Source organism: Hyperoodon ampullatus (genome assembly GCF_949752795.1).
Source record: "Hyperoodon ampullatus genome assembly, chromosome: 15".
NCBI lineage: Eukaryota > Metazoa > Chordata > Mammalia > Artiodactyla > Ziphiidae > Hyperoodon > Hyperoodon ampullatus.
This window is the reverse complement of record NC_136928.1, coordinates 39,292,479-39,364,567: the sequence shown is the minus strand read 5'-3', so window position 1 is coordinate 39,364,567 and position 72,089 is coordinate 39,292,479.

The following is a 72,089-nucleotide window of genomic DNA, read 5'->3' as shown; positions in this document are numbered from 1 at the left end:
CTTCCTCATGGAACCTCTCATTCTCCAAACACACCAATCTTGTCATGACTCCCTGCTTTTATGTGCACTGAACCCTCAGTCTAAATGCCTTCCTCCCCATCTCCTGTCAACTTCTAGCTTACACTTCTAGACCAGAGGAAGTGTGCGTCCTTGATGAGGCTGTTACTCACTCTTCTATTTCTGTTAAATATTCTCTCTTTTGGGTTCTCAGAGGATTTTTTTTTTGTCTTTGTAACTGGTGCAAGAGGCACCATGTCAGGGGAACCAAAATGAAACCTAGGACTAAAAAGCAACTGGAGAATGACTTTAGCTGCCTTAGGAATACAGGGAGGAGCCAGGAATGACTTTCAGGTCCAAAGCAGAAACAAGGAGTGTGGTAAATGTGTTGGGGGAGGTAGCATACCAGAACAATAGCAGTGACTTGACAGCAAGGACAAGAAATTGAGAGATGGAGGGGATAGATGATTTATTTAGAGACAATGATAAAGGAAACAGATGCTGCATGGTCTGATTGGATTATTGTGGACAGATACTATCTTAAAAAGGGTTGAAAAGCATGATGGGGTCTGTTGGCCTGTGCCAAAGCCCATCTTACCAGGCCCTACCTGGGCCTAAGAGTGCAAACATTGTGTTGTTCTGTAGATCTGTGCTTCTATCCATCTCCTCTGCTAGCCTGTGAATTCCTGAAGGGCAAACACTGTCACATTCAGCTCTATGACCTCAGCACCATGCTTAGTAGATAGTCACCTAATAAACGTTCAGTGTCCATAGTTAGAAGACCTGAGCTCTTCTCCTTTCCCTGCCATAGTCTGTCTCTATAACATGTAAAATTGAAGCCTCAGGTTTCCATACTGTGTATACATCCATTTTCCCTTTAAAAGTCTAGAGGGAGAGTAGAAATTATTCTTCACTGGCACCCTGAATCCTCTCCCATTTGGATACTTATTGCTTGAATTCCTATTATAGGAAAGTAAAATCTTAACTCTGTAACCAGAAATAAGTGCAAATGCAAGAAAGGGCAGCAACTGGTTGGCTCTTTCTCACTATGGGGTAAATGGTTGATTGGAGATCTTGGGTGAGAACCCAGGTTGGTGAGAGACTAAGAGTTTACTAGTGGTGACAAAGTATCTTGTGGGTGTGAGCAAAGGGACATAAAGGGAGGAAGTAGGTCATAGAAGAAGAAAAAGTACCAGAAAGAAAGTCTTGGGAACTACAAAGACATGTTTTGTCATCTTTACATTTTGCCAAGTTTTCCTTGGTGAGAAGAATTGATCATAGGGTTTTTTTTAGGTTTTTACCTAAATAGGACAAAGAAAGGTCAAATTAAGAAGTTAGACAATAATTCTATTAACTGTATGAGATAATAAAGCTTTAAGGATTGTAAAGATGATCATATAAAGAATTCTCCAAAGCTACACTGGATAACGACGGAGTGAGGACCAAGAATGAAATCTCTTGCCTTTTATTTAGTCCAGTGCTTTTTCTACACGTTTTTGTTTCCAATCTTTGTGCCAATGCTTAAAAAGATACCCACCCTGCAACACATAACACTTTTCACAATCAAATAATTATGTTAAAATGCGAATGAAGTAGGTAAAAAATATCAACAATACTAGTGTTTAAATGAAGACCGTATTTTTTACCAATGCATAATCTCAACAGAAATTTCATTCCAATACAACAGTTCTTACTGGCCACTCCAAAGCTAGTATTTGTCCTTGTGGTATAAGCATTCTGGGAACTTAAAACTGTAGAATTATTAAATAAATAGTCTTTACTACGGCATGTCTGACTTCTCAATAAGTCATTTTGATAACAGCTTTGTGCCCTGAGCTTAAGGCAGTGTCAAGGTCAATTATTTCATCCAAGGCCCCTAATTAAGTCTACTTTTTTGAGGTCAGGATAATGCATTACTTTATTTTAATAGAGAGGAGATCAAAGCTCTACCTTAAATGTTCCTGAAGCAAGGCAACGCTGCTTTAACCTGGCTTATATTAACAATGGTGAAAAACTGGTTACTCATTTTAGAGCCCCACCCCCCAACTCCACCCAAAAGACAGGGTTCAGCTCAATAGAAAATACGCTTGCATTAGCAAAATCAGTTTGCCCAGAAATGCAGGAATGGGCCACTTCGGATCTTCTGAGATCCTGAGTTTCCATAGCTCCTGTGCAGTGGTTGCTGTTGCTGGTGGAGCAGAGACTGTAAATGGGAGGTGGACACACCCAGATGTGCTTCATGGGACCCAAACACATTAAGTTTCTGCAATGTTTAAAAATCAAGATATTTCCCATAAAATCTGGATTTTTGGATACTCATGGAAGGAATCAAAAGATCTAACAATGTTCAGCCTATATTCTTTTATTTTTTAATTTATTTTTCTGTTTGTTGGTTTGGTTTGTTGATTTTTTTTTGTTTTTAATTTCATTGAAGTATAGTTGATTTTCAATTTTGTGTTAATTTCTGCTGTCAGCAAAGTGACTCAGTTATACATATATGTATTCTCCTTCATATTCTTTTCCATTATGGCTTATCACAGGATATTGAATATAGTTCCCTGTGCTATACAGTAGGACCTTGTTGTTTATCCATCTTATGTATAATAGTTTTCATCTGCTAATCCCAAACTCCCAATAGTTCCCTCCCCCACTTCCTCTCCCCCTTGGCAACCAAAAGTCTGTTCTCTAGGTCTGTGAGTCTGTTTCTCTTTTTCAGATATGTTCATTTGTATCATATTTTAGATTCCACATATAAGTGATATATGGTATTTGTCTTTCCCTTTCTGCTTACTTAGTATGATAATCTCTGGGTCCATCCATGTTGCTGCAAATGGCATTATTCATTCCTTTTTATGGCTGAGTAATATTCGATTGAATATATGTACCTCATTTTCTTTATCCATTCATCTGTCTATGGACATTTAGGTTGCTTCCATATCTTGGCTATTGTAAATAGTGCTGCTATGAACATAGGGGAGCCCATATTCTTGAATGGTAATAATTGGCTAGAGCTGACGAATGGCAGCCTCCTTCAGACAGTATGTGCATTTGAATTTGTCACCATCCCAACTGCTCGTTGCTGCAAAGATTACAAACAAGCTGAAATATTTTGTTTGGCCTGTGTAGCGTCTACATTATTACTAATATGTTTTTTTAACTGTAATGCTTTGGGGCAGGATTTAAACTCTGCACTTCCACAGGCTCAACATTCCCATTGAATGTTGAGAATTCCCATTCTATACCTGGCCAGATTCACATATGTATATTGCCAGCCTGGCATTGGTAGCAGCCCTTCCAATGTCCTGCCCCATTTTCCTGCAGCCCACAGGAATTCCCCTGATGCTGAGGTAGATGGTTTCCAGCAGACTCACAGCTGAGATCACCTCTCAAATCAACTATGAGCACTAAGCCTTGGGCTCAGGTTGCTTTCAGTGGAAACTAGCCTAAGACAATATTTAAATGTGTTCTATTGTGAGGGCATCCTAATAGTTACACACTATGAGAATGGTTGATCAGGATTGGGAGGACTCTGGAAGCCATGCCACAGAGGGAAAAAGTGTAGTAATTATGCAGGGAAGACTTAAAATAAGTCTGATATCTGTAGTCAAATTTGGGGAAAGTGTCTTATGAAAAGAGATAAAACTAACAAGTTAAGCACCAGAGGGCAAGATTAAGACTAGGAAATTTGACCCAGCCAGATGTAGGTTCAATAAAAGGACACATTTTTAATCTTTAGAGCACACTAGAACGGAAGGGTCTGCTTTGTACAGACGTTCACTTTTCCTTTCAGAGATTTAAAGTAACTAAATTCCCGTACTCTACACCCTTTAGACCATTGTAATCCATGTTGTCCCCACACTTTTATTTAATATCACAAACATGAGGTTATATATAGGGGAATCTTGCTGTTTATCAGGTTGTGTGGCTGTTCAGATGTTTCTTTGGAGGTTGGCGAAGGGGAAAAGAAAGAGATAAAGCTGGCATTTGGTGATGAGAGGAGTCGTTCCCCCACTATTATAGGGATATAATTTAGCACCCCTATAAAACCTAGGAATGCCTCAAATCAAAATGCATTTTTCTCTTCACACTGAGAATCTCTTAAGTGCACAGGAACGCATAAGATTAGGTGAATTATCTATTATCTGAAAGATATTTATGATGCCTAGGGTGGGAGAGCATGATTCAAATCTTCTCCTCACAGGAACTCAAACATGATAGTAAGCCAGCAGGGAGGAAATAGCTGAAATATTTGGAAGAACAAACCCTCCCTGCCAGAGGTTACTGTGAATTCAAGTGTTTTCCACTTCTGCCCTTCTTCAAAGCTACAAAGCAACTAGGTAGTCAAATTAATGAAGTATTATAATAGGAATGGAAAGATTAGAGTGTGCCGAAGAGTGGAATACAGTTTTGTTCTTAAGAGGCACGATAGGAGAGAAGCACTTTGATGTAAGAGGCTGGCTGGAGGGGCTATTCAACTTCAGCATCACCAAAAAAAAAAAAAAGAAAAGAAAAAAAATCAGAATGGATTAGCATGATTTTGTTATCATTACAGATATGATAACACATGAGAAAATAGACATTACGGGGTTATAATTCAATAGAGAGTTTCAGGTAAACGTAAGCTGTAAGAGTAGGGCTCTATCCAGTGTACATTTTTATCAGAGCCCGCTGTGTGGATTGAATTACAGCTCCCATAATGGCCAGCAGCCCTCCCATTTATATTTATGGATTCCAGTCCAACCAACAAAAGTAAAAATTCAGCGGAAATTCATTACCAGAGAACAGAGAAGTCCTGATGGAACTCCAAAGTGATGGTGGTCAACTTTCAGGGAGGTGTCAAGTCCAGTAGCTCTTAACCCAGTGTTACACAGTGGAACTTTTGCACTTCCACAAGAAATTTACTTCAAATGTCAAGATCTTTAACTTGAGAATGAAAGTGGTAGTTCTTTGAGCGTAGATACAATAAAGTGTAAAGAACCACTCACGTTATTCCCCCAGCCTCTAGGTTCTCACAATAATACAACCACTGCAACAGTTAGGAGACCTGATATCATCTTATTCTACCTCCCCAGCCTGCTCTGGTGATGTGTCTAGTAGAGGATACTGGCTTCAATCCCTGTGCTCCTGTGGGTGGGCCATAGCAACAGATGACTTTTTAAATGACATGCTGTTTTCTGTTCTCCTTCTTGTGTAAGTTGATTTCGCAGGGATTTTCTTTTGATGATACTAATTCCGCCAAAGATAATTAGGGAACAAGGAAGTCTGCTTTTGTATTCGTGCCTTTGGGATGTACAGATTTAGCATCTGACGGAAAATGAACTTCACTGAATGAGAGAAGAAACTTTATTTTTGAAAGAGCAACGAACGCCGCCTAGATTTTTGAATCACCTGCTGAAGCAAATCTTTTTATTATGACCCTTCTGGTGATATGAACATGCCATTATTTCTTCAGTGTCTCCTGCTCGGACACAGCCAGCCAATGAAATGGGTTGATATTTGTAAAAAGAAACTTACTTTTCAATCACCAAACTCTCCAAGCTGCTGGTGGTGGTGTTGATGGGTGTCACCCTGAATTATTAACATTGAAAGGTTTCACATTTAACATATTTCCTGAAAAAAGATTAGAAAATAATAATAATTCAACAGCCCACCCTGCTTTTTTAGATGATGTCTTGTGTGAAACTTCCTCATTAGAACCAAATGTGTCTCTGGTTGTCGTACGACATTCCATGTGGTAAGACTGACAGTTTGTTTTGAAGATTTTAGGATAGGACAAGTGGCAATAAAATATCACAAAAATGCAGTGTTTTAGTGAGGGAAATGATCACAACCCATCCCAGCAACATCCCCACCTCTTATCTATATATATTAGATGGAAAATTCCTTAAAAAATAATTACTTTGCTACTCTGGACATGTGCTGTGTTCCCATAGCTGCATGAGGAACAGTGGGCTATTACTACATGTTTTTAGAATTTATTTTTTTAGATTACCCATTAGAGATTGGAAAATATGCTCCCTTAGCTGCTAGAGATTTTGCTATAAGTATTTTAATGTAGCTAAAATTTTACAGCAACACTTAACCTTCAATAGTGAATGCGACCTGTAAAACAGGAAAGAATCCATAATGTATTGGAAGGCAGTTGTTCAACACTGTACGGTTAGAATTGGGATAACATCAACAAATTCTGCCCAACGGACCAGATATGATGATGTCTGACAAACTTGTGGATATTGCAGCTCCTCTAAGTTCACATGGATAATACCAAAGAGTTCCAGTGAGGATGTGGGTCTGAGAAAGAAGTTGAAATTAATATGTAGATTGAGAGACTCCAGAGCAAAGTCAATTATCTTTGTGGTGACTAGGGTACTTCACATACACAAATTAAATATTATTAAGTAGCTGAGAATTAATTTTATACTGGAATCAATTCTGAATACTGTACTCTCACATATCTGTTATAGTAGTGGGGTATTTTTCATTACAAAGAATTAATAAAATTGGCCATTTTCTTGATTTTAAAGCTTATAGAGAATCCAGTTATATGGAAAGAAGAAAAAGGCAAAGAATGTGAAGGAAAGAGAGAGGAAAATAATTGCAATTTTTAAAAAATGTTGAAGGCTATATCCTTGCATATGACAGAAAGGCACATTTTCCAAAAAAGAAAACATCTATTGTTCCCTTTTACATAATATTTGATACTTAAAAACAATCTCATATTGTCTATAAACAAGTTTAAAACATAACAATAAAAGAAATATTTATAAACTCATTACCTGACTTAAAAACTAAACTATTAACAATTTCATTGTTTTTATGTAAGGGTCTTCATCTCATTCCCTAGTCTTCCCACTATCCTGCATTCTGTGTTGATTATTACCTTGCTTAAAAAATAGTCTTAATCCATATGCATATAATATAATCCATATGCATAAAGTGCTACATTATTAACTGTTTCTTGTTTTCAAGGTTTATAAAAATAGTAAAGTGTTGAATATGGTCTTTTATGACTTGATTTTATTAGTAAATATTTTTTTAAGATTCATCCCCTTGTAGAGTGTAGCTGTTTATTCATTTTTATTGCTGTATAATGTTCCATTGTGTGCATATATCACAAGTGGTTTATTTATTTTATTGATCTGCTAGCCTGCCATTACAAAATACCACAGAATGATTGGCTTAAACAACAGAAATTTATTTTCTCACAGTGCTGAAGGCTGGAAACCCAAAGTAAAGGTGCTGGCAGAGCTGGTCTCTAGCGAGACCTCTCTTCCTAGCTTGCAGACTCCTGCCTTCTCTCTTTGTCCTCATGTGGCCTTTCTTCTGTGGATGTGCATTTCTGTTATCTCTTCCTCTTCTTTTAAGGATGCCAGTCCTATTGGATTAGGGCCTCACCTGTATGACTCAGGTTAACCTTAATAACTTCCTTAAAGGCTCTATCTCCAAGCACAGTCATATTGTGGTTAGGGCTTCAATGCAGGGATTTTGTAGGGGGGTGAGGGAGACACAACTTCGTCTATAACATATACTAGCCTAGGATGGGTCCCCGGTTTTTGCTCTTATAATCAGTGCTTCTGTGAACATTCTTGTATACATCTCCTGAGGCTCATAAGCAGGAGTTTCTTTAAATCACATAAATAGAAGTGGAATTGCTGGCTCATAAGGCTTGCCAATGTTCAAAGTCACAAGCTGGCACCAAGTCACTTCCCAACACGGTTGCATCAAGTTCTGCTCCCACTAGAAGTGTCTATATATTCCCAAGGGCCCACATCCTTACAGCCAGTAGTTATTAACAATTAATTTTTACCAATGTACTGAGGATTAATGTTATGTTATTAAGGTCTTTAATATTTTTTAATTACAAAGGATTTTGATCGTTTTTTCATTTGTTTACTCACAATTCATGTTCTACTTTTTGTTAAATTTCTACTTTATCCTATTCTCCATTTCTCTGTAGGCTTGTATCTTTTTAAAATCTATAAGTAGACATTTTATGTGCATTTTGCATACAAAACCTTTGCTGATTATGTTGCAAATATCTTCTTGTACTTTGCATTTTGTCATATCACTCACTTTTGATGAGCCTGAGTTTTAAATTTTAATGCAGTTTAATTCATCAATTTTCCTCTAAGTTTAGTATTCTTTGTGTCTTTTTCAAGATTCTCCCCTGGTCGCAAGATCATAAAGATATTCTCCATGTGTTGTTTTATTTCCTAAGCCCTTTATCTCAACCTCATTGTAAAACAACAACAAAAAAGTACTTGGTTTTAGACTTTACAAAATCCTTCACTAATGTGTGTACTAAATGTTTTAGATGAAACACATAAATTGGTGATTTGGATTATAAATTCCTTTAACCCATTTTATTAACACCTACTCCATACAAAGGCACTGAAAGAAACATTACATAAGTTGGATATGGTCCTTGCTCTCAAGACGCTTAAAATCTAACCCAGAAAAACAATTGCATAGAAGCATAACACTAGCACATGGTATTAGGGTTATAAGAGAAGGGCCCTGGTATCCCAAAGCTCCTTTAAAATAATTTAAAGCTAAACGTTATTGGATTCTTACTATATGCAAGGATAATATCACTTATTCCTTTGAAAAGCTTATGAAATTGTTCCTCTACTGCTCTATTTTTAAAATGTCAAAACCAAATTGAGGCTTTGAAAGATTTTCTCAGTTGCCCTGAAGGACCCTGGCCAACAAGGTGTTCAGTGGGATTTAACCTCAAGTAGCCTGACCCTGCAGGTCTTCCACAGTTGCCCCCCTCCCTGTCCTCACTGAGTGGGCAGCTAAAGCAAGATCAGACATAAGAGAAGGATTAACTTAGGCTGTAGCACTGGAAATCGACCTTAAAGGCTGGAGATTTCAGAAGACAGAGAAGCGGGACTCGATTATGGATAAAATCAGAGCGGTGGTAAGGTGCATGCTCTGTGTTGAAGACAGCAAGTAGCGCATAGTGACAAGTTGCCTCCTTTTCAAAGAGGCTGGAAATACAGGTGAAAGGAAAGGAAAAGGAATATTATTCTAAAGAAACAACCATGGTCTACAGGGCCTCTGCCTCCCTTAAACCTCTCTTCTCTCAGCGCTCTCTCCTGGCTCCGGTCACTCTGGCCTCCCCGCTGCTTGTGAACAGCCTCAGCATAGCCTTGCTTCAGCACTGTGCATTTGCTTTTCATTTTTCATGAATGCTCTCCCCCCTTGGCCTGGAATGCATCCTCCTTCCTATTATTTGAGTCTACACTTAAATGGTACTCATTGCAGAGGGCTTTCCGAACTCTCTTGTCTAAAACAACAAATCCTTTCCCTCCCTATTATTTTCGCTCCATATTCTTTCTTCATAGCACTTGCCACTACCCAAGCTTGTGTTGTATCACTATTTCCTTACTTTCTATCCACTGGGCAAGAACTTTGGACAATTTTTTATCCTTATAAAAGCCCCAATTCCTAGACTGTGCTTTGTACATAATGTGTAGTCCATAAACACTTGTAGTGTAGATGAAATAAAAGAATGAATGGTGAATGAACCATTGAGTGAATAAATGATGGGCATAAGGGTACCATCAGAGGCTTGTAAGTTATCACATGAGCACCGTTTTTATAAATAGTCTATGGCAGAAATGTAAAAGAGTAATAGGAGAGACAAGATGAAGGAAGCAGGGAGAACAGTTATTAAGTTTTTATAACAGCAGGGAGTGGCCTAGTGGTTCAGAGCTTCATTTCTGGCATCAGACTATCAGGTTTTAAATCCCAGCTCTAAGACCTCCTGGCTGAGTAACCTTGGGAAAGTCACTGAGAGTTTCTGCCTTTCTCTTTGTCTATAAAATGGGGATGACTCTTGAACTGTTGGAAGGCTTAAATGAGATAACGCCTTGGTGATGACGATGATTCATAAAACATAGTGGCCTTTAGCAATAATAAGCACTTAAGCCAGGGCAGCATCAGTAGGAATTGAAGGAGGAAATAAGAAACATTGAATAGGTAGGACAAGCAGGCCTTGGGATAATATAGAAAGGGAATGCCTGAATCAGGCTCATATTTCTGTTCTGTCTGATTAGAGAATGGCGATAACTTTAAGTGAGATCCAGTATGCAGATAAGGGATGCGATTTTGAGTACTCAGAAGGTAGGGAATAGGAAGTAGCAGGAATCATGAGTTTTGTTTTGTGGTGTTTTAGTCTGAGGTGTACCCAGGAATTTTACATTGAGATGTTTAACAAAGATTTGAAATACACATGAAGGAGGGATGACAAAATTTTAAACATTATTTTTTTCTTCTTCAAGAGGATTTACAGTACATTTTCTTAAATAGTTCCTTTCCCTTTGTATTTAAAATATGGTTTGCTTAACCTGAATATTACTATCTCTAAGCCTTATTACTGTAACAAGTATTTCACAAATTCTACTGCATTTCTTGAGTAAGAGCAAAGCTTAATAGAGCAAAATAATGATCCAGGCCCCGTTCCTAATCCCACCTTCATGCCTGTCCCCAACCTTTAACTGTATTGAGGCACTGAGAAAGGATTCTCAAGCTCCATGTGTATCTGAAGACTTGATTCAAATGTATTATAGAGCTGAATAAAATAGATGTTAAGGAACCCCCCAAGGGGATATAACCAACCCTCCAATTTGCAAACCAGAAAGCTCTTGTTTACCATCCTCTATTTTAACCACACACATTCCTACTCAGAGGAAACAGCATGCTCAAAGCCAGTCAAAGAGCAAAAAGGGGTAGTTAGAAATCTGTAATAAATGTATGTAAGTGAGACAGAAAATTAGAAAATGGCCACCTGCCAGCAGCCACATAAATTTTGGAGGAAATGCATTTTCTACTGGGATGCTTTATCATAGGAATTGCAAATACTTATTAAAAGTATTAAAATAGTCAGAATGTTAAATGTTTCCTCCAGTGGTGAAATTTCCCATTGCCACATTAGAAGATAGGATATTCTGATACAGCGTTTATTAAAATGACTTCATTTTATTAGTCTGTCATCCACAATAAATGGGCAGGTACCTTTAAAACAAGATCTATTGAAGATAAAAGAGGTTTGGGGGAGGGGCAGTGTTTCATTGTGCGAATGTGGCTTTGACTACACAAGTATATAAATCTTGCAACCTTTCCCAGATGACACCAACAAGATTTTATTGTTGTTTTGATATCAGGTTTGTTGGATTTTGTCATTACATGAAAACCAAGAGTAGTATTTGCCATTAACTTCCTTTTCTCGCTCATGAAAGATACACCTGATAACTATTTGAATGGTTTGTCCTTTATGGGTTCTTAGATGCAATTACAAACAGATCCAAGTGAAGATGCAAAACTGGACTCCAAACGAGCTAAAGATGGAAGGAGGTGGCCACTTTATTGCACAAAGATAATAGAGATGACAGCTAGAGCGCCTCATTACTGAGTGGCACTGAGTTGAAGAGTGACAGGATGCGCTGGACAGATTACCTCCCTAAGAGGCTTGCGGTTCACTGACCTAATAAAGATCTTAAGCCGTCACTCGGCAAAGACAGAAAGAGCCTTTCCCCATCTTAAGACACTCTTTCATGTGAGTCAGAACAGCTTCCTGAAGCCATCCCATGAAAATGCTGATGATACTGAAGGGAACCTGGTCTAACTTAATTATGGGATGGGGTGAGGTAGAGAGAAGGAGAGGCAGGGCCTGTTGGGAAGCCAAGTGCATCTTGGACAGAATGATGAAGAAGCTATTAGCCTTCAGTAGGTGGGTGGAGTGGCCATATTTCTTATTGAATGTAAGTATTCTGTTTAAAGTATTTGTTCCATATTAATTAATTTAGTCAATGGATATTTTGGGGGCATCACTGAAAAGATGGATTTCCACCTGGGTGCTGGAGATCAGAAGTGAACAACAGCAATTCAGGTGCTACCTCAGAAATCTGACATTCCAGCGGGGAGGACACAGGTGCTTACAAATCAACATTATGCTATTTCACACAGTAATGAGGGCTTTGAAGAAAAAAATAAAACAGGGTCACAGGGTGAAAAGTGACTAAGGAGTCTTCTTTTAGGTCAGGGAAGGTTTATTGAATGAGGTGACATTTGAGCAGGTGCCTAAATGCAGTGAGGGATCCATCCAGATCCTATGAGTAACTGAGGGAAGAGCGTTCCTGGCAGAGGGAACAGCAAAGGCAAAGGCCCCCATGTGTGAGCTGAGTGTTGGGGTGTTGCTATTTTCTCCATCCTCCAGCCAGCCTTCCAGAAAGGGACATTAAAGATCTGTGAGAACGTCAAAGCTAATTTGGTCATTGCTAATTTAGGTATCACTTTTGGTATCATTTCTGGCAGTTTCAGGTTCCCTGGATCTCCTCAGAAGAGAGAGAAAAATACGAGATGGCAAAAATGCCTCTCTATTTGGAAGGGCTACTAGGTCTGATAACTCTTAAGGGATGTGTTAACATCTTATGGTTAAATGGACAGAAATTCCACTTCTGTTGAAATCCCAAGGTGACGAGGATAGATGATCTTAATGAGGTAATAAGCTGTGAGTGAGAGCTTATACATCGGCCCTCCAGAAAGGAGGTCTTCTCTTCCTCTCTACCTCCATTCCTCTTTCAAGTATTATCTATCTACAGGTGTAATGCGATTGGCATGTGAGGTGCCCCGGGGGATACTAAGCAGTGGGCAGTGTATTAGAGGAGATGCACAGGGACAGTGCGTGTACACTGTCCTTGTTTGGAATTTGTGTTCCAATGTCAACAGGCTCTGTATAGCCTACAGTTTCCTAACCATATAATCATGGTGTTATGAACCTATCTCATTGGACTTTTGCAGGGGTTAAATGAGAAGATTTTAATGACTTAATATAATGTCCAATACAAAAGAAATAATTTTATGTTAGTGCACAGACAGAATTTAAGGGTCCCTCAATTTTGATTTATTCCTGTGATATATTTGGATCAGTTATTCAGAATCCATATTGATTTTAAATTCATTTCTTGTTTCTGCAACTTATTAAAAGACTTTACAGGTAAAGGCAGAGCATTAAGAGTAAATGGGTCCATATGTTGTAGATACCAAAATGTGACACTTCCTTGGCGTTCATTTATTCCACAAATACTCATTCAGTGCCTGCTATATATGCATGTAGGTCTGTGCTGGAGCTGAGGATCTAACAGTAAACGGTAAAGGAATTTAGGACTTCTTAGTTAAGCAGGAAGATGACTTAGGATAGAAGGGATGTGTATAAAAATCAGGATTAGAAGGGTAATATTTGAGATGAGCAAAACCACACTGTGAGAGATAGACATTCTGCCTTGAGAGAACAGTGAGGTAACCAGTTCAGCTAGACATGGGACCACAGAAAAGAAGAATTCCTTATGCAGGGGTTGAGTACCTGGAAGCCAGCAGTGAGAGAGAGCATGAAGCCTGCTCGTGTCCTCAGGAAGTCTTCAGCCCATGCCCCTGGCAGAGCGCTAGGCCCTTGGGCAATGCTCTCTAATACCTGCTGATTAATTTCTTCTGAAGTACATTCTTACTTTGCCAACAGTCATCAATTAATGTCAATGTCATCATTTTACCAGAAGAACGTCCTGACCACTTAACACACTGAACTCATCCAGCAACGTTGACACACATACCTCCAGTCCAGTGTGAGATCAGGGAGGTGGCTCTCAAAAGTCAGTCTTTGTCCAGAGCCCACTGCAGCAGTGGTGTAAGATAAGGCTCTGGCCACGCCAGGGATGGGTGGGGAGGCAAGCCTGAGCACCGAACCTGCGTTTTTGTCTGTAAACCCTTGATACTCAAAATATATAGTCCTGGGACCAGCAGCCTTGGTGTCATGTGGGGATGTATTAGAAATACAGAATCTAAGACCCCACTCCAGACCTACTGATTGGAAGCCGCATTTTAACAAGGTTCTAGAGTGAGGCACGTGCACTTTGAGGTTTGAAAAGCCCTGCAGTAGAGTCCAACCTGTTTTGGACTGGTATCTTGACTACTCTCTCCAATGTAGATAAGATGGGATTAGAGAAAGGAGGTGGGAAGGCAGGACCATGTTTCTTCCTCCAATTTGCTCAGCCCTACAGCACACTCAGGCTAAAAGCCTAGATTAGTTATTACATTTGATTATGAAGGAAAAAAAGGCATATTTGCTGCCCAGTGTGGTGTCATTTATATGATATCACTCTTTCACTTTGCTTAGGAAAAAAATGAGTCCTTGAGTTAAATAAGAGGAAGTTTAAAATAAATAATATTGGTCTATAAAAACAAAACAAATGTTTCATATTAATAAGTAAATTATAAAAACTGATTACTTACATTAAAGTGAAGTAACAAAAATCCTATAGTCATGTTTCATATATTCTGTGTTCTCTGAAACAGTATGTTTTTTTGTTTGTTTTTGTTTTGTAATTTAGGCATATGTGCATTACAAAACTTTTGAATTTAAATTTTGTTTTTACCTATTTACTACTTGGGTGGTTTAGCCATAAATATTTTAACTTTTCTGAGCTTCAATGTGTTCATCTTTTTTTTTTTTTTTTAATGGCAAAGACAGAGAGCCCTGTAACAAGTGTGCCCATAGGAAGATGGAGCCACAGTGGCTTCCTGAAGGGGCAACTCTGACCTCCTACTTCCTCCACCCCAAGAGCACTGACTGATGAAGGTGGGAAGTATGGAGGACCAGGAGATGGCCACCATCTTGGTTATTGTGAAAAGAGGGCAGAGCTGGTGGCAGCTGACTTAGGTTCCAGTCTGAGAATTGAACTTACTTAAAAGAACTGCCGAAACACTGATCATGGTGGTTTTCTTTCTGGTAGGAGAAAGCTCTCAAATGTTGACCTCACTTTTTTTTAAAAAACTGTCTCATTTATTTACAAATATTCTTGTTGTAGATACTGTCAATTAACTAGTCCACTATCCATCCCAACAACCGTCCTTTATATCAGCCTCTATCACAGAGGCTGGAGAAAAAGCACCTCATTCCCAGCTTCTGCCACAGCAGGGGTAGCCATGGGACTCCATTCTGGTCAGTGTGTTATAAGCAGAAATCTGCCAGCACTGTGTCTTCCACTTCCTCCCTCTTCCTGCCTGGAACACAGAGAATTCTTGGAGATGCCACAGCCATCACTAAAATGTCATTAAGTCACAGTACCAGATCTAGATGATTTGTTACTGTACCTCTTGTTCCATGAGACTAACAACCCCCCTTGTATTTGGTTAAAACAATGTAGGTGAATTTCTGCGTAACCCTAATTAAGGCCAGTATCTGCTAGTTTCCAGCCATTATTCTAAGGACTAAAGATCCTGCAGTTACATTTCACTGTGGGCCAATCTGTTGCCTAAATTTGTTTCTGTTTTCTAACAATAAAATATAGGAGATAATGTTTTTCCATAGCCCAACAAAGTAAGGGCTTCTACCTCGACTGAGATTACCACAATGCTGAAATCCTCTGTGTTAAATGTTCCCTATGACTAAAGCAATGATAACCTCTACCTGAATACATGTGTAGGTTCTGGTGTTTCATATATCTCTTTAGACTACGTGCTCTTGACATTGCATAAAAGGATAAAGAGGAAAACAGCCCTATCGAGGAATGCCTCAGAAGGAGGATTCTACAATGCGATTCTTAGATAGCTGAGAAAAATTAAGGGACTTCAGAAAGTTTCAGCTGAAAAAGAAGTGACAATAAAGTCAAACATATTCATCAAGCTATGTTGAATAAATGGGATATGGTTCAGAGCAACACTTTTGAAAAGTAAGGAATAGAAGCTGTGTGTGTGTGTATATGTGTGTGTGTGTGTGTGTGTGTGTGTGTGTGTGTGTGTGTGTATATGTAAGAGAGAGAATGCTTTGAGAGAGCTACTGAGGCACATGCAAAAGAAAGGACAAAAAGGAGGCAGGAAAAGAAGGGAAGAAAGAACAAAAAAAGGAAAGGTAGGAGAAAAGGGAGGATGATGGGAGAAAGAAATTAATAGGAGAGGAAAGCCAACAAACAGAGCAAAGGAAAGGTGAGAAAACAATCCACATGTACAGGATATCCACTGTGGTAGACAATGCTTTTCTGGACCTCTCTCATCATATCCTCACCACCACTCCAAAGAGGGAGATGCCATTGTCTCTATTCTGAGTTAAGGAGGCAGCCTTAGAGAGGGGAATCAACTTGCTTATGGTCTCATGGTGGCTAAATGACCCATATGGGATCCAAAGCCCAGGAATTCGATAGAACTCTGCACTCTATGCAATCCCTGTTAAGGACACTGACAAAGGATCTCTGAAAATGGGTTAGTTTATTAAGTGAATCTTTATTAAGCACCTACAGAATGTCCTGGAGATACACCATTGGGAGAAAAAAATAAATCTTCTGCTTTCTTGAGCTGAAATCTAGAAAGGGGAGACAATTTAATAGTTATGATGATGCTAATAGCTATGGAAAAAATTAAGCCATGTAGGGGATACAGGATATACCCAGGTTTGGGGTGAAGATTATTCTTTATATAGGGAAATTGGGAAGAGTTCAATGATAAGTCAGAACTTGAACAGAAATCTAATATAAACAAAGGAAGTGAGCTATGAGGCCATCCTGGGAAAAAAATTCTAGGGAGGCACAACAGCAAGAGAAAAAGCCCTGGGGCTTTTAACAGCTTGGGTCAACAGAGTAGCAGGAAAATAAAAACCTATCTGCACATGTATACATGTATATGTATAACTGAATCACTTTGCTGAACACCCGAAACTAACACAACATTGTTAATCAACTATATTCCATTATAAAATAAAAATTAAAAGAAACCAAAATCACAAAAAATAGTTTCTATACACAGTTAGTTAGGATAAGGCTTCTATGATATTCCATTCTATGAAATGTCTACATTAAATTTGTTAAGAAAAAAAACTATAATAGTAATTTACACTCAAGGTGTGTGGTCAGTTCAATTACAGCTAGTTAGTGGTGAAAGCATTATCAGGAAATACTATAAAATGTGTAAAGTATATAAAATGCTCCAACAACAACTGAGTTGGAAAGAGAATGGGTCAGAGAAGTTATTACAAAAAATGTTTGCATGAGTCTTGAAGAATACCTGCTAGTGAATCAGGTTCTGTTGCCTCTAGAAAACTACAGAGAAGAAATAACAAGCAGAGTTATCCACTAGAATCTGAGGCAGAAAAAAAAGCTCCTTGGTATTGGGTCAGGTCATATTTTGTGTTTTTGTTCCATTTCCTACTTGAAGGGTTTCCATATTGTGATGAATCTGTGTGTGGCTGTAATGGGGGCTTCCATCTGTGATCCTGGAAGAGACAGGTCCTGGAGCATAAGCCTGGTTGGTCACTCATTGTCTTGGGAGGAAACTCAATTCAAACCCTGGGCAGAAGGACATCCATATAGCACAACAGATCATCTCCTCAAGACCAGCTGCTCTTTGTTGTTTGGACATGGAATGGGACCCAAATTACAGAATTTGGGACCAGCTCTGTCCTGGGTGCCACATACTGTTTTCCTTCCTGGCGAGAACAATTGATGTAGCCTTTTCTGTAACAGTCGTGCCAATATGACACAATAGAAGAACAGGCCCATCAAATGTGAACCAGGGTTTTTGGTGACTATAGAAAAGCCCTTGCTGAAATGAACTCTTGTTAATTAGAATCAAATTCCAAGAAGCTTACCTTCTGATTTCCATGCATTTCCTGTTTCTCCCTATGCCTCTCTCTCCCAGACCCGTGACTCTACCAGATACCATTTCCCAGAAGTTAGCTTCCTGAGAGAAGAAGCACATGGGATTCTTCTCTGTATCCCAACTACTTAGCAGAAAGTTGGGCACATAACAGCTACTCAGTATGTTTATGGAAGAGAATTGAAACATGTCTTGAGGGCCAAATTAGCCTGAGTTTGGTTGGTTTTGTTAAAAGATAAATGATAGACATTTCATAGGATCCCAGCTACTACTCTGTTTTTTGGAATAAGAAAAAATAGGAAAAAATGATGGGCATTTTGGGGGGAATTCAAAGAAGAAGAAGACATGATTCTAGGAAGAGCACTTCACAATCTAAGGGGAGAGTCAAAACAGAAGCATATGAGGATGCAAATGGCAATGCTGAATTTGAATAATGGTTCCAGCACAACAGAAGAACAACACTAGACAGGTCACCTTCTATTGCCAAGTAAATGGAAAAATAATAAGTGCTGTAGAAGTTCAGAGGAGGGAGCGATTTTTGTCTTATTATACAGTCAGAAAAAGATATAGGGGTTGGGATGGAGGAGAGATACTTGACCTAGCTCTTGAAGGAATGAGTAAGATATCTACAGATTGAAGAGAGAGGAGAAGGTAGAATAGAATTGGCTTAAGTAAAATACAGAGGAGGGGCGTCCATCTGCAGAATGTGTGCCTTGGAGAACAAAACCGGGTGGTAGAGCAGAGTGGGCATGCCCCAAGGATTAGCAAGAGAACATGGGGAAAACCGAGGTGGGAACCGTATTATCCAGGAACTCTAGGGGCAATCTAAAACATGTTTCTTAAATAAACTTTGAGGAGGCCATAGGTCTTTGTCTTGAAACTGAAAGAAATTAAAACAAGAAATGGATACATGACATTATTTCACTTGCAGCCTGGTTTAGCCATGTTGTTTCTAGTTTGCCTCTGCTGCTGCTTTTCCTAATTTCCTCACTGCACAAAGAAAATAAATAAATAAGTGTACTATAGTCTTATTTATCCTTCTTTGGACATTTCTTTACCAGGCAGATGGTCAATTAAGAGCACTAAACAATGACACTGTTTTCTCTGTAAACATTTTTTTCTAATAGCCTAACAAATGTAAGCCTGTGCTGCCATGCTGCTGAATACCATCTTGACTTTCTAATTACAAAGAACTGTGTCTTGATAGTTACAATTACAGCTGTAACAATGATGCCAGGCCCTGAACAATACCGTTAGAGGCAAAGTGCTTATCTGAATATTCACAAATAAAGGCTTAAATTTATGCCAGAGATGTAGATGGAGGTTAAACAATTGGGAGGGGGAAAAAAAAAAGGTTGAAAACACTGGTTTAATGCCACAGATGTGAATTTGAATCCAATTACTCTGAAAAGAGAAAAAAAACTTGAAAAGGTGCTGTTTTCTTCTGTTTTAGTAATCAGTAGGTTAAGGGATGGTTCAACTTAGCATGCTAATACCTCTAATCTTGATATTTGGCTACACTCTAGTATTTTCAAAGCATACTATCCTTTAAAGTGGATTTTTGTAAGGTGCAAATGAGTATCTCCATGTTAAAATAAAAGATAACCATTCTTCAATCAGCTAACCCATAAATGAAATAATATACAATTTTTGAGCAGCTAGTATATATGTCCAGTACTATTTTAATGAAGGCTTTATAACACAGTGATTAAGCTCCCTAGAGCTTTGAAGTCAGATGAATAGGCATAAAAAAATCGTGTTCTGCCTCAGTTTCCTCATCTGTAAAATGGAGATAATAATGACAATACCTATATAACTGTTACCACTGAGTTGTAGTGAGGTTTACAGAGTAGATATAAAGCATGCAATATGGTGATTGCTATAGTAAGTATTTACGATAGGGCAGCACGTGTTGTTAGTACTGGAAAACAGTCTTCGGAATGAGTTTTTCAAATCCTGGAATAGGGAAGCAAAGGCGAATGTCTAGTAAGAGGGCGTCTACTTCAAGGACACCAGCGTCACTCAATATCTCTGGGTGAGTCCACAGTCTTTCCATAACTCATCATCAAAAAGCATGATTACTTCATTTAATGGCATGATTGGACCAGTCCAGAATTGCACTTTGCCATTAACAGCATTTAAAAATTTCAGTTGGGAATTTCCTTTCTAGCTCAGGGCTGAGAGTTAACATTGGGATTACTGAGAGTTAACATTGGGATTTATCAATGCTAATTATGTCTTATTTTCTTTTTCTTCAAATTATCAACAATCTACTATAGTACTAAGTCACGAAGTGGCCTAAAAAATATAAACACAGTCACGTCCCCAGCCCTGGGTGGAGTAAAAAATGTCCTTTTTTATTAGCCTCATTGTTTATTTAAAATAATATCCACAATAACTTATACTTAATTGTGCACGTATACATGCCATGGCTAAGCCTGTTATGTGTAAAAACTTATTTAGTCCTCCCAAAAACTTTATAAAAGAGTTAATATTTTATTTTATTCATTTTGTAGATGAGTAAATCAAAGCAGACATTATGTAACTTGGTCAAAGTCAAATCATAAATAAGTGACCATAGATTTTTAACTCTCATGAGCACATTTACAGTATGAGAATATATAAAGGCCCAAAAGCAAATAGACGAAAACTTAGGCTTACTACATATGTTAAAACATAAACACTTAGTTCTAAGTTTGGTTATGCTCAGTCACATTATGAAGAAGGTTTCCCCCCTACTAATCATGTCCAGTTCACATGCACACAGCTGTCACAGTGAGCTGCAGAAGTTGCCCATCTAATCACATTATCTTTTCCATTAAAGCTGTCACTGGCTTCCCCATTTGTATAGGATAAAGGCCAAGTCCTTTAGCTTTGGCACAACTGATCCCTGTGATCTAATCCTCACCTCACCTCTGAACATGCCTTCCTCACTTTCAAGCTGAGAATTGCAGTTCTGTGAACAGACCCTGCTGCTTCACACCTTCTTGCCTTTGTCCCTGCTTTCTGGATGCCCAGGACGAAGGACAAACATCATTTTCGTTACAGACTTGCCTTAAGCCCACCAGGTGGCACAGTGCACACCATCAACATGTGTCCCCCATCATCACTCAACACATCTGAGTCCTGGTATTGCACAATTTATTTCCTGGGTTTTCTCCCTTTATTAGACTTTTAAACTCCTATACAATAGAAAATCTGTCTTAATGGCTGTTTTATCTCTAGCATGTAGATCCATGCAAATAAACACTCAGTGAATGTTGAGTGAATGTAAAAGATTAGAAAGAAAAGTCTTTAAAAGGATCCCAGGAGAAGAACATAGAAAACCTCACCCAGCCTCACTGACTTAAATAGTCAGTCTGAAAAATGTAACTGAGCCACAACACTCTCCTTGTTTATCTACAATAAGCATTTGGAGTAATAACCTTTCCTTTGTCCCTTCTTTTCTCCCACTGAATTAGAGATCTGAAGATGCGCCCTCACAGTTATATGCTTTAGAATCTGATGGGATAAGGAGTGGATAGAGACCATTATCTTTGGGATGTTGCCTTTTCTGAGGTTTTATAAAGTTAGAGAATTCATGAACTGTCTTGCCAGGCCTTGGATTAGCAGGGCATACGGTTGTCTCTTCAGGTATGAGATTGTAAGCTCCATGAAACCAAGATCTATGTCTAATTCGTCTGGGTTCGAATCTACCATGTGAACTATGCCGAACAACTGTCAAATGCACGTGTGGGTTAGGTAACCTATTATTGAGAAGAGAGAAAATAACCTGTTGGGTGGGTATGGTATTTCACATTCTGTTTATGCAAAGAATAATCTTGAGTCCTTACATTTTCCAAATTCACAACAGAAATAGAACTCCATGGGAAGAAAAATTAACTCTGAGGTTTTTATCCTGAATGACCGAGCATACACAGCGGTAGTTACCAAAATGGAAAGACGAGGAGAAGAATAGTTTGGGTTCAGTTCAGTTTGGCCATGTTCATTCTGAGACATTTATTAGACATTCAAAGGGAGATACTGAGTAGACAGATGGATATATGAATCTGGGGCCCACAGGAGACATCTAGCTTAGAGATGTCCATCAGGGTGTCAGTAACATGGCATTTGCAGCCATAGGACTGGATGTGATGACCTACGGACTACGTGAAGACAGAGGAGGTGTGTAAGGCTGAGAACTGGAGCACTCAAAAAGTTTAGAGGTTGAGAGGAAGAGAAAAGTCCATCAGAGGAATCTAAGAAGTATTAATCAATAAGGTAGGAGAGAGTGATATTGAGGTAGAAAGTTCCAAGGAGGGAGTGATCAGCTGTGTCAAATGCTGCAGAATTGTCAAGTGAGATAAGGTCTGAGAATTAAATTCTGGATTGAGCAATGTGGAAAAATTCCAAAATTTAGATGACTATGGCTTACTTATTACAGAATACATAATAATTGACTTGTTTTTTTTTTTTTTGATAAGTCATCCTTCTAGCTGTTGTGCTTTTTCCTTGAGTACCACCCTTTCAGTCTGTGCAGTGAAGAGACTTCCCCATGTTTCTGGTGGGGGCTTAAACCTCAAGGAACTGAAGCAAGGATCACACATCATTAAGGAAAGGTCAGTTCCCAGGCATACATTGTTATTTTTTCCCTCCCATTTCCATATTACAAAGGTGCCTCAGGCTTCCTGGAGTTTCTATTAAGAATTCCAAATCTCCCAGCAATGATTTTTAAATACTCGCCTTCCCTAAGACAGTTCTCTTTAGCGTGGCTCGTCCCCACAACATAGTCAGGGCCCTTCAATCACGGTAGAAGTCTTTTATCACTCTGACTCTACTGCATCCTGTACACAATCTCTAGATTAACCTTTCCAGAACAATGCATTCATAATGGTAATAGCTATAATTAATCTACTCTATATTATCTTCCTTAATCTCGTGCACATAATAGGCACCGAAATATTTCTCATGTGGTTTGAAATTAGGTAATTTTAAAAAGTGCATTCTTAAATCGCTTCCTTTTGATTAGTAAGATTCATTTTATTTTTGTTCTCTCTGCCTAGCTATTTTTAAATATAATGAGAGAACAGTATCTCTAGATAGTGTGTGAAAGCATTTTAATACTTTAATAATTCCATATAATTCGAAATGATCTTTTCCCTCCCATACTTTACGGTAAATAATAAGCACATAGATGAAAAATACGTGTTTTGTATCCAAGGAAAGAGCTATTAAGTATTACCAAAAGATGGAGAACATTTTTATCTTAAGTCAGCCACATAAATACCCATTAATTTTTTTAATGATTTTATTTGGTTGATGGAGTATTACATCTCCAAATTACATAGTTTAGATTTCCCATTACACGCTCCTTACGGATCATATGCATATTCACAAAGTTATACAGAAGATTCTACGATGGGAAGGAGCCAATTTTCATTTTCTCTGTTCTTGTTTGAAGAACCAAAACTGTTAAAGGGATAAAGCACTCAGAAGTGCCTGTTCCAGGTTAATTGTCTCAAATTGCTCATTTAAAGCACCATTATCGTACAGCAAAACCAGTTAATCTGCTCTGAAGCTTCCTTTTTTATGACCGTAGCTACATTTGGTGAAATGGCACCTTTGGCAACCACCCAAACTGGATAAAATTGCCATTTTTCTTGGAACCTGGAAAGAATAACACATGTTTTGAAATCACTTCATATCGTGTGGCTCTAAATGGTAAGCTGAATGTTAGTCTTGCTCTGGAATTCACTCACTTTGGCATCTTCTGACCGGACCCTAAATCCCCTCTGCTTTACTGATGTGAGTCAGTGATGTGCTTTTGCATGCAATACATAGGTAGGAGTTGGGGGGCGGGTGCGGAGGAAACTAGCAAGAGAAATTGTGGCAATAGTTTTAAACACCACAACCGTATAAGAAAATGATGTGTCCCTGCACTGACACTTGTGCACAACTTTCAGCCGATGGTAACTTTATTATTGGAAACACTGTAGTTTGAGAGCCTCTTCAATGTCGACATAACTAGCAGGTGCCGCGATCATAATGGTAAAAACATTCACTTATTAATCAGCGCACATAATTCCTCTCTAATGCTGGCAATTTAAGATGGCAACCTGAATTTTTTTTTTTTGGAGTGGGGAGGAGGGTCAACAATTTAATGAATCTCGTCTGCATTTTAATTCCAACCTAATAATCTGCCTCTGGCTCTTTTCCCTCCCTCACTCTGAGAACATTTCTCTGGATCCTGCTATTAAGCACAATGGGATATTTACCTTCCTACCTCAGTTATGCATTTAGGATGGGGAAACAGCCAGATAGCCAGAGCCCCCAACCCAAGGAGAACTAATGTTAACCTGTCACCAGCCCTCACTGGCATCATCCTCAAATTCCCTCATATTCCATTTGTTTGTATAGTCTCCTCCTTCCCTGATTCTGACACTGTAGTGCTTTGCAGGTTTCTTTTATTAAACACCACTGGGACCCAGACTCAGAAATGTGCAGTATGTTGACATAGTTAAAATAAATAAATACAACCCATTGCCAGAAATATTTAAAAATTCATCTAAATGTGCTCCCGTCAGAGATGATTTGTTTTCATCCAAACAGGGAAGACCGATGGCTTCAGGATGGACTGGGTAGAGAGACTCCATCTTCTCATTCACTCCTTCATTCATTCATGCCTTCATTCATTTCCTTATAAAAAAGCAACGCGCCACCCCTTGCTCGCTATGTCAAATGTAAACAGAATAGACTTTGTTATTAGGAGAGATGTGACTCCAAGTGTCTGAGCTGCAGAGTGACAGCCGGCTCCTCTGAATTTCAGGCAGCCTCTGTCACTTGCCTTGACAATGAAGGAAGTTAATATATTCATGACATTACCACACATGCATTCGCAATTCACAGCATATTGTATTGTTTACCCCTGTTCTTTTGTACTACTGCATGTAGTAATTTGCCTTCTAGCAACAGAAAAATTCCTCAACTTTAAATTTTACCCTCACTTTATTTACCCTTAATAGAAAAACCACTGCTTCCTGGCCCATCCGTGGTTGGCAAGACCACCTTTCTGCAGCATTGCAAACAGATAAATGTCAGATTTTACATTTTGATCAGATGTGTCTACAGTCATTTCCTATACATATTCCTCATCTTTTGCCTCCCACGCCTTCCTTTGGCAGTCATTGCCGCCCTTCCTGTGTATTCTTAGCACATTTGGTACTAGGTGGCCAGCTCTTATAAGGGAGAGGACAGCAGTGAGAGTGAGAGGAGAGTGGCATGGATTAGGAGTCATACTCTCACAATAGGGGCAATGCTGGTGAAAATGAGGAGCATCCTGAAACTCTGCTGTTTCACCATTTACATTCAAGATGCCCAGGGTGCTCCTTGTTTTCACCCACAGTAACACCTCCTTTGGTTTATTCATCATTCCCACTGGACTGCATACACTTCCCCACATGCATGGATCCCTACCACTCATTTAAAACCCATGCATGGGACACTGATCACTCAGCCTCATTGGTCTAACTTATTTATTCTGAAGGGGTGCAAACTTGTAATAATGTTGAATACTTAGGCAGATGGTTTTGCTATGATGGGTACTGGGTAGAGTGAGTTGTTATTCTCAGATACTGCACTATTGTTCTTCAGAATTTTGCTGTTGGGGACCAGAACTGAAAGGTGCTCTAATGGCTTAGGGCAACTTTGTAGAGATGGTCTGGAGGAGGCAAGCAGTCTGAGTTAGCAAGACATATTAGCTGTTTCATTTTCCTCACAGTGAGGAGCTGTTTGCATTCCAATGCATGTCACACAATTCCTGGGCTGAGAGAGGCCGTGAGGGTGTCACTCAGTCCAGTGGCCTGCCTTTGAGTAGAATCATATTTAAAAACACCCTATGTTAAAAGTCTTCAAGACAACCTATGCCCCTAAGTCCAAATGAATGTTGAAACCCTTTCTTAAACTAGACACGATCTTGTCTGCAATTTAAAAGCATCTCCTGTTCTGTTAGAGAGAAAGCATTTGGTTGTTCTTTATATTCAAACACTTTTCACACTTGAGAATTATAATTAAGTTACATTCTCTCAAATTCTGCTGCTCTTAGAGAGTAGGCTATATAATTCAGAGTTTACTTCTGTAATCTCCTGGTTTCTTTGTACTAGTTATTTTTTGTTTGTTTATTTTTCTTTTTATTTCCATTACTCTAGGAGGTGGGTCAAAAAAGATCTTGCTGTGATTTATGTCAAAGAGTTTATTTTTGTGTATGGTGTTAGGGAGTGTTCTAATTTCATTCTTTTACATGTAGCTGTCCAGTTTTCCCAGCACCACTTATTGAAGAGACTGTCTTTTCTCCATTGCATATCCTTGCCTCCTTTGTCATAGATTAGTTGACCATAGGTTCGTGTGTATATCTCTGGGCTTTCTATCCTGTTCCATTGATCTACATTTCAGTTTTTGTGCCAGTACCATATTGTCTTGATTACTGTAGCTTTGTAGTATAGTATGAAGTCAGGGAGTCTGATTTCTCCAGCTCCATTTTTCCCTTAAGATTGCTTTGGCTATTTGGGATCTTTTGTGTCTCCATACAGATTTTAAGATTTTTTTTTCTAGTTCTGTAAAAAATGCCATTGGAAATTTGATAGGGATTGCATTGAATCTGTAGATTGCCTTGGGTAGTATAGTCATTTTCACAATATTGATTCTTCCAGTCCAAGAACATGGTATATCTCTCCATCTGTTTGTGTCATCTTTGATTTCTTTCTTCAGTGTCCTATAGTTTTCTGAGTACAGGTCTTTTACCTCCTTAGGTAGGTTTATTCCTAGGTATTTTATTCTTTTTGTTGCAGCGGTGAATGGGATTGTCTCCTTAATTTCTCTTTCTGATATTTTGTTGTTAGCGTATAGGAATGGAAGAGACTTCTGTGCATTAATTTTGTATCCTGCAACTTTGCCAAATTCATTGATTAGCTCTAGTAGTTTTCTGGTGGCATCTTTAGGATTCTCTATGTATAATATTATGTCATCTGCAAACAGTGACAGTTTTACTTCTTCTTTTCCAATTTTTGTATTCCTTTTATTTCTTTTTCTTCTCTATTGCTGTGGCTAGGACTTCCAAAACTATGTTGAATACTAGTGGTGAGAGTGGACATCCTTGTCTTGCTCCTGATCTTAGAGGAAATGATTTCAGTTTTTCACCATTGAGAATGATGTTTGCTGTGGGTTTGTCATATATGGCCTTTATTATGTTGAGGTAGGTTCCCTCTATGTCCACTTTCTGGATGGTTTCTATCATTAATGGATGTTGAATTTTGTCAAAAGTTTTTTCTGCATCTATTGAGATGATCATATGGTTTTTCTCCTTCAATTTGTTAATATGGTTTATCACATTGAATGATTTGCGTATATTGAAGAATCCTTGCATTCCTGGGATAAATCCTACTTGATCATGGTGTATGATCATTTTAATGTGTTGTTGGCTTCTGTTTGCTAGTGTTTTGAGAAATTTTGTATCTATGTTCATCAGTGATATTGGTCTGTAATTTTTCTTTTTTTGTGATATTTTTTTCTGTTTTTGGTATCAGGGTGATGGTGGCCTCGTAGAATGAGTTTGGGAGTATTCTTTCCTCTGCAATTTTTGGAAGACTTTGAGAAGGATGTGTGTTAGCTCTTCTCTAAATGTTTGATAGAATTGACCTGTGAAGCCATCTGGTCCTAGACTTTTGTTTGTTGGAAGATTTTTTTGTGTGTGTGGTACGCGGGCCTCTCACTGTTGTGGACTCTCCCGTTGCGTAGCACAGGCTCCGGACACACAGGCTCAGTGGCCATGGCTCACAGGCCTAGCCACTCCGTGGCATGTGGGATCTTCCTGGACCGGGGCACGAACCTGTGTCCCCTGCATCAGCAGGCGGACTCTCAACCACTGCGCCACCAAGGAAGCCCCTGTTGGAAGATTTTTAATCACAGTTTCAATTTTATTACTTGTGATTGGTCTGTTCATATTTTCTGTTTCTTCCTGGTTCAGACTTGGAAGGTTATACCTTTCTAAGTATTTGTCTATTTCTTCCAGGTTGTCCACTTTATTGGCATAGAGTTACTTGTAGTAGTCCCATATGATGCTTTGTATTTCTGCGGTGTCTGTTGTAACTTCTCCTTTTTCATTTCTAATTTTATTGATTTGAGTCTTCTCCCTCTTTTTCTTGATGAGTGTGGCTAAAGGTTTATCAATTTTGTTTCTCTTCTCAGAGAACCAGCTTTTAGTTTTATTGATCTTTGTTATTGCTTTCTTTGTTTGTATTTCATTTATTTCTGTTCTGATCTTTATGTTTTCTTTCCTTCTACTAACTTTGGGTTTTGTTTGTTCTTTCTCTAGTTCCTTTAGGTGTAAGGTTAGATTGTTTATTTGAGATATTTCTTGTTTCTTGTGGTAGAATTGTATTGCTATAAACTTCCCTCATACAATTGCTTTTGCTGCATCCCATAGGTTTTGGATCGTCATGTTTTCGTTGTCATTTTTTGATTTCCTCTGATTTCTTCAGTGATCTCTTGGTTATTTAGTAATGTATTGTTTATCCTCCATGTGTTTGTATTTTTTACAGTTTTTTTTCCCTGCAATTGATTTCTAATCTCATAGTGTTGTGGTCAGAAAAGATGCTTGATATCATTTCAATTTTCTCAAATTTACCGAGGCTTGATTTGTGCCTCAGTCTATTCTGGAGAATGTTCTGTGTGTACTTGAGAAGAAAGTGTAATCTGCTGTTTTTGGATGTAGTGTCCTATAAATATCAATTAAATCTATCTGGTCTATTGTGTCATTTAAAGCTTTTGTTTCCATAATAATTTTCTGTCTGGATGATCTATTGGTGTAAATGGGGTGTTAACATCCCCCACTATTACTGTGTTACTGTCGATTTTCTCTTTTATAGCTGTTAGCATTTGCTTTATGTATTGATGTGCACCTATGCTGGGAGCATATATATTTATAATTGTTATATCTTCTTCTTGGATTGATCCCTTAGTCATTATGTAGTGTCCTTTCTTGTCTCTTGTAGCATTCTTTTTTTTTTTTTAACATCTTTATTGGAGTGTAATTGCTTTACAATGGTGTGTTAGTTTCTGCTTTATAACAAAGTGAATCAGCTATACATACACATACATCCCCACATCTCCTCCCTCTTGCGTCTCCCTCCCACCCTCCCTATCCTACCCCTCTAGGTGGTCACAAAGCACTGAGCTGATGTCCCTGTGCTATGAGGCTGCTTCCCACTAGCTATCTGTTTTACATTTGGTAGTGTATATAAGTACATGACACACTCTCACTTCGTCCCAGCTTACTCTTCCCCCTCCCCATGTCCTCAAGTCCATTCTCTACATCTGCATCTTTATTCCTGTCCTGCCCTTAGGTTCTTCATAACTATTTTTTAGATCCCATATATATGTGTTAGCATATGGTACTTGTTTTTCTCTTTCTGACTTACTTCACTCGGTATGACAGACTCTAGGTCCATCCACCTCACTACAAATAACTCAATTTTGTTTCTTTTTATGGTTGAGTAATATTCTATTGTTATATATGTACCACATCTTTATCCATTCATCTGTAGATGGACACTTAGGTTGCCTCCATGTCCTGGCTATTGTAAATAGAGCTGCAATGAATATTGTGGTACATGACTCTTTTTGAATTATGGTTTTCTCAGGGTATATGCCCAGTAGTGAGATTGCTGGGTCATATGGTAGCTCTATTTTTAATTTTTTAAGGAACCTCCATACTGTTCTCCATAGCGGCTGTATCAATTTACATTGCCACCAACAGTGCAAGAAGATTCCCTTTTCTCCACACCGTCTCCAGCATTTATTGTTTGCACATTTTTGATGATGGCCATTCTGACTAGTGTGAGGTGATAACCTCATTGTAGTTTTGATTTGCATTTCTCTAATGATTAGTGATGTTGAGCATTCTTTCATGTGTTTGTTGACTATCTGTATATCTTCTTTGGGGAAATGTCTATTTAGGTCTTCTGCCCATTTTTATTAGGCTGGTTTTTTTGACATTGAGCTGCATGAGCTGCTTATATATTTTAGAAATTAATAGTTTGTCAGTTGCTTCACTTGCAAATATTTTCTCCCATTCTGAGAGTTGTCTTTTCATCTTGTTTATGGGTCCTTTGCTGTGCAAAACCTTTTATGTTTCATTAGGTCCCATTTGTTTATTTTTGTTTTTATTTCCATCTCTAGGAGGAGGGTAAAAAAGGATCTTGGTGTGATTTATGTCATACAATGTTCTGCTTATGTTTTCCTATAAGAATTTTATAGTTTCTGGCCTTACATTTAGGTCTTTAATCCATTTTGAGTTTATTTTTGTGTATGGTGTTAGAGAGTGTGCTAATTTCATTATTTTATACATATCTGTCTGGTTTTCCAAGCACCACTTATTGAAGACGCTGTCTTTTCTCCATTGTATATTCCTGCCTCCTTCATCAAAAATAAGGTGACAGTATGTGCGTGGGTTTATCTCTGAGCTTTCTATCCTGTTCCATTGATCTATATTTCTGTTTTTGTGCCAGTACCATACTGTTGTGATTATTGTAGGTTTGTAGTATAGTCTGAAGTCAGGGAGCCTGATTCTTCCGGCTCCTTTTATTTTTCTCAAGATTATTTTGGCTATTAAGGGTCTTTTGTGTTTCCATATAAATTGTGAAATTTTTTATTCTAGTTCTGTGAAAAATGCCAGTGGTAGTTTGATAAGGATTGCATTCAGTCTGTAGACTGCTTTTGGTAGTATAGTCATTTTCACAATGTTGATTCTTCCAATCCAAGAACATGGTATATCTCTCCATCTGTTTGTGTCATCTTTTATTTCTTTGATCAGTATCCTACAGTTTTCTACATACAGGTCTTTTGTCTTCTTAGGTAGGTTCATTTCTAGGCATTTTATTTTTTTGTTGCAGTGGTAAATGGGAGTGTTTCCTTAATTTCTCTTTCAGATTTTTCATCATTAGTGTATAGGAATGCAAGAGATTTCTGTGCATTAATTTTGTATCCTGCTACATTACCAAATTCATTGATTAGTTCTGGTAGGTTTCTAGTAGTGTCTTTAGGGTTCTCTATGTATAGTATTATGTCATCTGCAAACAGTGACAGCCTTACTTCTTCTTTTCCGATTTGGATTCATTTTAGTTCTTTTTCTTCTCTGATTGCTGTGGCTAAAACTTCCAAAACTATGTTGAATAATAGTGCTGAGACTGGAAAACCTTGTCTTGTTACTGATCTTAGTGGAAATGATTTCAGTTTTTTGCCATTGAGAAAGATGTTGGCTGTGGGTTTGTCATATATGGCCTTTATTATGTTGAGGTAAGTTCCCTCTATGCCTACTTTGTGGAGTGTTTTTGTCATAAATGGCTGTTGAATTTTGTCGAAAGCTTTTTCTGCATCTATTGAGATGAGCATATATTTTTTCTCCTTCAGTTTGTTAATATGGTTTATCATTTGCATATATTGAAGAATCCTTGCATTCCTGGGATAAACCCCACTTGATCATGGTGTATGATCCTTTTAATGTGCTGTTGGATTCTGTTTGCTAATATTTTGTTGACGATTTTTGCATCTACGTTCATCAGTGATATTGGCCTGTAGTTTCCTTTCTTTGTGACATCTTTGTCTGGTTCTGGTATCAGGGCAATGGTGGCCTTGTAGAATGAGTTTGGGAGTGTTCCTCCCTCTGTTATATTTTGGAAGAGTTCGAGGTGGATAGGTGTTAGCTCTTCTCTAAATGTTTGATAGAATTTGCCTGTGAAGCCACCTGGTCCTGGGCTTTTGTTGTTGGAAGATTTTTAATCACAGTCTCAATTTCAGAGCTTGTGATTGGTTTGTTTATATTTTGTATTTCTTCCTGGTTCAGTCTTGGAAGACTGTGCTTTTCTAAGTATATGTCCATTTCTCCCAGGTTGTCCATTTTATTGGCATATAGTTGTTTGTAGTAATCTCTCATGATCCTTATATTTCTGCAATGTCAGTTGTATTTCCTTTTTCATTTCTAATTCTGTTGATTTGAGTTTTCTCCCTTTTTTCTTGATGAATGTGGTTAATGGTTTATCAATTTTGTTTATCTTCTCAAAGAACCAGCTTTTAATTTTATTGATCTTTGCTATTGTTTCCTTCATGTCTTTTTCATTTATTTCTGATCTGATTTTCATGATTTCTTTCTTTCTGCTAACTTTGGGGGTTTTTTGTTCTTCTTTCTCTAATTGCATTAGGTGCAAGGTTAGGTTATTTATTTGAGATGTTTCTTGTTTCTTGAGGTAGGATTGTATTGCTATAAACTTTCCTCTTACAACTGCTTTTGCTGCATCCCATAAGTTTTCAGTCATTGTGTTTTCATTGTCATTTTTCTCTAGGTATTTTTTGATTTCCTCTTTGATTTCTTCAGTGATCTCTTGGTTATTCAGTAATGTGTTGTTTAGCCTCCAAGTGTTTGTATTTTTTACAGATTTTTCCTGTATTTGATTTTTAGTCTCATAGCACTATGGTTGGAAAAACATACTTGATACGATTTCAATTTTCTTAAATTTACCATGGCTTGATTTGTGACCCAGGATATGATCTATCCTGGAGAATGTTCCATGAGCACTTGAAAAGAAAGTGTATTATGTTGTTTTTGGAAGGAATGTCCTATAAATAAGTCCATCTTGTTTATTGTATCATTTAAAGCTTGTGTTTCCATATTTATTTTCATTTTTGATGATCTGTCCATTGGTGAAAGTGGGGAGTTAAAGTCCCCTACTATGATTGTGTTACTGTTGATATCCCCTTTTATGGCTGTTAACATTTGTCTTATGTATTGAGGTGCTCCTATGTTGGGTGCATAAATATTTACAATTGTTATATCTTCTTCTTGGATCCATCCCTGGATCATTATGTAGTGTCCTTCTTTGTCTCTTGTAATAGTCTTTATTTTTAAGTTATTTTGTCTGATATTAGAAATGCTACTCCAGCTTTCTTTTGATTTCCATTTGCATGGAATATCTTTTTCCATCCCCCCACTTTCAGTCTGTATGTGTCCCTAGGTCTGAAGTGGGTCTCTTGTAGACAGCATATATGCAGGTCTTGTTTTTGTGTCCATTCAGCCAGTCTGTGTGTTTTGGTTGGAGCATTTAATCCATTTACATTTAAGGTAATTATCGATATGTATGTTCCTATTCCCATTTTCTTAATTGTTTTGGGTTTGTTATTGTAGGTGTTTTCCTTGTCTTCTGTTTTCTGCCTAGAGAAGTTCCTTTAGCATTTTTTATAAGCTGGTTTTGTGGTGCTGAATTCTCCTAGCTTTTGCTTGTCTGTAAAGGTTTTAATTTCTCCATCGAATCTGAATGAGATCCATGCTGGGTAGAGTAATCTTGGTTGTAGGTTTTTCCCTTTCATCACTTTCAATATGTCCTGCCACCCCTTTGTGGCTTGCAGAGTTTCTGCTGAAAGATAGCTGTTAACCTTATGGGGATTCCCTTGTATGTTATTTGTTGTTTTTTCCTTGCTGCTTTTTATATTTTATCTTTGTATTTAATTTTTGATAGTTTGATTAATATGTATCTTGTCATCTTTCTCCTTGGATTTTTCCTCTATGGGACTCTCTGTGCTTCCTGTACTTGAGTAACAATTTCCTTTTCCATATTAGGGAAGTTTTCAACTATAATCTCTTCAAATATTTTCTCAGTCCTTTTCTTTTTATCTTCTTCTTCTGGACCCCTATAATTCGAATGTTGATGCATTTAATGTTGTCCCAGAGGTCTCTGAGACTATCCTCTATTCTTTTCATTCTTTTTTCTTTATTCTGCTCTGTGGTAGTTATTTCCACTATTTTATCTTCCAGGTCACTTATCCGTTTTTCTGCCTCAGTTATTCTGCTATTGGTTCCTTCTAGAGAATTTTAAATTTCATTTACTGTGTTGTTCATCATTGTTTCTTTGCTCTTTAGTTCTTCTAGGTCCTTGTTAAACGTTTCTTGTATTTTCTCCATTCTATTTCCAAGATTTTGGATCATCTTTACTATCATTACTCTGAATTCTTTTTCAGGTATACTGCCTATTTCCTCTTCATTTGTTTGGTCTGCTGGGGTTTTGCCTTACTCCTTCAGCTGCTGTGTGTTTCTCTGTCTTCTCATTTTGCTTAACTTACTGTGTTTGGGGTCTCCTTTTTGCAGGCTGCAGGTTCGTACTTCCCATTGTTTTTGGCGTCTGCCCCCAGTGGCTAAGGTTGGTTCAGTGGGTTGTGTAGGCTTCCTGATGGAGGGTACTAGTGCCTGTGTTCTGGAGGATGAGGTTGGATCTTGTCTCTCTGGTGGACAGGACCACGTCTGGTGGTGTGTTTTGGGGTGTCTGGAACCTTAAGATTTTAGGCAGCCTCTGCTAATGGGTGGTGTTTTGTTCCTCTCTTGCTAGTTGTTTGGCATAGGTTGTCCAGCACTGAAGCTTGCTCATCGTTGAGTGGAGCTGGGTTTTAGCGTTGATATGGAGATCTCTGGGAAAGCTTTCGCTGTTTGATATTATGTGGAGCTGGGAGGTCTCTGGTGGACTGATGTCCTGAACTCGGCTCTCACACCTCAGAGGCACAGGCCTGACACCTGGCTGGAGCACCAAGACCCTGTCGGCCACACGGAAAAAGAGAAAAAAGAAAAAAAAATCTTTGCTCCCAAAGTCCACCTCCTCAATTTGGGATGATTCGTTGTCTATTCAGGTATTCCACAGATGCAGGGTACATCAGGTTGATTGTGGAGATTTAATCCGCTGCTCCTGAGGCTGCTGGGAGAGATTTCCTTTTCTCTTCTTTGTTCGGTGTTCAGCTTTGTATTTGGCCCTGCCTCTGTGTGTAGGTTGCCTGAGGGTGACTCTTGTTTGCTCAGACTGGACGGGGTTAAAGGAGCAGCTGATTAGGGGGCTCTGGCTCACTGAGACTGGGGAGATGGAGGGGTACAGAATGCAGGTAAGCCTGCAGTTGCAGAGGCTGGCGTGACGTTGCACCAGCCTGAGGCACGCCGTGTGTTCTCCTGGGGAAGTTTTCCCTGGATTACAGGACCCTGGCAGTGGCGGGCTGCACAGGCTCCTGGGAGGGGAGGTGTGGATAGTGACCTGTGCTTGCACACAGGCTTCTTGGTGGCTTCAGCAGCAGCCTTAGTGTTTATGCTCATCTGTGATGCCCGCGCTGATAGTTGCGGATCATGCCTGTCTCTGGAGCTTGTTTAGGCGGTGCTCTGAATGCCCTCTCCCAGCACTCCCTGAAACAATGGTCTCTTGCCTCTTAGGCAGGTCCAGACTTTTTCCCAGACTCCCTCCTGGCTAGTTGTGACACACTACCCCCCTTCAGGCTGTTTTCACGCAGCCAACCCCAGTCCTCTCCCTGAGATCTGACCTCCGAAGCCCAAGCCTCAGCTCCCAGTCCCCACCAGTCCTGGCCAGCAGGTGAGCAGACAAGCCTCTTGGGTTGGTGATTGCTGGTTGGCACTGATCCTCTGTGAAGGAATCTCTCTGCTTTGCCCTTTGCACCCCTGTTGCTGTGCTCTCGTCTGCTACTCCGAAGCTTCCCCACTCTGCCACCCGCAGTCTCTGCAAGTAAAGGGTCTTCCTAGTGTGTGGAAACCTTTCCTCCTTCACAGCTCCCTCTTAGTGGTGCAGGTCCCGTCCCTATTCTTTTGTCTCTGTTTATTCTTTTTTCTTTTGCCCTACCCAGGTACGTGGGGAGTTTCTTGCCTTTTGGGAAGTTTGAGGTCTTCTGCCAGCGTTCAGTAGGTGTTCTGTAGGAGTTGTTCCACGTGTAGATGTATTTCTGATGTATCTGTGGGGAGGAAGGCAATCTCCACTTCTCACTCCTCCACCATCTTGAAGGACCCATCCTTGTAACATTCTTTATTTTAAAGTCTATTTTATCTGCTATGAGTATTGCTTCTCCAGCTTTCTTGTGATTTCCATTTGCATGGAATATCTTTTTCCATCCCCTCACTTTCAGTCCTTTTGTGTCCCTAGGTCTGAAGTGGGTCTCTTGTAGACAGCATATAGATGGGTCTTGTTTTTTTTATCTATTCATTGAGCCTGTGTCTTTTGGTTGGAGCATTTAATCCATTCACATTTAAGGTGATTATCGATATGTATATTCTTATTACCATTTTCTTAACTGTTTTGCATTTGTTTTTGTAGGTCCTTTTCTTCTCTTGTGTTTTCTGTCTAGAGAAGTTCCTTTAGCTTTGTTGTAGAGTTGGTTTGGTGGTGCTGAATTCTTTTAGCTTTTGCTTGTCTGTAAAGCTTTTGATTTCTCCATTGAATCTGAATGAGATCCTTGCTCAGTAGAGTAATCTTGCTTGTAGGTTCTTCCCTTTCATCACTTGAAATATATCGTGACACTCCCTTCTGGCTTGTAGAGTTTTTGCTGAGAACTCAGCTGTTAACCTTATGGGAGTTCCCTTGTATGTTATTTGTCATTTTTCCCTTGTTGCTTTTAATAATTTTTCTTTGTCTTTAATTTTTGTCAATTTGATTACTATGTGTCTCAGTATGTTTCTCCTTGGATTTATCCTGTTTGGGACTCTCTGCACTTCCTGGACTTGGTTGGCTATTTCTTTTCCCATGTTAGGGAACTTTTCAACTATAATCTCTTCAAATATTTTCTCGGGTCCTTTCTCTCTCTCTCTTTTCCTTCTGAGACCCCTATAATGCGAATGTTGGTGTGTTTAATGTTGTCCCAGAGGTCCCTTAGGCTGTCTTCATTTCTTTTCATTCTTTTTTCTTTATTCTGTTCCACAGCAGTGAATTCCACCATTCTGTCTTCTAGGTCACTTATCCGTTCTTCTGCCTCAGTTATTCAGCTATTGCTTTCTTCTAGTGTATTTTTCATTTCAGTTATTGTATTGTTCATCTCTGTTTGTTTGTTCTTTAATTCTTCTAGGTCTTTGTTTAACATTTCTTGCATCTTCTCGATCTTTGCCTCCATTCTTTTTCAAGGTCCTGGATCATCTTCACGATTATTATTCTGAATTCTTTTTCTGGAAGGTTGTCTATTTCTACTTCATTTAGTTGTTTTTCTGTGGTTTTATTTTCTTCCTTCATCTGTTACATAGGCTCCTGCCTTTTCATTTTTTCTTTCTGTGAATGTGGTTTTCTTTCCACAGGCTGCAGGATTGTAGTTCTTCTTGCTTCTGCTGTCTGCCCTCTGGTGGATGAGGCTATTTAAGAGGCTTGTGCAAGCTACCTGTGTACTAGTTATTTATTGTTTCATCTGTGTATGTTTATCCAATTAACTTGTAAGCTCATATTTGTCAGGAGGAGTCTTTTATAAATTCTTACAAGGGATAAAATATAGGTTCTAGAGTAGTGATTCTCAATCATGGCTGCATATTCAGATCACCTGCAAGGATACTTTAGAATACTGATGCCTGGGCTATACCCTCAGAGATTGAGTTAAATGGTGTAGGGTGCTAGAGGATGTGGTAATTTATTTAAAACTTCCAGGTGATTCTAATTGAGAATCTAATCTCAATCTCTAATTCAGAGTGTGATCTTGGGGAGATTGCTTAACATCACTAAGTCTTTATTTTTTTATGTAAGGAATACGGATAAAATAGCTTTCATAACCACCTTTTTCTTGGAAGATTAAAGAGTTTATGTATATAAAAGCCTTAAGCAGGATACTGGGACCAGAGCATATTATCAATAAATGTTAGTATTAAGGTTATTATTGTTTGGCCAAAGTATCTAACATGTTATTGGAAACTTAGCAGGCACTTGATAAATGCATATTAACTCATAGCTTCAGGTCATTTAGGCAGTTAATCCACATGATGTGAAAAATGTTAAACAAGGTAAGTATCAGAGTAATTCAAGCCAAAATATAGTTTCACCTTGCATATCAAAATGCTTGAGGAATATATGTTTTGGCACGTGAACTAGGTAATTGTGCTTGTTCACACTTTCCTCATTCATAGAGAATAAATGCATTGGTTGTGCACTGGGAAGTTTATAGTGGACAAAGAAAAGGGTCATAATATTTGAAGAATATAGTCAAAATATGGAGAATTACAAAATTCTTATGGCAACCAGATGTTGCCAGTCAAGGACATTACAGCATTATAAGGGTGATAAGATTATCATCAAGCTAAAGATAATAATAACTTTTCACATTCATTATATTTCATTATAATAGACTAATCCAACAAGTTATCTGAGAAATCTAGCCACCTTTATTCTAAAGATGAGTAAGCTAAGTCTAAGAAAGACAAAATGATTTGACTACAAATAGCTATGATGTAAGATATGACAAATTGAGATAGAATCAAACCAAAAAACTTAGAAGCAGAGAAGGAAAGAGTTACTTCTGATGTAGATGATGAATGAAAGCTTTATAGAGGTGATGATATGTAATCTACGTATGGAAACAATGATGTGGTTTAAAAAGGCAGAAAAAAAGAATAGAGCATTTTAGACAAAGGGAATGAATAGAATAAGCCAAACAAGGGACTTGGTTGACAGGAGCATAATGTGCATCCCAAAAGGAAATGTATGATAATATTGGAATGGAAGTCTGGGGTCAAAAGTTGAAACGTCTTGAATGATAAGCATAGCAGAGATCTCAGAGAAGCTATCCCATAGGCTGACACTATAGTAAAAATTTCTTTAGACCTGTCAAAAGAGAGCTGAAAATCAAACTTTGAAAGGATCAAGCTGATTAAAAAAGTACTTAAATTAACACCACCCTCCCTCAAAATTCAATACTGTAAAAAAAAAAAAAAGACAACGAAATCTATACACTAAAAGCAATAAAAATAGCAATTTTCAGCATTCAATTAAAAATGACGAAATGTGAAGAAGCAGGAAAATGGACCCATTATCAAGAGAAAAATCAATATAAACAGTCCCAGGATTTGAAAAAATGAGGGAGTTATCAGATAAGAATTTAAAACAGCTTTCTAAATGTAATTAAATATTAAAGGAAAAAATAATGAGAAAATGTGTAAGATATAAAGATCAGTGAACTTGATGACACAGAAGTAGAAAAACTAAACATAGAAGGAAACATAGTTGAAGAAAACACAAAAAGTGGAATTAATCATCTGTGGGCAATTTTAAAGTGTTCTAATATAAGTGGAATTAGAGTCACAAAAAGAGGATCAAAAATATTGAAGAAATGACCAAAAAATTTTCTGAAATTGATGTGAACAGTATAAATTCAAAGATCTAAGAAGCTCAATGAATCCCAAGAAAGATAAACACAAAGAAAATTGTATCTAGACACATCTAGAAATATTTATAAACCAATTTAAAAAGAAAATTTTAAAAGCAGCTAGAATAAAAATGCACATTAAGTACTAGCCACAAAGTAAAAACAAGTGCTAAATTTTCATCAGAAGCAATGAGAGAAAGAATAAAAAATATTTTAAGTAAAGAAAGAGAAAAAAATGTCAATTTAAAACTCTATTTCTAACAAAGATACCCTTTAAAAAGAAGGTTAAAAAAAGATTTTTCAGTCAAAAAAAGTGAAAGAATTCATCACCATCAAACTTGTAGTAGAGATATGTTGAAGGAAGTTCTTCAGGCAGAAGAAAAAATAATGCCAGATAAAAATTTAAATCCTTACAAAGAAATGAGGAAGACTGGAAATGAAAATGTAAGAGTAACTATTAAAAACTTTTTCTCTAATTTATTATTTATTTAAAACATAATTTACTGTTTAATGCAAAAATAATAGTGTTGGGAATTATAAATGCATAGAGATAAACTTTATGACAACAACAAGACAACAGTACAAGGAGGATAGAAAAATATTGTTGTAATATTTTTATATTGTACTTAAGTGGGTATAATGTTATTTGAATGTAGACTGTGGCAAATTAAAAATGTATATTTATATCTCATCAAACCCACTAATTTAAAAAAATGGAACAAGTGATATACTTAAAAAGCCAAAGAGAGGGCTTCCCTGGTGGCGCAGTGGTTGAGAGTCCGCCTGCCGATGCAGGGGACACGGGTTCGTGCCCCAGTCTGGGAGGATCCCACATGCCACGGAGTGGCTGGGCCCGTGAGCCATGGCCGCTGAGCCTGCACGTCCGGAACCTGTGCTCCGCAAGGGGAGAGGTCACAACAGTGAGAGGCCCGCATACCACAAAAAAAAAAAAAAAAGCCAAAGAGAGACAAAATGTAATACTAAAAAGAGCATATTCATGTAAGCCAAAAGAAGGCAAGAGAAAAAGATAACAAAAGAACAGAAGAAAGTGAAAAAAAAAGGCAGAATGGTGGATTTACATCCAACTATATCAATAATTATATTAAATATTAATGGCTTGGCACACAAGATGGACAGATTAGATAACCAAAACAAATTCCAACTATATGCTATGTACAAGAAGTAGGCATTAACTATAAAAATTAAGATAGGACAAAATTTTAAAGGTGGAAAAGTTATACCATGAATCACCACTCTAAAGAAAGCTACAGTACCTATATTAATAGCAGACAAAATTGAGTCTAGTCAAGCAGTAGTCAAGTGATAAAGAGGACTGTTTCTTAAGATAAGTGGTAAATTCATCAAGAAGATACAAGAATCCCACATGTGTATGCAATTATAACAGAGCATCAAAATATATGAAACTAAACATCACAGAACTACAATAAGAAATAGAGAAATTCACAATTTAATTGAAAATTTCAACACCCTGTTCTCAGTTTAATAGAAGAAGTAGCAAATCTATCAACCACTATGAACTAATTAACATTTATGTAGCATGGCAACAGCAAAATATACATTCTTTTCAAATGTACATGGATTATTCATTCAAAGACACCATATATTGTGCCATAAAAGAAGAGTGAATAAATGTCAAAGGGTATAGATATCTTATCTGACTATAAGAGAATTAAAAAAGGATTCAATTTTTTTTAAAACCTGCAAAGTACACAGTTATTGGGAAAAATATATTGTAAAATAATCCAGCTCAAGAAAAAAATCAAAAGAGAAATTGAAACATTGTAACTGACTAAAATACAATATATCAAAATTCATTGGATGGAACTAAAGTAGTACATCAGGAAAATATTGTAGCTTAAAATGCTTATATTAGAAGACAGGAAAGATAAAAAATTAGGGAGCCACATTTAAGAAACAAATTATTCCACATTAAGAAAAAGAACAAATTAAACTCAAATTAAGTAGAAAGAAGGAAATAATAAAATTTAGAGTAAAAGAACTCAAGGAAATGAAAAACAGACAAATGGAAAATTAATAAAATCAAAGCCTGGTTTATTAAAAAGATCAATAAATTTGATAAAGGCTAAGGTGGAGTTACCAAGTAAAAGAGAGAATACGTATTTGCCAATATCAAAAATGAAAGAGGAGATAACATTTGAAATCCTGTATTAATTAATAAGATAGTATGAGAAAATTATAAAAGATTTTAGGCCATAAATTCAACAAATTAATAAAAAACACATTCCTTAAAACAAAACAAACACAAGAAGAAAGAGAAAAGCTGAAGAGTCATATGAGTGCATGTGTGTATTTATCCTAACAGATACAGGAAAACATTTGATAATTTTTAACATTCATTCATGATAAAACTCTCAGTAAAGTTAGAAAGACAAAGGGTATATACAGCAGAACTAGAGCAACCATATTTCTTCATGAAAGACTGATAAACTCTCCTTAATGTTTGGACAAGGCACGTTGTTCTGAACCCCATTTCTATAGTATTCACTACTAAAAGTCTCAGCTAATGAAATGAGCCAAGAAAAGGCACAAAGATTGGCTTTAAGGAGATAAAACCGTCTTTATTCAGATGACATTATCATGCACGTAGAATACCTTAAAGAAACTATACAAAAGTGTCTAGAAGTAATAAATGAACTTAGCAAGGTCACAACACAGAAGATCATCATACGAAAATTAGCTGCACTTCTATATACTAACAATGAGCAATTTGAAAATGAAATTTAAAAATTTCATTTATCCTGGCTTCAAGTCATAAAGTTATTGGGGATAACTTTAATAAAATATGTGTAATATCTGCATACTGAAAGTTAAAAAAGATTCCTGGGAGCAATTAAAACATCTACATTCATGAAGAGATTTAGAATGTTTATGAATTGGAAGATAATCCTTTTAAGACACCGGTTCTCTCTAAATTGGTCTACAATTTCTATACAATTCCAGTCAGAATCTAGGAAAATCCTACCAGGCTGTTTGGTAAAAATTGATAATCTAATTCTAAAATTTATATGAGAAATTATATGGAAATTCAAAGAATACATAAGAGCCAAAGCAATGTTGAAGAGAAAAAAGCAAATATGAAGGACCCATAATTCTCGATTAAAGATTTACTTTAATTAAATATTGTACTTAATTATAATTCATTAGCCTCAGCCCTTACCTCACACCATACACAGAAATTAACTCTAGATGGATGATAGACCTACAATAAAAGCTAAATGCTTTAGAAGAAATCACAGGAGACAACCTTTGCAATCTTGGGGTTGATAAAGACTCCTAGAGGCATAGTGGCCAAGATGTTGACATAGGAAGACCCTAGCTCTCCTCCTTCCATGGGAACACCAAAATTACAACTATTTACAGAGAAACTATCTATGAGAATGATCTGAAGATGAGCATAAAAGATTTTCCACAAATGAAGATATAAAGAAGGAACAATAATGAGACAGGTAGGAGGGGTGGAAATGTGGTAAAGTCAAGACCCACACCCCTGGAAAGGTGACCCACAAATGGGAGGATAATCATAGTTACAGAGGTTTCCCCCAAAGAGGGAGGGGTCTGAGCCCCACAACAGGCTCCCCACCCCAGGGTTCCTATTATCAGGAAGATGAGACCCCAGAATGTCTGATTTTGAAGGTTAGTGGGCATACAGGAGAGCCAAGGGGCCACAAGAAACAGAGACTTTATTTTTAAAGGGCATGTGCAAAATCTCACATGCTCCAAGTCCCAGTGTAGAGGCAGTAATTTGAAAGGATACTGGGTCAGACCCACTTGCTGACCTTGGATAGTCTCCCAGAGAGGCAGGAGGCATCTGTGACTCCCTCCTGGGGACACAGACTCTGGCAGCAGCCATATTTGGAAACTTGTTGTACCACGAGGACACTGGTGCTAGAAGTGGACATTTTGGAGTCCTCCCTCTAGCCTATTAGTGCCAGGGGGTTAGCTGCCCACCAGCAGGTCAGCACCAGCCTCAGGCCACTCCATGGGCTGTGCAGCCAGCTGCGTCAGCTCCTAGCCCTGGCCACCAGTGGGCTGACACCAGCCGCAGGACTCCCTAGACACCCTACATTGCCATGCTGGAACCTGGCCCCACCCATTAGTGGGCTGGCAGCCATCACACAAGGGAGGGCCTGGCAGCCACCTGGGCCAGGTACTAGCTTTGCCTACCAGCACACCCAAAGTAGTCAGCTCTACCAAAACAGAAGGACCTATGCAGCCCACAGAGAGGGTACCCCTAGAACATATTTCTTTGGTAACCAGAAAGGAGTGTAGTGCTGGGCCTCTTAGGATGTTTTCTACATAAGGCCACTTCTACAAGATCAGGCAATATAACTGGCCTATGTAATACACAGAAATAAACACAAAGAACTAAGTAAAATGAAGAGACAGAGGAATATGTTCCAAATGAAGGAATAAGACAAAATCTCAGAAAAAGAACTAAACAAAGTGGAAATAAGCAATACCTAAGATAAGATACCTGAAAAAACTTTCAAGGTAATGATCACAAAGATGCCCAAAGAACTTAGGAGAAGAATGAATGAACAGAGTGAAAATTTTAATAAAGAGTCAAAAAAATATTTTAAAAAATCCAAATAGAGCTGAAGAATACAATAAGTAAAATAAAAATATACTGGAAGGAATTAGATGATACAGAGGAACAAATCAGTGAACTGGAAGACAAGGTGATGGAAATCAAAGTTGAACAGAAAAAAGAAAAAAGTATTTTTAAAAAGTAAGGATAGTTTAAGAGATCTATGAGACAACATCATGCATACTAACATTCCCATTATAGGAATCCCAGAAAGAAAAGAGAGAAAGAAAGGGTAAGAGAACTTATTTGAACAAATAATAGCTGAATACTTCCCTAACCTGGAAAGGAAACAGACATCCAGGTCCAGGAAGCACAGAGTGTCCCAAACAAGCTGAACCCAAAGAGGTCCACACCAAGACACATTATAATTAAAACTGCAAAATTTAAAGATAAAGAAAATTTAAAGATAAAGAATCATACAAACACTAAGAGAAAAGCAACTAGTTACCTACAAGGGAACTCCCATAAGATCATCATCTGATTTTTCAGCAGAAACTTTGTAGGCCAGAAGGGAGTGGCCTATTCAAAGTAATGAAAGGAAAAAACCTACAACCAAGAATAATCTACCAGACAAGGCTATCATTCAAATTTGAAGGAAAGACAAAGAGTTTCACAGACAAGCAAAAGCAAAAAGAGTTTGGCACCACTAAACTAGCTTTACGAGAAATGTAAAGGGACTTCTCTAAGAGAAAATGAAAAGGCCATAACTAGAAATACGAAAATTATGAAAGGAAAATTGTCATTGGTAAAGGCAAAGATACATTAAAGGTAATAGGAAGGTTAAAAGACTTTAAAATCTTCTATATGCAAAATATGTAGTTAAGAAACACACAAAACAAAAAGATGTGAAATATGTCAATTGCAACAAAAAGAATAAAATACCTAGGACTAAATCTAGCCAAGGAGGTAAAAGACCTGTACTCATGAAACTGTAAGACACCAATGAAAGAAACTGGAGATGACATAAACAAATGGAAAGATATACCATTCTTGTGGATTGAAAAAATTAATATTGTTAAAATGATCATACTACCCAAGTCAATCTAAATTTTTAATGCAATCTTTCTCAAAATACTAATGGCATTTTTCATAGAACTAGAAAAAATAATTCTAATATTTTTATGGAAACACAAAACACCCTGAACAGCCAAAACAATCTTGAGAAAAAAGAACAGAGCTGGAGGAGTCATGCTCCCTTTGTAGACTATACTACAAAGCTACAGTAATGAAAATAGTACGGTACTGACAAAAAACAGACACATAGGTCAATGGAACAGAAGAGAGATCACAGAAATAAACTCATATTTATATGGTCAGTTAGTCTACAACAAAGGAGGCAAGAATATACAGTGGGGGAAAGACAGTCTCTTCAATAAATGGTGTTGGGAAAACGGGACAGCTACATGCAAAAGAGTCAAATGGGACTACTTTCTCACACCCTATTCAAAAATAAAGTCAAAATGGATTAAAGACTTAAATGTAAGATTGGAATTCATAAAACTCTTAGAAGAAAGCATAGTAAGTGTGCTCTTTGACATTGGTCTTAGCAATATTATTTTGGATATGTCTCTTCAGGCAAGGGAAACAAAAGCAAAAATTAAAAAATGGGACTACATAAAACAAGCAAACAAAAAACCTTTTCATAGTTTAGGAAACTATTAACAAAACTAAAGGCAGCCTATTGAATGGGAGAAGATATTTTCAAATGATAAAGGGTTAATATCCTAAATATGCAACTCAACATCAAAAAAACAGACAACCAAATTAAAAAATGGGCAGAAGACCTGAATAGACACTTGTCCAAAGAAGACTTACAGATGGCCAATAGGCATCTTGAAAAGCTGCTCAACATCACTAATCATCGTGGAAAAGTAAATCTACACCACAATGAGATATCACCTTACACCTTCCAGAATGACTATTATCAAAAAAGAAAAAATAACAAGTGTTGGTAAGGATACGGAGAAAAGAGAACCCTGTGCACTGTTGGTAGGAATGTAAGCTGTGCAGCCACTATGGAAAGCACTATGAAGTTTCCACAAAAAAATTAAAAATAGAACTGATATATAATCTAGCAATTGCACGTCTGGGTATTTACCCAAAGAAAACAAAAGCACTAATTCAAAGATATATGCACTCCATTGTTCATTGCAGCATTATTTACAGTAGCCAAAATTTGTAAGCAACCTAAGTGTCCATCGATAGACAAATGGATAAAGAAGACGTAGCCTATATATACAATGGAATATCACCCAGCCATAAGAAATAATGAAAATTTTGCCATTTGTAACCACATGGGTAGATCTAGAGGGTATTATCCTAAGTGAAATAGATAGTGAACGATAAATACCACATGTTCTCACTTATATGTGGAATCTAAAAAATACAAAACAAATAAACAAACAAAACAAAATGAAAATAGACTCATAGATACAGAGAACAAATGGGTTGTTGCCAGAAGGTAGGGTTGGGAGGGTGGGTGAAATAGGTGAAGGGGATTAAGAGGTACAAATTTCCAGTTACATAATAAATAAGTCACAGGGATATAATATACAGCATAAGGAATATGGTCAGTAATATTGTAATAGCTTTATATGGGGACAGATGGTTACCAGACTTATTGTGGTGATCATTTCATAACATATGCACATGTCAAATCATTACGTAGTACACCTGAAACTAACATAACATTGCATGTCACACACAGAAACACACAGACATACAACTTAACCAAAAAAAAACAAACAAAACAAAATTGATTGGACTTCATAAAATTTAAACTCTGTCATTTGAAAAGCATCATTAAGAAAATCAACAAGCAAACAGTAGACTGAACAATAATATTTGTAATACATCTATCTGACAAATTATTTTGTATCAAGACTATGTAAAGTGATCTTTCAACTCTAAGAAGACAAGCCAGTGTAAAAATGGTCAAAAGATTTGACCAGATACTTCACAAAAGAAAATGTGCAAATAGCCAATAAGCACATGAAAAGTGGTCAACATCATTAGTCATCAAGGAAATGCAAGTTAAAACTGTAACTGGTTACCTCTATACACCTGTTAAAATGGCTAAAATTAAAAAGGTTGACAATACCAATTGTTGATGAGGGTGTGGCATGCTGGAACTGGAACTGTGATATTTCTGATGGTCACATAAAATGATGTAACCACTTTGAAAAACAGTTTAATAGTTTCTTATAAACTTAAACATATACTTTGTGATCAAACAATTCTTTTAAAATTGTTTACCTAAGAGAAATGAAACATATTTCTACAAAAAAGACTTGTAATTGAATAATCACAGCAAATTTCTTCAGAATGCCTTAAAACTGGAAACAGTCCACATGTCAATCCACAGTTGAATGTATAAGCCATTTGTGGTATTTCCATTCAAGGGAGTACTATGCAGCAATAAAAAGAAAGACTACTGATACATTCAACACTATTATGCTACATGATAGAAGCAAGAAACAAAGGATTGCATGTTGTAGAATTTCTTTTATATGAAATTCTAGGACAGGAAAAAATAATCTATAGTAACTGAAAGCAATTAGTGGGAACTGGGCCGGTTCGGTGGAGTGAGGACAGATATTGACTGCAAATAGGCATAAGGGATCTTACTGAAATGATAGGAGTGTTCTATGTCTTGACTGTGATGGAGGTTACACAAATGTACACATATAGGAAAACTCTTCAAACTGTTCACATTAAAATGGGTGCATTTTATCATATATAAATTATACATCAATTGATTAGGCCCTGTTAATTTTAAAGATTCGTAAACATCTAGTAATCAGGTTTAGGAAGATATACATTCAACCATAAGAAGCAAACAGTTTCTGGACTGATATACTTTAAGAAGCTTCTTAAAATTTCCCCAATAACTAAATAAATGAATGTGGCAGAATGATATTCTTATATTAGTAGTTTTTCAAAATAACTAATCTATGTTCTTTGTGTTTTAGAATTTTGTTTAGAAAATTGGATGCTTTTGTGCATGTTTATGTAAGCAAAAATAGAGAAAAAGACCAAATCTGGCCAAGAAGAGAGAGGTGTATCCTGTAGATTGTAGAAAAATCAAGAAGTAAGAAATAAAGAGCCCCATGGTGCTTGGTGACCTTGGGGTAGTTGCTAACTTCTGTCTCAGTTTCCTGATATGGTGCCTGAAAAAATCTACTTTTAGATGTCAATGAGAGGCCTATGCATAAAGTGCATAACAAGTCTAGCTCAGTGCTTTATTCACAGTAGTTATTATTTTTAAAAAATCTAGGACTTCTTTTGGAAAGGAGATGGAAACAGGAGGGAAGAGAAGGAAAGATGAAGATATCAGAGAAAGTTTCAGAGAGTAAAGCATGGTGACAGATGGAGAGGAGGAAAGATTATGGAGGTTGTACCAGATGGCCTCTGCTTTTTCAGTAAAGTAGGAAGGAAGGTCATCTGTTCAGAGTGAGGACGGCATGGTTGAGAATGAGGCTTAAAAAATGTAGAAAAATGTTAGAACACTTTTTTTTTCCCCCAAGAGGAAAGGGATATATAGTTCAGAGAGGCATAAGATGATGAGATCATGAGGAATAAGATGCTTAAAAGTGAGGTTAGGAAATAAAAGAGTATAGCAGACCCAGTGGCAACTTTCTCATAAATTTATCTGGCAAAGCTTGGACTCTTGGGAATGAGTGAATAGCCTACAAATGGTAAAGTAACTTATTTTGGGGATATGACATAATTTAGGGCACTGTAAGGAGTGATTCTAGTGTGTTAGAAAGGATCACTTGAAAGTAACTGACATGGAGTCTTGGGGCCTGGGGAAGGCCCTTGAAGCTAGAGGTAGGGTGAAGAACTGGGATAACTGAGATTGAGTTGAGTGCACAGTGTCCATCAGAAATGTGAAAAATTGAGGCAGCTGTTTCGAATGGAACAGCTAGAAGGTAAGGTGGATGTCGTGACCAAGAGGCGCTCTTAAATATGGATTACTGAAATTGGGTCAGTCTTAAGAGAAGATGAGTCTAAAGTGGTATAAGCAGAAAGGTGCCAGAAATGCATGACTATCAAGGCCATAAGGGTTGAAACGGTTAAGAAAATTGTACAAAAGCTATGAATTTGGGACATCAATGAAGATTCTCAAATTATTGGGCTGATACTTTAGGAAGAAAAATATAATACAGTAACAGCAGTAGAGCTTCATTGAAGAAAGGTGAAAATAGGAGTTAGGTGACAGGTCCAAGGCTGTGAAGAGGCCCTTAAAAGATACCATAAAATTTCAGAACAAAACATTTACCCAGGGCTTCCCTGGTGGCGCAGTGGTTGGGAGTCCACCTGCCGATGCAGGAGACACGGGTTCGTGCCCCGGTCCGGGAAGATCCCACATGCCGCGGAGTGGCTGGGCCCGTGGGCCATGGCCGCTGGGCCTCCGCGTCCAGAGCTCTGCAATGGGAGAGGCCATAACAGCGAGAGGCCCACGTACTGCAAAAAAACAAACAAACAAACAAAAACCATTTACCCAGAACTCAAGAAACCTGAGTTTGAAGCATGGCTCTACCACCAACAAGCTATTAGGCTTCCCAGCTAAAAAGTAAGGGACATGGACTCTGATATTATTTCCAGTTAGATCCAATAACTGAACTCTAAGATGACACAGTTTCAGCTTACCAGAAACAAGCCATCAAGTTATAGAGATAAGCTACATGCTCATGCAAAATGAATTAAAAAGAGAAGTCACCATACAAGATAGTGTTTGGATGTTCAGTGAGTAAGCTAATTCTTTCTACAGATGTATCTCAGGATAAGAGCTCCATGCTAAGGTCACCACCTTTCCTTATAGAAAATGAAGAAGCCCCATGCTCTTGGCTTCTGAGCAAGACTCAGGATCATCTAATGTCTCTAGCTCTAAGGCAGGTCTCCCCACTCAGCCTGGTGTTTAACTGGATGTCTTGCCCAAAGAAGCTCCAGGCCAGCACCAGCCCCTCACTCTAAGGAAGACTCACTGCAGAGATAGGAGCACAGCCATGGCCATCAGCAAGCCTCACCACACACCCCTGGCAGTTTGAAGGCATTTCCAGCAAAGTGCTCCGGAATCTGCCTTTGCCTTCCACCCACCACACCCCATGCTCAGTCTCTGCCTTAAACAACCACATCCACTTACCTGCTATGTCATTTTTTTTCCACTTCAACAATGTTATTATAATAGTTCAGGTAATTCATTATATATTTTTTAGCTTTATTGAGGTTTAACTGATATTCAGAAACTTACACACATTTAATGTATACATCTTGATGAGTTTAAACTCATTACCTTCTGAACAGGTCTGAAGCCAAGCTCCAGGGAACCTGGAGTCCTGCTGAGTAGCATTTATTAACAGAAATCTTATGACCTACAGAGTGACCATATCTAAGACAGACCCATTTTACTTCTGATATCCTAAACAGGGCTAGCTTCTCCATGGGGCACAGTGCTAAGGTCCATCGTGATATCAGGGGTCCACAGAAATGTTCATTTCTTTTAAAATAAGAAGAAAAAATGAATATGATAACAATGAATGTACTATATTATAATGACTCTAGCCTGCATTATATTCATCTTTATACCATCAGAGTTGTAAAATATAGTTTTTAGTGGGGTTTTTCGTTTGTTTGTTTGTTTTTTCTGGAGGAAAGGTCCCATGGAAGCAAAAGTGCCTAGAGACCACAAAAGTCATAACACAGCCATGGGTGTAGTCATTAACAGCTTTCTTTCTTCCTCTCAAAACTGTCTTAATTTCAATGATAGAATTACATAGTGACCCTACAAATAAGAAAGAGGAAAGGAGAACCGAGGAGGTGCTGGAGACAGAAACTCTCAAATCTCAAATAAAATACAGATGAAGGCCTGTTTCAGACCAAGAGTCATGATAATAACTTACGGTCATTTGTAAACACTCTGTGAGCTTGTCCAACTCTGAGGTCTCCCTTCCATTCTTAGAATTATTCCAAGAGAAGCCAGTTCACCATCTGGAACACCAAAAAGTAGAAATGAGAGAAGGGGCATGGAGATACTGATTCCGTCCACCAGTTTGGAAAAACGCTCCCCCTGGGGCCTCCTCCCCCATGATCTGTCCCCACTTACCACCTTTCTCATCCTCTCTCCTGTCTCCCAGGCTGACAAGTTTTGTTAGAGTTATTTTTGAGAACAGACTGATTGGCTCTGCCACAAATTCGTGTTTTCCAACCGCTCACTGTGGCTCAGCAATCCTTCTTTTCATCTCTTGTTAACTCTGTTTACTCCTCCTCCGATGAATGGCTTGGCATAGGGTAGAATGAGAAACAAGTCAGTCTTTCAATCACTCAGCAAGTCTTGGTTGAGGACCTACAGCAATGCCCAGGACAACACCAGTCCCATCATAGACCTGACCTCAAATCACTCACGATGTAGTGGGGAAAACAATGCGATTCACCCGTTCTTGTTACATGCCTACTATGTGCCCAGCAGGATGAGGAACACCTAAGTATTAAAAAGATGAATTTGATGAAAAGCTCACTTTTCAAATATATATAAATGGATCACTACCAAGCCAAATGTTGCTTCTCTTTAATTGGGGGGTGGGGAGCTAATGATGCTGAGTTCACCTCAGGGCAGACTACAGCTCTGCAAATGTAGCCCAGCCTCCGCCATCTCTTTGCTCTTCATTTGGACCTCTTCCATCTGTAGACATTTCTACATTAAAACCAAAGTGAATGCAAGCTTATTTTTAAATCATTAAAACCCTTGGCCGAAACAGCTAGCCAGAGCATGTTGTTCCTTAGTTAGGAGCTGTCAGAATCATTTAAAAACAAAGCTGAGCAAAGTGTTAAATAAACGTACAAGAAGAGCAGGAGGGGCAGTTCAAATATCGCCAGGTAACCCAAATCCACTGTGGATCTAGGGAGAACACATCTGTAGACTCTTGAGAGACCGCAATGCTGATTAGCTTTTTAATCTTACCCCAGTAAGGATGGAAAATTTTCCTGTTACTGAGAGACACAAGGAAACCATTATTTCTTTGTAAAGACAAATATCCATTTCAGTAAGTAATTTAAAGCACATACTGCAGAGAACATGTGTGGATATTTGGCATAGAGCTGGAAGTACTAATAAAATAACTTCTCTTTAGCTGGTCTATTTTAGACTAAAAGACAGAATTAATGGTGTCTCCTTTCTGGTATTTACCATATTATGGATGTTTACAGTTGATCAACTGTTAGAAATAAAGAAATCTTATGCACATAAAATTAGGGAAGGAGGACAAGAGAAATCCATCACCATTTTCTGTCCTTCCTTAGAATTACTTCAGTATTTAACTACTGCTCTTGATGTCAGCCTGGCTAATGACTCTGTCCTTCATTATTTCGATATGTCTATAACTAAATAGCCCTGGGATTGTCTCAGTTGTACATATTTGGCTTTGACACTGTTTGCCCCTTTAGGATTTGATGATTTATCCTACAAAAAAATGCATTTATATATTTTGGAATTTTATTTTATTTATTTTTTATAGAGCAGATTCTTATTAGTTATCTGTTTTAAACATATTAGTGTATATATGTCAATCCCAATCTCCCAATTCATCCCACCCCACGCACACTATTCCCCCTTAGTGCCTATACATTTGGTCTCTACGTCTGTGTCTCTATTTCTGCCTTGCAAACCGATTCATCTGTACCATTTTTCTAGATTCTACATATATGGGTTAATATATATTTGTTTTTCTCCTTCTGACTTATTTTACTCTATATGACAGTCTCTAGGTCCATCAACGTCTCTACAAACCACCCAATTTCGTTCCTTTTTATGGCTGAGTAATATTCCATTGTATATATGTACCATATTTTCTTTATCCAATCACCTGTCGATGGACATTTAGGTTGCTTCCATAACCTGGCTATTGTAAACATCGCTTCAATGAATATTGGGGCGCATGTGTCTTTTTGAATTATGGTTTTCTCTGGGTATATGCCCAGTAGTGGGATAGCTGGGTCATATGGTAATTCTATTTTTATTTTTTTAAGGAACCTCCATGCTGTTCTCAGTAGTGGATGTATCAATTTACATTCCCACCAACAGTGCAAGAGGGTTCCCTTTTCTCCACACCGTCTCCAGCATTTATTGTTTGTAGATTTTCTGATGATGGCCATTCTGACACCTGTGAGGTGATACAGGGGATTTGATTTGCATTTCTCTAATAATTAGTGATGTTGAGCAGCTTTTCATGTGCCTCTTGGCCATCAGTATGTCTTCTTTGGAGAAATATCTAGGTCTTCTGCCCAATTTTGATTGGGTTTTTTGTTTTTTTAATATTGAGCTGCATGATTTGTTTATATATTTTGGAGATTAACCCTTTGTCTGTTGATTGGTTTGCAAATATTTTCTCCCATTCTGAGGGTTGTCTTTTCATCTTGTTTACAGTTCCCTTTGCTGTGCAAAAGCTTTTAAGTTTCATTAGGTCCCATTTGTTTATTTTTGTTTTTATTTCCATTACTCTAGGAGGTGGATCAAAAAAGATCTTGCTGTGAGTTATGTCAAAGAGTGTTTTTCCTATGTTTCCCTCTAAGAGTTTTATATTGTCTGGTCTTACATTTAGGTCTTTAATCCATTTGGAGTTTATTTTTGTGTATGGATGGTGTTAGGGAGTGTTCTAATTTCATTCTTTTACATGTAGCTGTCCAGTTTTCCCAGCACCACTTATTGAAGAGACTCTTTTCTCCATGGTATATGCTTGCCTCTTTTGTCATAGATTAGTTGACCATAGGTGCGTGGGTTTATCTCTGGGATTTCTATCCTGTGCCCTTGATCTATATTTCAGTTTTTGTGCCAGTACCATATTGTCTTGATTACTGTAGCTTTGTAGTATAGTCTGAAGTCAGGGAGTCTGATTCTTCCAGCTCTGTTTTTTTCCCTCAGTATTGCTTTGGCTATTTGGGGTCTTTTGTGTCTCCATATGAATTTTAAGATTTTTTTTTTCTAGTTCTGTAAAAAATGCCATTGGTAATTTGATAGGGATTGCATTTGAGTCCATAGATTGCTTTGGGTAGTATAGACATTTTCACAGTATTGATTGTTCTAATCCAAGAACATGGTATATCTCTCCATCTGTTTGTGTCATCTTTGATTTCTTTCTTAAATGTCCTATAGTTTTCTGAGTACAGGTCTTTTACCTCCTTAGGTAGGTTTATTCCTAGGTATTTTATTCTTTTTCTTGCAATGGTGAATGGGATTGTTCCTTAATTTCAGTTTCTGATCTTTCATTGTTAGTATATAGGAATGAAAGAGACTTCTGTGCATTAATTTTGTATCCTGTAATTTTACCAAAATCATTGATTAGCTCTAGTAGTTTTCTGGTTGCATCTTTAGGATTCTCTGTGTATAGTATCATGTCATCTGCAAACAGTGACAGTCTTATTTCTTCTTTTCCAATTTGTATTCATTTTATTTCTTTTTCTTCTCTGATTGCCATGGCTAGAACTTCCAAAACTATGTTGAATAATAGTGACAAGTGTGGACATCCTTGTTTTGTTTCTGATCTTAGAGGAAATGCTTTCAGATATTCACCATTGAGAATGATGTTTGCTGTCGGTTTGTTGTATGTGACCTTTATTATACTGAAGTATCCCTCTACGCCCACTTTCTGGAGAGTTTTGTGATAAATGGGAGTTGAATTTTGTCAAAGTTTTTTCTACATCTATTGAGGTGATCATATGGTTTTTAATCTTCAATTTGTTAATATGGTGTATCACATTGATTGATTTGCATATATTGAAGAATCTTTGTATCCCTGGGATAAATTCCACTTGATCATGGTGTTTGATCCTTTTAATGTGTTGTTGGATTCTGTTTGCTAGTATTTTGTTGAGGATTTTTGCACCTATATTCATCAGTGATATTGGTCTGTAATTTTCTTTTTTGGTGATATCTTTGTCTGGTTTTGGTATCAGGGTGTTGGTGGGCTCGTAGAATGAGTTTGGAAGTATTCCTCCCTCTGCAGTTTTTTGGAAGAGTTTGAGAACGATGGGTGTTAACTGTTCTCTAAATGTTTGCTAGAATTGACCTGTGAAGCCATCTGGTCCTGGACTTTTGTTTGTTGGAAGATTTTAATCCCAGCTTCAATTTCATTACTTGTAATTGGTCTGTTCATATTTTCTATTTCTTCCTGCTTCAGTCTTGGAAGGTTATATCTTTGTAAGAATTTGTCCATTTCTTCCAGGTTGTCCATTTTATTGGCATAGAGTTGCTTGTAGTAGTCTCTTACGGTGCTTTGTATTTCTGTGGTGTCCTGTAACTTCCTCATTTTCATTTCTAATTTTATTGATTTGAGTCCTCTCCCTCTTTTTCTTGATGAGTCTGGCTAAAGGTTTATCAATTTTTTTTTATCTTCTCCAAGAACAAGGTTTTAGCTTTATTGATCTTTGCTATTGTTTTTTTTTTGTTTCTATTTCATTTATTTCTGCTATGATTTTAAGATTTCTTTCCTTCTACTAACTTTGGGTTTTGCTTGTTCTTCTTTCTCTAATTCCTTTAGGTGTAAGTTTAGATTGTTTATTTGAGATTTTTCTTGTTTCTTGAGGTAGGATTATATTGTTATAAACTTCCATCTTGGAACTGCTTTTGCTGCATCCCAAAGGTTTTGAATTGTCATGTTTTCATTGTCATTTTTCTCTAGGTATTTTTTGATTTCCTCTTTGATTTCTTCAGTGATCTCTTGGTTATTTAGTAAGGTATTGTTTGCCTCCATGTGTTTCTGTTTTGAACAGTTTTTTCCCCTGTAATTTATTTCTAATCTCATAGCGTTGTGGTCAGAAAAGATGCTTCATATGATTTCAATTTTCTTAAATTTACTGAGGCTTGATTTGTCACCCAAGATGTGATCTATCCTGGAGAATGTTCCATGCGCACTTGAGAAGACAATGTAGTCTGCTGTTTTTGGATGGAATGGCCTATAAATATCAGTTAAATCTATCTGGTCTATTGTGTCATTTAAAGATTGTGTTTCCTTATTAATTGTCTGTTTGGATGATCTGTCCATTGGTGTAAGTGAGGTGTTAAAGTCCCCCACTATTATTGTGTTACTGTCTATTTCCTCTTTTATAGCTGTTAGTATTTGCCTTATGTATTGAGGTGCTCATATGTTGGGTGCATATATATTAATAATTGTTATAACTTCTTATTGGATTGATCCCTTGATCATTATGTAGTGTCCTTCCTTGTCTCTTGTAAAATTCTTTAAAGTCTATTTTATCTCATATGAGTATTGCTACTCCAGCTTTCTTGTGATTTCCATTTGCATGGAATATCTTTTTCCATCCCCGCACTTTCAGTCTGTATGTGTCCCTAGGTCTGAAGTGGGTCTCTTGTAGACAGCATATAGATGGGTCTTATTTTTTTATCCATTCAGTGAGCCTATGTCTTTTGGTTGGAGCATTTAATCCATTCACATTTAAGGTGGTTATTGATACCTATGTTCCTGTTACCATTTTCTTAATTGTTTTGGGTTTGTTTTTGTAGGTCCTTTTCTTCTCTTGTGTTTCCCACTTAGAGAAGTTCCTTTAGCATTTGTTGTAGAGCTGGTTTGGTGGTGCTGAATTCTCTTAGCTTTTGCTTGTCTGTAAAGCTTTTGATTTCTCCATCGAATCTGAATGAGATCCTCACTGGGTAGAGTAATCTTGGTTGTAGGTTCTTCCCTTTCATCCCTTGAAATATATCGTGCCACTCCCTTCTGGCTTGTAGAGTTTCTGCTGAGAACTCAGCTGTTAACCTTATGGGAGTTCCCTTGTATGTTGTCATTTTTCCCTTGTTGCTTTTAATAATTTTTCTTTGTCTTTAATTTTTGTCAGTTTGATTACTATGTGTCTCAGCATGTTTCTCCTTGGATTTATCCTGCCTGGGACTCTCTGCACTTCCTGGACTTGGGTGGCTACTTCCTTTCCCATGTTAGGGAAGTTATCGACTATAATCTCTTCAAATATTTTCTCGGGTCCTTTCTCTCCTCTCCTTCTGGGACCTCTATAATGTGAATGTTGGTGCGTTTAATGTTGTCCCAGTGGTCTCTTAGGCTGTCTTCATTTCTTTTCATTCTTTTTTTTAAATCTGTTCCACAGTAGTGAATTCCAGCATTCTGTCTTCCAGGTCACTTATCTGTTCTTCTGCCTCAGTTATTCTGCTACTGATTCCTTCTAGTGTATTTTTCATTTCAGTTATTTTATTGTTCATCTGTGTTTGTTTGTTCTTTAATTCTTCTATGTGTTTGTTCTTTAATTCTTCTAGCTCTTTGTTAAACATTTCTTGCATCGTCTCGATCTTTGGCTCCATTATTTTTCCGAGGTCCTGGATCATCTTCATGATATTTATTCTGAATTCTTCTTCTGGAAAGTTGCCTATCTCCACTTCATTTAATTGTTTTGCTGGGTTTTTATCTTGTTCCTTCATCTAATACATAGTTCTCTGCCTTTTCATTTTGTCTATTTTTCTGTGAAAGTGGTTTTCGTTCCACAGGCTGCAGGATTGTAGTTCTTCTTGCTTCTGCTGTCTGCCCTCTGGTGTATGAGGCTGTCTAAGTGCCTTGTGCAAGCTTCCTGATGGGAGGGACTGGTGGTGGGTAGAGCTGGGTGTTGCTCTGGTGGGCAGAGCTCAGTAAAACTTTAATCTGCTTGTGATGGGTGGGGCTGAGTTCCCTCCTTGTTGGTTGTTTGGCCTGATGTGACCCAGCACTGGAGGTGACTAGTGCTGGTCACAGGCTCTTTGGTGGGGCTAATGGCAGACTCCGGGAGGGCTCATGCCAAGGAGCACTTCCCATTACTTCTGCTGCCAGTGTCCTTGTCCCAACAGTGAGTCACAGCCACCTCCCACCTCTGCAGGGGACCCTCCAACACTAGCATGTAGGTTTAGTTCAGTCTCCTCTGGGGTCACTGCTCCTTCCCCCTGGGTCCTGATGTGCATACTACTTTTTGTGTGCCCTCCAAGAGTGGAGTCTCTGTTTCCCCCAGTCCTGTCAAAATCCTGCAATCAAATTCCGCTAGGCTTCAGTCTAATTCTCTGGGAATTCCTCCTCCCATTGCTGGACCCCCAGGTTGGGAAGCGTAACGGAGGGCTCAGAATCTTCACTCCAGTGGGTGGACTTCTGTGGTATAATTTTTCTCCTGTTTGTGAGTCACCCGCCCAGCAGTTATGGGATTTGATTTTCTTGTGCTTGCGCCTCTCCTACCATCTCATTGCAGCTTATCTTTTGTGTTTGGATGTGGGGCCTCTTGTTTGGTGAGTTCGAGTGTCTTCCTGTCGATGACTGTTCAGCAGTTAGTTGTGATTCTGGTGCTCTCGAAAGAGGGAGTGAGCATATATCCTTGTACTCTGCCATCTTTAACTAATCTGCATTTATATTTTTAAATGAATATTATTTTGTGACATGTTGGGGTTGATGACATTGAGGCACAAAAATAATTTCACTCTAGAAATCATATATCTTGGCACCTGTCCCTCATCCTGGCATCATGCTGGGCAAAGGGCTGATGCATTCGGTAGTCATATATATAGTCAGAGCAGGGGGCTGGCTGCTGTGATGGAAGAATCCTTATCTGTCCCTGTCATTACCTTCATGGAGCTTACTATAACTTTTGGGTAGTAGATAAATATGAAAAAGACCAAATATAATATAAATTAGTGGAACTAGAGCCAGGAGTAGAAAACTTAGAGTGTTGGACCTCCTGTGTATACCTAGCACCCTGCCTGGTTCCTAGCAGGTGCTCAGGAAATATTTGTTAAATGAATAAATAAATATTTTTTATATCCCATATGATTGCTCTGAGCTATCATATATTTGCCTCTCTATTGGTAAGAATGAGGCTTCAAGATTCTCAACCATTTTTCTTCCTGGAAAATTGGCTTTTTAATACATACAGTTAACAAATGAGTATCAGAATAATCTAGTCTGCTGACCCTATGTCCAGGGAGACTTCTGAGGTAGAAGATTCCCCTATGCATTAGAGGTAGGGACTTTCAGTGAAGACTTTTTAATAGATCTTCATATGTCATTGCTATTCAGAGACCCTGCCCCTCTTTAAATCTTTGGTGTCCTTCAGGGACTCTTCATATTAGCTTTCAAGTCACCAAATATCATTTCACAAATAATTCCTTTTCTCTCATTTGTGACTATTTCAATGCATTGTCTTCTGGATCAAGCTAAATAGTTCTGCTCTTTCCTTGGCTTTTCTACCTTTGAAATTTTTGTAGATTGTAATTATTCCTCATCTTGGCAATGGCTTCAATGAATTATCCATTTTCTCTAATCCACCCAGATAACTGGATTCTTTTATGGGCTTAATCATCTTGCTGCTCTTGTCTGGAGTTCTTCTCATTGCTTTTCATTGGTTCTGAAAGGAGATGCCTCAAACTGAACTCTGCACTCTGGTGAGATTTTTAAGGAGCAGATGTTCTCTTGGTATCCCTATGATGCAATTGTATTGCTATGTGGCTTTTTATGACATGATCAACAACTTGTGTTTTCTCCAAAACTGTGCCTAAAGCTTTGCAAACCTTTACTTTCACTTACGGGTCTTCACTTTATTTGTATTTTGTGAAGAGGGAGAGAGAGAAAAAGAAGGAGGGAGACTGCCCACATGTGTGTATGAGATATAAGACAGAAGTGTCAAATGCATTTACATTTCCAGGGAGATGAGGAGGGGAAGGGCAAGATATATAAAATAAGTAAGCTAAAAGTACATACTGTACAACATAAGCGAATATAGCCACTATTTTATAATAACTATAAATGGAATACAACCTTTAAAAATTGTGAATTACGGGCTTCCCTGGTGGTGCAGTGGTTGAGAGCCCGCCTGCCGATGCAGGGGACACAGGTTCGTGCCCCAGTCTGGGAAGATCCCACATGCCGCAGAGCGGCTAGGCCCATGAGCCATGGCCACTGAGCCTGCGCATCTGGAGCCTGTGCTCTGAAATGGGAGAGGCTGCAACAGTGAGTCCCGCATACCACAAAAAAAAAAAAAAAAAGTGAATTACTATCTTGTACACTTGAAACTTTTATAACATTGTACATCAACTATACTTTAATTAAAAAATTAAATTCAAAAGAAAGGTAGATAAGCTCCCTAGTCTAAAAAAAACAATAATAATAATTTCTTTGGACCCAATTCATTAGAGTTACAGGTATCTAACTTAACAACCTTAAGAGCTCTGATTCACTCAGTAATTTATAAAATATTGTTTTATAGATAGATACATCATTAGGTACATAGATATAGATATATAATATTTAATCCTGTGGGACGGAATTATCCCCATTTTACAGATGATGAAACCAGTCACCAGGGGAGTCCAATAGCTGGCCTACTGAAGCAATGGTCAGATCTGGGACAGCCCTGGATCCCCTGACTCCCAAGCCAGAGCCATTTCTCCTCCAAAACAGCTGCTTCCTCCACCACAGCTGTTGTTTAGAGAAGCCAATTCCAGTTTCAGATACTGTATATATAATAAAACATTATGGTAAACTTTATACTCATCCTCAAATACTGATTGTATACTTTGTTTTATCAGATTGTTTTGCAAATGTCAAAAGAAGGGAATAGGGAAACTAGGAAACTGGAGTGCAGCTCATGTTTTTCTTTGCAGAGACCCTGGTGAAAGACCTGTATCATGAGCCAACTGCTCCGAGCTTTCTCTGGTAGAGTGAGAGAGACCAAACATTACCATGCTCTGGTGATAATAAAACAGAACACACAGCATGAAGAATACAATGATGACTTACCGGGCTGAGAGTCCCCAAATTATTAACAGGTTGTCTTTCCAAATGTTCTCTTGAAGGAAGTTGTTTGGAATAATGAATGCATGTTCTCATGGCAAAAAGTCTTATAAATTAGGTTAAGAGTTTAGGTCTTAGCCACAAAAGCCTGGTTATAGATGCATGGATTATAGTACTAGGTGTCCCAGTGTTTCTATAGTAAAAAAAAAAAAAAAAAAATGTGTTCTGGGATGTTTAGGACACAAATCTAAACCATAGCCCTCAAGCACTGCAGTAAATCAGGATCTCCCCAGGCTCTCCAAATCACCAGCATCCAGGTGGAATCCTGTGGCCTGAGGAAGGAGCTCCAGGGGTATAGAGACAGTGAGGGCCAGGAGAAGGCCCTAGTAGAAAGGAGGAATAGGGCAACTGACATTAGAAGCTATTGTGAGGGCCAGAGACTCCTGCCACGTAAACCTGAGGAGAGGTTCTTCCTTTCTTTACTCTTGCCAGCCCTGAAGGCTGAGCGATCCCCTCTGCCTTCTGCTATTTGCCACTTGTTGCTTCAAGTTTCCCTTTGAATAGAAACATTCTGGGTTGGAATAGAGGCTCAGGGCTTCCTCCTCACGCTGTGTTCCTGAAGCCAGCACACAGCGACGCAAAAGCTTGGCTGTGTTGATACGTGTTCAGGTCCCCTTGCATACAGGTCATGTACCAGAGGACGCAGTCTGCCATGCTCTGGTCCCCTGCTGCTCCACCAACACCACTCTGTAATGTAACAAGGACTCATGTAATACATGAACCTGCCAGATATAACTGGCTGAAGTATCAGGGGCTTAGGTTGTGACTATTTGGAGAACTTATATCTGATATCATCTGGTATAAATTACCCAGATTAACATCCTTAGTCTTAAGGTTATCTATTTATATCTAAAGTTTTAGTGCAAATTTTTTTTTTTTTTGCGGTACGTGGGCCTCTCACTGTTGTGGCCTCTCCCGTCGCGGAGCACAGGCTCCGGATGCGCAGGCTCAGTGGCCATGGCTCACGGGCCCAGCCGCTCCGTGGCATGTGGGATCCTCCCGGACTGGGGCACGAACCCGCGTCCCCTGCATCGGCAGGCAGACTCCCAACCACTGCGCCACCAGGGAAGCCCTTTAGTGCACATTTTCAAAGGTTTCCTTCATATTCTTGCAACAATGATGGGCTCTGGAGTAGGACTGCCTGGTTTACAAGCTTTTTTTGCTGTTTATTTAATAATTTATACAAGGGGAGTAAAAATAATACCTACCTCAAAGGGTTGTCGAGAGGATTAATGGACTGGTTTTTGTAACGAACTTACCTTCATAATTACCAGGGTAAGCACTCAGTGTTTTCTTTGATATTATCATTCTCGTCTATGGATGGTCTGGCACCTGTGGATTTATAATGACCTCCCAAGCTCTTCCAGTGGAAGACAGAGAGTGGGAAGAAGCAATTCCTCTTCTTTGCTCTCACCACTACAGAGACTGGCCTACCCAAGCCCAACCCCAGAATGAATGGAAAGGGGAGATGGTCCAAGGGCAGTGGATGAAGAAGGAGGCAGCAGAGCATAATAGTGATGAACATGTATTTGGGGGGCCCATTGTCTGGGTTTGAGCCCCCTCTCCACCCCTTAATTCCTATATGACCTTGAGCAGGTTACATAAACTCTCAGTGCCTCAGGTTCCATCTCTGTAAAAAGTATATAATGATAGTATCTACTCACAAGGTTGCTGGGAGCATTAAGTGAGTTAATGTATATAAATAAAATAGAATAATACCTGGTATACTGTAAGTACTATAGAAGGAAGTAAAAAAGGGAGTGATAACCCAGATACAGTTAATAGTAACAAGCAATCCCCTCCAGTGGCTTTTCTTGAATCTCTTACGTATCCAAGATGCGTTTATATGTCAAGTGTCTTTACCCACCTGAGTTTTTTATATTTTTTTCAATAATTTTCCAACTATCTTCTCATTTTTTTTGGTATATGTTTGCAGTTTTTTCTAGCATGGTTCCTTGATGTCATCGTAACTTTATTATCAACTTTAGAAAAGAAACAGACGAACAGATTTAAGCCCTCCCTTACATAAATAGACTCTTAGTTTGCAACTGGAGCGTATCCAAATTTTTCCCCTTCAGTGTCTAAAAAGATAGGTAAGAAGCAGTCAAATCTATGTCTGTCTCTGCAAGAGGGATAACGCAGTCGTTCTTGTACAATTCCTATTCTCAAGCAACACTGGACTCTTCTTCTTTGATTAATCTGTTTACGTAAGGCTATGCAATTTTTCCAAAAGAAATGGTCTGAAATGATGAGAGACAGCGGACAGAATAAGAAAGCATGCCAGACTAAAGCAGGCATCTGCCCCTATATTTGTTACGTAGCCCCTCTGAGCTTCAGTTTCCTCCTTTGTAAAATGGATATAATACCATGTACGATTTGGTGCACAATTTATAGTCACTGAGATCATGAATTAATTATTATTGCAATGCTTTATTTTACTATGTTAGTTGTGTTTTCTTTATTGGTTTTATCAAAAATCTGCATTTATCCATGGAAGTATGCTATGTAGGTTAGTTCCATCTTTCATGTGTGGTGAGGCAGGAGAGGGTTGAGGACAGTTGATCTTAAGGAATGGATGGATTGCATGCCCCTCAGGAATGCCTCCATAGATATTGTCTTCCTCACTTGAACTTCTGATATGTCCCCAGAGGCAGAGAGCTCACAGCTGTGTTCCCTGACAAGTATGCAGTGTGCTGTTCTATGCCTAAGGTTTGTGCAGAAATGTAAGGTCCAGCAGCCAACCATACTGACATAAAGTTTGACATTCTCTTATGAATGTTAAAGAGCCTGACAAGGACTCTTGGCTGAATTGAAGGCCATCTTTCCTTCCTGTGGAAGCAGTTCACAGAAGTCTCTGTAGTCATGGACAAGTTTCTCCTGAAGTGGTTTGGGGTCACCACTGGCACACAAACAAAAGTACAACCAAGACCCTGGTTACCTAGATCATACAGCATGACTCCAATAATCTTAGTCTAGACAATTTTTAAAGCAGATGTAACCAAATGCCTGCCTCAGTCATAACAAAATAAATAAAGATCACAAAAGGGAAAGCTATCATAGAATGTGAAAGTCTCAACATTCAGACTTATTACGTATTCTCCAATGAGGATCTCTTGTTATTGAATATGTTAATTTGCTGTGTCTTCTTATTCATGAGTGTCTGTGGCAGCATTATGAAAAGTCAATGAGGTCTACAATGGTAAGTTTCCGGCTTTTAATTTTTCCACATTGATTATAATTTCTAAAATATGGAAGGATGAAACATATTCTGAATCATCTACTAGACTACCTTATAACTAAGTAGAGCCACATGATTTCAGTGCTCTGGTTTATCTGTGAGTTTACTGTTATATTGATCCCCAGTGATAACATACAGATAGAGATTTTCTGGCTGGCTTTAGGTGATATGTCCTAATGTTAATGAGACAGCATTCATCATGTGTCTGCTATTGTACTCTTGTTGGATTCTTTTACTGATTATAAAGGCAAAACTTCTCTTTTATAGTGATCAGCTACAATTGCAAGATATTTTCACAGACTAGGATTTTAGCTTCATAATTTAATAAATGTAGAATGTTTTGACATCATGAAAATGACAGTGTGGTGGAATAATGTTCTACATTAATTGTCACAGGTTAATAAGAAAGGAACAGAGGCAGACTTAATATATAAATGGGATTTTTGTACCAAATGAAGAATAAATGACATCAGAACACCTAGTAAAAAATGCCAAAGGTTTGATAGTTGGTCAAATAGAGAATTCTGGTTGAATAATTAAGTCATCACAGGGCATATAGCGATATAAGCATTACTGAACTCACAGAAATCCATGCAGAGCAATAGGGGCCATCCATGTTTCTCACAGATGTTCCTTCCAGACCCATCTTTGTACATCACAACTTGCAGTAGTTCATGAGGAGTAAGTGGTAATAAACAATGAGGAATTTTCCATTAAATTATATTTTAAGATTATTTTTTAGTAGTTTTTGGGTGGACTGCTAAATGGATGGGCCCATTAAAACAGTGGATTGTGGTCTAAATTAGCTATTCTTTAAAGAGGAAAGATGACTACAGTGATGACTATGATTTAAGGAATGGTCCATCAGGCTCAACATTACAACTATACAAGTTTAAAGAAAATGAATCAAATGCCGTATGTGTGTGTGTGTGTGTGTGTATGTTACAGTTGAACCCACATAGATCATTTAGTTCAGCAAAACAACATAACATCATCTGCCACATCAAATTATTTGAATAGTTTTAGCTACATAGTTTTATTTGTATATGTTAAAAGATAAACTGAGAATATTAAATTTTTAAGAGTTTATTTGAGCATTTTTTCTCAGATATTATATTTTTATTGGGGTATAGTTGCTTTACAACTTTGTGTTAGTTTCTGCTGTACAGCAAAGTGAATCAGCTATATGTATACATATATCCCCTTTTTTTTGAATTTCCTTCCCATCTAGGTCAACACAGAGCATTAACTGGAGTTTGCTGTGCTATATGGAAGGTTCTCATTAGTTTCTATTTTATACATACTAGTGTATATATGTCAATCCCAATCTCCCAATTCATCCCACTCCCCCTTTCCCCCCTTGCTGTCCATGTTTCTTCTCTGCGTCTGTGTCTTTATTTCTGCCTTGCAAACAGGTTCATCTGTACTGTTTTTCTAGCTGCCACATTTATGCGTTAATATACAATATTTGTTTTTCTCTTTCTGAGTTATTTCACTCTGTATGACAGTCTCTAGGTCTATCTATGTCTCTACAAATGACCCAATTTCATTCCTTTTTTTTTTTTTTTTTTGTGGTACGCGGGCCTCTCACTGTTGTGGCCTCTCCCGTTGCGGAGCACGGGCTCCGGACGCGCAGGCCCAGCGGCCATGGCTCACGGGCCTAGCCGCTCCACGGCATGTGGGATCTTCCCGAACCGGGGCACGAACCCGTGTCCCCTGCATCAGCAGGCGGACTCTCAACCACTGTGCCACCAGGGAAGCCCCATTCCTTTTTATGGCTGAGTAATATTCCATTGTATATGTGTACCACACATTCTTTATTCATCTGTCAATGGGCATTTAGGTTGCTTCTATGACCTAGCTATTGTAAATAGTGCTGCAGTGAACATTGGGGTGCATGTGTCTTCTTGAATTATGGTTTTCTCTGGGTATATGCCCCATAGTGGGATTGATGGGTCATTTGGTAATTCTATTTTTAGTTTTTTAAGGACCCTCCATACTGTTCTCCATAGTGGCTGTATCAATTTACATTCCCACCAACAGTGCAAGAGGGTTCCCTTTTCTCCACACCCTCTCCAGCATTTGTTGTTTGTAGATTTTTTGATAATGGCCATTCTGACTGGTGTGAGGTGATACCTCATTGTAGTTTTGATTTTCATTTCTTTAATAATTAGTGATGTTGAGCATCTTTTCATGTGCCTCTTGGCCATCTGCATGTCTTCTGTGGAGACATGTCTATTTAGATCTTCTGCCCATTTTTGGATTGGTTTGTTTTTTTGATATCGAGCTGCATGAGCTGTTAGTATATTTTGGAGATTAATCCCTTGATGTGAGCATTTATTGATTGGACTCGAGTAGTGCCAAATCGGAAGTTCTTAGGAACCCTCCACTAACAGGAGTCAAGGGAAAGACTTACATAGAGAAACTGTAGAAGCAAAGAAAGGAAATTATTTGATTGGCTATTGCTTAAAGTCTAGTTGGCTGTTTGTGATTGGTTGTCCTTAGTGTTTTCATTTGGTAACTTGGAGGCATTTACAGGTTGAGATTTTGGTTTGCTTATGGAGGTCACCATGGCATTAGAGTCTAATGGCCTCCTTGTTTAATTAATTTAATGTATAATATGAAGCTTTGTTTAGATTTTTACAATATACGAATTATAAGCATGTTTGCACATAATTAAAATATAATAAAAATAATTTAATACAATGATGAAAGATATAAGAATTTTTTCCTCCAAAAGTTTAATTTATTCAAGTACTATATAAGATTTTTTTAATGGATAAAGCTTTTAAATTTAAGATTGATGGAATGCCCATTGTACATACATAATTTCTTACTCTTCTCATTTTAAAAATAGAAAATTATATTCCAAAAGAATAAATTACTTGTCCAAAGTCATACAATTACTAAGTAGCAGAACAAAGATTTGAAGTAAAATATGCAGGGTTGCAATTTGTACTCTTTTCTCAAAACAATAAATGTCTCACAGTTTTAGCCAAATAAATATAAGAGAGACAGTTAACAAAAATAATGAGTTTGGTTTTGGAAAAGTTGACTAGTAGTTCCTATTCTTTGATGGTGATTGTACTCTAGGTCCAGGGATTTGATGAAGTTTAAATCATTAGTATGAATGATTACTTGCATAAGAATAAAGAGCATTCTACATACACTAGCTCAGAAGTACTCATCAGAAGTGGAAAATATTGGGCTTCCCTGGTGGCGCAGTGGTTGAGAGTCCGCCTGCCGATGTAGGGCACACGGGTTCGTGCCCCGGTCCGGGAAGATCCCACATGCCACGGAGCGGCTGGGCCCGTGAGCCGTGGCTGCTGAGCCTGCGCGTCCGGAGCCTGTGCTCCGCAACGGGGGAGGCCACAACAGTGAGAGCCCCGTGTACTGAAAAAAAAAAAAAGTGGAAAATATTTAGCAACTGCTGCATAAATATCACTCATCTTCCACTTTTAACATGATATCAATGTTCACTATTAACAAACGTGATTTATAGGGAAAATGATTGCTTTTCTACTCCTTCTCCTTCTCTTCTTCCTTCTCCTTCTTCCTCTTGCTGTTTCCCCTCCTCTCTTCCTCTTCTTCCTCCTCCTAAACCTTCTCCTTCTTCTTCACTTTTTTGCTCTGTTCCTTTCTCCCACCTCTGGTCTCCTGATGTCATTGTCCACCTCTAGAGACATTTCCCTCATGTTGATCTTCTAAGTAGGAAACTTTGCCTTCATAGAGTGACTTAAGAGTGATACCAGCTCCACTGTCCAGGGCAAAAGAAAAGAGTTTCATTTATCTTATAGGTGGATTATAATGTCCCAACAATTGAGAATACAAAATTAACACTGGAAGACAGCATTTGCTGGAGGGAATGAATGTATCAGAAAGGCATAAGATCTTTTCAAATAAAAGCAAATCAAATATTTATTGAGCAACTACCATGTGTGAGGACTAGAGTAGTAGGTAAAAAATGAAAACAAGGATAAGGCAAGCCTTGTCTTCAGATTGGGCATACAAAAATGTAAACTACAATGCAAGCTAAATAGTTGCTCAAGACAGCTATAATAAAGTTAAAAAGAGATATAAAAGTAATTTATAAATAAATAGTGAAGGCTAATGTTATAAAAGTTGAAAGAAGATGGAGGTAGAATTTGAATTGTATCCAGAAATTTTACAAGAATTTGCATAATTGGAAAAGGGAAAATATATTAGGACTATTGTTGGAAGAAAGTGCTGAATTATTCTGATAATTCTCTGTAATAATTAGACAAATCAATAACAAAATATTTTAACAAAACCCCAAATCACTAGTGAAGATCTCCACTTGAAGAAATTGTATATTATTATCAGGAAGAGTAGGGATAGTAGTATTGGTAACAGTAGAAAGAATAGTAGTTATGGTGGTAGTTACCACATACGGAAACCCTACTACATCTACTACATGCCAAGAACTGTAAACAGTACTGCAGACCCATCATGAATCTAAAAGATTAAATGTGGCAGGTCATGAGTGGTAACTATAAATTGTTTATTTTTTCCTTACCTATTGGAGTCCATCTTTTACATTTAAACATGCATTACCTTAAGTATTAGAAATTGTCAGAAATACAATTTGTATGGGGAGAAAAGGTATTATTTTGGCACCAGGCAAAATGAAAAGAGTTCTTTTTGCACACATGTTTCCAGTTTTGCTGCTTAATTTTGGAAAGAGGTAATTCTACGTCAAAATTAGGCCGAGTGAAAAATGCATGCACAGTAATCTTCATTTTCATTATCTGGAGTAGTTCAAAAGGCTCAAAAAATGGAACTATTCTCAGAGAAAGGAATGCATGTTCAGGTAATTACAAATAACAGACGCATCTGGTTATCTTAATTGTTTGGGAATGTCTCAATTAGCTGAGAATGTTTTCATGATGACTTGGAGACAGTGAAAATTTTTCATAGCAGATAGGATTCAACAGTGAGTGGAAATATAGGCAGCTCACCATGAAGTCTATTTATGACTACAGAATCCATTCAAAGATCCATATCTTTTGGATTTTATTTGCCTGTAAAGGGAATAGAAATGTTATTTTGTTTTGATCTCTGCAGCTTCATGGTTGATCTGAAGAGGAGGTAGGACTGTTGATCCTGTGGATGCCTAGGCTAAGGTGAGGCATGCCAGCCTCATATTTTCCATCTTGACCACAGTTCCATTTCTTAGCAGAGGTTGCTTCTCAATGAAATTAGAGTTGTAGGCTTCACTGAAATTTGATTCTCAGGTTTACTCAGTAATTTGGGCTTGCTTCTTGAGAAGCTTAGAATGATCCCAAAATATAGGTGCATCCTCAATCTTGTTTAGGACTGATGGTTTTTGGATACTTTGAAGTAATTCACATTGGTATACTCTGGTCAGTTACTCAGCAACATTGCTTATCTTAGACCTGCCACTATAGGATTGCTACCATACCCTATCATGCTTCTAGGAGGTCAAATTCAATCCAGATCCTGGCCTTTTCTGAGTTTTACTTTTTAAAATATTGTATTTATTTTTAAAAAAGAAACAGACTTGTCAACTGCAGGACAGTGCATAAGCAATTACCATGATGTCCAACAAATCCATGTCTTGTACTCCCAAGCTTCCTTCCTGGATGAAAATGCCCCTCTACCCAACTCCCTTGCTTTGTGGTTTATTAATGTACATTAAAAGAGATGGGCTCATCTGTTACAGGGGCAATTTCCAATGCAACTATTTAGAAATGTTCCAAGAGAGATTTTTCCAATCTTGACAAACACTCTCTAAAGCCAGAGGAAACTTTTCATAATTCTTAGTGAAGAGGTTATGAATTATTAGGTCTCACTAATTCTTTGCTTAATAGCCAGTTTACATAGAAAACATGATCTGGATTAAATCCTATAGACAGAGGGAAGGCACACCTGGGGGGATTAATCTAACCAGCAAGCAGATGCCCTGTTTTCCCAAACAAATTGTGAGCAATATTATTTATCTGTCAGCCCTTGAAATAGAACATGGACTACTCCACCAAACCTTTCTTACCTGTAGGGATTAGCAGGTGAAACCTAACACACTGGCGGTTAACTACTCCTATAAAAGAAGTCAGCATCTTCCTAATTTTTCAGTGCAGCTCCACATGTATACAGCATGAATGCTTAGGAAGTATTAAAGAGGGGTACAAATGAAAGGGAGTGGGAAATAGGGAGATGTTCAGGAAAGAAATGGTTGACTTCCTCTCAGGAATGGTAGGATGTAAGATTCTGGTGCTTTAACCATGTTTCAACTTCTAGCCTATAGGTACACCTTTTAAAAAGTAGAGCCTACACCTGCTGTTTATCAGAGCCTTACAAATTCACAAGGATCTCTAGTTAATAGGCATCTAGTCAATAGTATTTCTTCTTAAATTCTGGACTCCTAGAAGCAAAAATATTGGTGAATTAGTACATTAAGTCATGGATCCCATATGGACCAAGGCTCTGTCTCTCAGGGCTTCTCTCCTGCCTCACCTTTTCTCACCCCATCCTTGCTTTCCTACTGTGGAGATGTTAGACAATTCACTGTTGGATTCTGTACAAACTCTTCATGTTTTGGAAGATAGCAAGCAATCCCTTTACTTCCATAGACTGAAAACATTTTCTTTGTGAATGAAATATTAAGTGGCTGTCATGTAGACATAAAATCTACCCTCAAGGAACATCTTCTTACCCCTTATTCCATGTGTTTTCACCAAGAAGTATACTAGCTTTGGCCCCTTCCCTTTAATATACACCACTATCCTTCAGGGTTTCCAATTTTCACCATTCCTAAATCTGCCAGAATTGTTATCCATGTCAGAAAATCCTCTACAATTGTCTTCCCTTTAATACCTATCCACCCTTCAGGGTTCACTTAAGTCTAACCCCTCCCAACTGCCTTGAAGCCTTTGATTACTATTCTAGTTTCTAAAGACCTTCTATCTCAGAAGAGTTATACTATTTAGTTCAGCAGTGGGTAACATGAGCATTCAATCAAACCCAGTGCTACTTGCATTACTGTGTATATAGTGAGAGTAGTAATCTTGCTTAGAACAGGAAGATGCTTTATGTATTTAGCACTATGTTTGGTCAATAATAGGTTATCAGGATAGATTAAGGGGAGAGAATCTGCCAGGCTGCAATCCTAGAAAGAGTCTTCCAGTGGTGGTTCTGAATGGATGTTTTAGACCTTATGGAAATGAAAGTTAAATATTTAAGGATATGTTGACCACTGGCTGGTTTTATTACCAATGGAAAAGTCCAAAAATGTTCATAATATAAAAAATGTCAGAAATGACATTACAGATTATGGAGACCAATATTCACTTATTACAAACTAGGAATCAAAGTTTCAGGCATTGTTCCTAATTCAGTTGTTAATATATTTTGGTTCTCAAGGTTCAAAATGTAGGCGAATTAGTGCTAGACACTCGTAGACAAACATTGATGAAGAGAACACTAGGACTGACACTAGGCGGGTGACTCAGAATCAACTCAACAGAAATAACTCCCAAAGCAGAGGGAAGAAGAATCTGCTGCTCTGTGGGGTAGCAGAGAGGGTTCAGCCTTCAGAGTCACAGAGAACTGGCCTTAAATCTCAACCGTGTGGCTTGGACAAGTCACCTAACCTCTCTGAGCCTCTGTTTCTTCACTTGTAAAGTGGAAGTAATAATACCTCACAAAATCAAATGAGATTGAAATTCAGGTAAAACAAAAGTCTCAGGGTTTAAAAGCTGCTGAGTATAAATATAAATGCAGTCTCATTAACACTATTACTCAAATCTTGATGCCCCAATACCAATCTCGTTTCTGCACAAAAACGATATTTACAGAGTTCTTCTTCCCAAATATTTCCCAATTCCAGGGTGACTTTCCTGTGTCCACTGATCTGCCCTAATTTTCCATCCTTGCTACAATGATCTCAGCCGAGACTCCACAGAACTTAGATTCAGAAAGTGCCCCAGGAAGTCCTGCTCCAAGTTGAAGCCTTGTTCCCTTTATCACTGAGGTGCTGGCTGCAGTAGAAACCTCCTCACTACCTTGCCAATGGAGTGAGAGCCAGTGCCATGGCACGGGACCAGGGCACTGGCACTTGGTGTGCTTGCCTCTGAAGGCAGTGGAACTTGAAGGACCAGTGAGTTCCATCTTCACACTCACAGAGTCAGGATCAAACTGGCCCTTTGTAGGTTTGTTTGGATTGGAGGAGGGAGGGTAGGGTACCACAGCAAGGTTTGATTGAGGTGTGACATATTACATCTTTTAATTTTGGAGTTTTTTCCATTAAGAAATTATAACCTCCTTCTGCCAGTGCTATCAGACAGGCTACCAAAGTAGCTGGAGAAGACTAATCCCGATAACCACTAGGTTATACCCAGGACCAACATTAACTTCTGGCCCAAGCTCTGTTACCTGCCTGGGTGTCAGACTTTATCTTTGCTTACGATACAGGGTCTCATTGGTCCCATTAATTCTCCCTGTGATCTAGCCTCCATATGGACCTCTACCCAAGTCTGTCTGTCTGCCTAACTATCCATCTATCTGTCTATCTTTCTAAGTTCCCATATTCCCAGGAGTCTCTTCTATGTAAAAT